The following is a 72,089-nucleotide window of genomic DNA, read 5'->3' as shown; positions in this document are numbered from 1 at the left end:
ATGAAATTAATGTAAAGAAATATTTGTTCTCAAGTGAAGTAAATTAGTAAGACCCTAAAAGCTGCTAGTTATTGCAGGCCACTTCAAGCTAAAATTGTCAATAAATAACCAGTGTTTTAAAACCATGAGTATATACTATTAGGACTTCAGATACATACATAAAGTTCTTCCAGTGATAGCAAAATGCCCTGCTTGTTTAATCTGTAATCCATTGGTTTGACCTAATTATGTGTATTAGATGAAAATGAGTTCTCATTGTAGGCTAAAATCCCCCAGTGTTATGTGTTGAACAATACATGAAGTAAAATACAACATATTTTTGCAGGGCTAATTCTTTTATGTTGGAATTTCATGGCTCCTAAATTTCATGGCTCCTAAAAGAGAAAGAAGGCAAAGAGTTACCACACAATCAATAGCCTCCTGGAATGGAAAGTAATAACAGTAACAGTAACAATAGCAACCACAATGATAATAATAAAAAATGATTAATTAATAAGAATATATAAATAGTATTATAATAATAGAAGGGATGCCATTTGAATAAAGTAACACTTTCATGAGTGTCTTTTTGAGTTAAAGCTAATTAGCTCAGTAAAGGTGCAAATCAGTTCCTTAATAATTAGAGTTTTATGCCCAGTGTGTAATTGTGCAGTGCAGCAAATTTGAGGAAGAAGATTACACAAACAAATGAAATATCTGAAAGCTGGATATTGCAAGGGTAATTTCAAGGGTGTGAGAGTAAATTCATTCTTGAGTTCCAAACCTTTGAAACAAAGTGATCCTGAATTGAAGCCCATATCCTCTTTTATGGGTATTTACAGAAGCCATTCATAAAATACTTCAGCTTTCAGGTAAGCCATTTTGCCATCTAAACATCAGTATCTGCTTTGATTCCCCCTGTCCTATTTGTAGCCTGATTACCAGACAGACTAGCTGCTCTGCCAAGTGGAAGAAAGGAAAACCATTACTAAAATGTCACTCTGACCCCTTTCAAAGAATCAAAGACTTTTCAAAGAATCAGGTCTCCAAGTAAATCCTAAGATGCTCAGCTTTTGATTAAAGCAGTTTTTTTCCTCCTCTTGAAAGCGCTGCAGCCACAGCAGAAATAATGAACTGCTCCTGCTACTGTGCATCAGCAACATACAGTAGTTTTGAGCTGGATACTGTCAGTAGGAATGATCTGATTATAAAAGCTTTATCAGCCAATTCATTGCTCTTATCTTTTTATATATATATATGAGTGAGATATTAACAGACCACAGGGAGAAGAAAGCTGGACCACATAAAGTCAGACAGTGTCACAGGCAGATTGTATGGAAAGGAATTACTTGATATATATATGGAATTCATTGTAAGATCACAAGGACAGAGCACTTTCCCAAAAGATTAGAAATCAATGGGTTTTAGAGATTTACAGATTCAGCTGCAGGTATTTTTTTTCTCACTAGAAAATAATGGAATAAAAATATTTATATCTATAATTAATTACAGATTTTAAATGAGACAGAACTCTTTTCTATTGTTCTAGAAACTAGAAGAATTTAAATCAGAATACTCTAAATTTGGAATTAAATTACCAAATTTTTCTGTATACAGGAGAAAATGAGCAAAGGTTTTCTTAGCTGTCTATTTTTCATTTCTTTAATTTACTATTTAATGATGCAGGCAGTCAGAGTAAATACAGATAATAATTATTTTCTAAAGTAATTCCAGAATTTTATTTTTTTAGGCAAAGATTGCTTAAAAATATGATTTATTGTCTATCTTAATAAACTTGTAATTTATTGGCTTTGTATTTTCCTAGAGTTTGTGTGGGAAAAAAACCTAATACGGAGTATGCAAGGAAATAAATTGGTTGTAGGTCCACAAAACCTAATAATTTTTTAAAAACCCATAAATTTAAATGTGGATTTGGTCCTGTAATCATGGAAAAAAAAAAAAAAAGGAAGATTGATCTAAATAATAACAAAGTGCTGATTTCTGATGCGCAATTTTTAGTTCAAGTTCAACAAAATTATAAAAAGCAAGACATTGGGGTATCTTTTGGATGGTTTTGGAATATGAGTAGATAACTCAATAGGAAAATGATCTTTAAAGACTTTAAAGAGTGGAAAAGGATAGGCTTTGCGCAAACTTACGCACAACTCACTAAACTGCAACCCCTCAGCAGCACTGCCTTGTTAGGGGAAACAGAGGAATTTGACTAAATGAACTTTATATCATCATAACTATGCAACAAACAGTTTCAGAGCATAAAGATCTGACAGTCTATCTGAAATATTAATATCTGCTGCAAGAAGAAAGATATATAATCTTCAAAGATTTTTCATCAATACAGTTTAACATTATATTTGATATTTCAAGCTGTTCTTTGCAAGAAGATGCTTGGAATTGTGACAAAATACTTATTTAAGGAAAAGGTCATCATGCTACATTGGAGTGAAAAATCATCTACTTGATAAAATTCAGCTTCAAAGGGTTTTGGAACAGAACTACCTAAATATATTTTTCAAAAAATAATAATAAAAAAGAGTAGCTTAGTCCGATTGTAATTTTTACCACCAGCACCTCTATGGCTAATACACTGCAAACTGAAATATATAGAATAGCAATGAGAAATTTCTGTATATAGCTCCTCTGGGTAAAATCTTTCCTTAAAACTTAAATACATATCTTTAGCTTTATCACATGTTAGATTGGCAGTGAATATCAATCTTCGGGGTAGTAAAACTGAAACTCAGCCTATCCTCAGGACCCTAGTCAGCTGTCTTGCTGACAGTAATTGCAATTTATGGCAATAAACACTTATCTTAGAAGTTTTGTGTGCAGGAACAAACATTTTTTACAGTTATTGCTTCTACTATATTAGAAAACTACTTAAAAGCATAGAATTTGCATGCAATGCAATACAGCTATGCAGTTCAACTTTCTTAAAAGGTTTTTTTTTTTTTTGTGGGCTTGCATAAACTTCAGCATTTTGGAAGGGAGGAAGACTGTGAGATATCAAATTTCCAGTTATACCATATTAACTGAAATGGAAAATACAGCCTGGGGTTTTTTAGCAAATATAGTTTCTTGGCTTGGATTTAAAATACAAGCTTAAATGTCTGGCCACAAGTAGAAGCAGGAAAATTAAAATTTAAGGAATGTGTTTTTATTAGGATGATGAGGATAATAGAGAGAGAGAGAGTAATTTTCTTCTGTTTAGGAGAGGTCAGGGAAACAGCTCATCTGCCAAGGAAGCTGTAAGCCTTTCTGAATAAAAAGCAGGAAAATTGCTTGTATTCCCCCAGGATAACTCTAAATCTACAGAAGATGCTTAAGGCAGCTGAAGTACAGCTTTGTGTAACGTTACAAGTAATCTGAATAGTCTGTTAAAGACAGTCAAGAAAGAAATTGGGGGGAAATTTACAGCTCATGCAAAGAATTTGAGTACTTGAAATCTGAAAAAAAAGCTTAAGGAGCAGAACCAGCAGTGCAAGGCTCAGCACTATGCCCTTGCAGATGTTTTGCATTCATTACCTGTGGTAAGTTCAGGCAGGAAGAGCAAACTGATGTATAACAGCAAGCAGCATTTGAACAGGGGAGTTAGGGCAGTGAAAGGGAGCTCAAATAAGGTTAATGACAGGAAAAAATTAAATTTAAATACTACCAATTGAGTAAGATCATCTGATCATTCATTTCAGATGGTATCAAGATATGTAGAGATAGAGGTTTTGACCTTGGGTTTGGGAGAGATTCCCAGAGTGCCCAGCAGTCCACTCCTAGCCCATCTGTACTCTTCCTTCCATGTTCCCTCTGGAAAAGAGTTAGCACGGGTGAATAGGACCCATGCTATCAGCTTTGGTGGTCCTGAATGTAAAAGAGTATAATAAATGATCAAGGAGTTACCATGGCAGGCTGAGAGCCAGTCAAGGCTGTGTCCCAGTCCTTCAGAACCCTGACCGGTGGGTATGGAATAGTGCAGACAGGAGTCCACCATTCTAGAAACACAAGAAAACTTATTTCAAATTAGGTCATTTTGAGAGCATCTGTTACTTTCTTAAATTGGACAGTAGTGTAGGCAGCATTTAAAGTCTTGTTGCAGGAAATAACAGGTCTGGCTTCCAATGACAACTTCATTGAACTCCCAAGCTAAGCTGTTTTGCTCAGACTAGAAACTCAAAGAGGGACTTGGCGGTGTTTAAGAATATAGAAGCTACAGTAATTTCTAAGTTTATACAATTTTCTGGTTGGGACTTTTAGAATTAATGATTGAAACACTCACTCCCCTCTTGCTGGCCTGACTACATCAGGGTAGTAATTCAATGAATGGATACAGGGAAAAACATTTACATTGATCTACTCAACTGTTGATAGCTTTTTAAAATTTGGCCGCATTGTGGTCTCCTCTGTGGTGAGATAAAGTCAGCTTTGAAACTGTTCTGATCAGTCACACCCTACACGTGAGTCTCATGGGATATCTTCCTTACCCATGTCCTTCCACCCTTTTGTCAGTATCACACTGGAGCAAATTGTAAGACACATAACCAGTCCCAGAAGTAATAGTGAACAAAAAAAGTATTGTTGCCATATTTCAGTTTGCAAGTAGACATCAATTTCTGAATCTAGTTATTAGCAGGGAGTAGGTAATATCAAATATGTAAACTTTGATGGTCAGTTTCTGTGCCATTTGTTGTCACCACAAATTGGTGATGTTTTTATAGATTCTGACAGTGATATCTACCAAATACGTTTCACACAGATGGATAAGTGAATCTGTAATTACTGAAATCAAAGATGTATATATTAGGACTTAACATATAAATGCACATCTTGCTGTTAATGAATAGCAGAGATTCAACATTTAAAAACCCTAATTTTATACACTTGAATTTAGGAATGCAGTAGTGGCAATGAAGCACTGTTTTCTAACAAAATTTATGTACAGTAAATTTGCACAGCCTTGGAATTAACTTCTGCCTTCCTTTATGCACTACTTTAGTGCTCACACTTAAATTGAGAATTGGGAAAAAAATACTGTATGTTATACAGCCTACTCAAATAAAGATTGTAAGGTGAAATACAAATCATAGCTATTGAAAAACTAATTTTCAGTGTCTGCAATATATAACATGATCTCCAATACAGTACTTGGCATTTTAGTAGATTTAAAAAAAGCTACATGTCCTCATCCATAATGATGTTTAATCACTAGTACAGCAAAATATATTCAAGTCCAGGATAGTTAATGACTAGAAGATTTACCTCCTTAAAGGGTATGTGTGGAAGTTAGTGTTCACCATAAAAGTCTGTCTTTCACAGTAGTTTAGTCTTTCACACTCCTGGCATCAGAAGTACAAAAGTAGCCAACCTTTAGATTGTAAATGCAATAGCTTAACAAGGAAAGCCTGGGGATGTTACTGAATAATTTCTGCACTTACAATTTATGAGACATGGAATCTTTTAGATGTTGCAACTAAGGTTTATAGCAAAATATGAACCAGGAAAATAACTGAAGAGGCAGGTCTTGCTTAGCAAAAAGACAAGAAATTTCAAAGAAAACTTGGAGACTTCCTTTTATCTTTGTAATTCTCAGGAACCTGATTATAGATATGTGATTCTGAAAATCCTGCTCTAGATAGCCTTCATAAAGGAGAAGAAAGATGTAGGAACTAGAACTAAGACTAACCTGAAGTCTTACAAGACACCCTACCATAACAGAAAGTTTATCAAGTAGATGAAGCCATCTTGCCAAGTGGGAAGTCTTGAGTTGTTGCAAAGAACAGAACTAAGTTATTAAAAGAAACAAGTATTTTAATCACAAAAAAAAAAAAAAAATAGAATGTAAATGTAAATGTTACATGAATACCTTCAGAATACTCTTCTCCTGTCAAAAATTATTGAGATCATGAGGGCTTGACAGCTAAGGCATTTAGATCACCTCACCAGAGACAGTTGTAGCCTTAGGAGACCTATCACCACATTTATAGACTGAGTGATCAAACTGAAATAAATTTAGGCATTCATATATATTTTTAAAATTAAGGGCTTGATGGAAAACACACAGCTTGCCAGTTTCTTAAAGCAGATCCCTATGATGGAATAAATATACAAGTTCCACAGCATTTTGAAAATCTACAGCGGTCTTCCAAACAGAATGAATTACATTTTGGGAACCAATTATATGCGTGAGTTTCTCATATTTTGGTGGCTGCCACATAGATATACGAAGACTTATGGAGTTGTAGTTGTTCATTTTGGAGATGACAAGGCTCTGGGGAGACCTTATAGTAACCTTCTGGTACCTAAAAGCGGCTTATAAAAAAGAGGTAAAGAGATGTTTACACAGACAAAATAGACATCAAGGGGTAATGGCTTTTAACTATAAGAGGAGAATTGTATGTTAGATGTTAGGAAGAAATTCTTTACTATGAGAATGGTGAGACAATGGAGGAGGTTACCCAGAGAAGTGGTATACCCCATCCCTGGAAATGTTCAAGGTCAGGTAGGCTGGGATCCTGAGCAAATTGATCTAGTGGGTGGAATCAAGTGGTACCTTCCAAACCAAGCCATTTTAAGATTCTATGAATTTTGTAATGTAAGAACATTTGATACACCATAAATAGGATGGGGAAAAATAACTGAAGTGGCGTTGCTATGCTGGTATAATTTTGGTGCATAAACAAAGACTGTAGAATTGTTTTTAAAATCATGAGTGGGTTCCTAAGTTAGAAGACTAGCTTTTTATTTTTTCTAATATATCATCTTGCTTCATATTTAGCACCAGTTTTCTCAAATTAATGCAAATCTGCTTCATCTGATTTTCATAGTCTTTCATTCCAAATATGATTCCTCCTCAAAAGGCTGCTTGGGACTCATTGCCCTACAGTTCTGGTGCCTTGGTAAATATGGCAAGTGCTCTAGTGTCTGGCGCCTGGTATGTTTCTCAGTGATTCAGTCCTCCTCCTTCAAAAGAACATTCACTTTCATGATTGCTTCAGATTCTACAGCTGTGGCCTGATTGCCTGCAGATAGATACATTGACATTCTTTCTCAGTAAACCAGTTGCTGGCCTTCTTATTAAATCTACATATTTATTCAGCTTGCTATTCCACAATATTTTTGTGAAACAGTGTGCCAAACTCCTAATATTATCTATCAATATACACTGTGGAATTCTGTATAGAAATATATAAAATATTCTGTATACTGTAACCTTCAAGACAAGAATCAGGTTGCCTTCTTCAGTTTAATTACTCTGCATAAGAAGAACAGATGTTTTCCATGTTTTCTTAAGTTTTGTATCCCTTCTTCATGCCCAGATAGAAACTCAGCTGTTAGATTAAAAATTGTCCTAATTTTTGTCTTAGATGTTGGTCACAAAAATGTTGGATGAATTTTTTGGAAGCTCAGTTCATGTATTCTCTTTTATGAAAATTAAATTAATATTTCTTTAGAAAATAGTAACAATAGTAGCAATATCCTTATATTTAGTTCAACCTGCTTATTATTTTATGTACCAAATGTAATAACATGGTTAATATAAAATTATGATTTTTGGGACCCACTCAATAACTACTCATAGATGGAAATCAGCTCCAAGCCTATTAAAGCTAGTACTCCAAACCTCCATAATGTATTTTTTTATTTAGAGCTATCCTGGAATTTACATTATTGTTCCAACTAACCCTACTTTTAAATAGTCACTTTAACCTAGATCAAAGTATTCATTTGCTTTTCTAAAGGCAAATAATTATTGAGTAGTTTAAAATAGTACTGTAACTTTACAAGATTGAACTCCATGTGACCTTACCGTAGGCATATGGTCACAATAATAAAAAATTAAATATTAAAAAGTATTTTAAACATGCAGCTGTTTCATTTCAATCTTTTCCATTCAGTAATTCCTTCTCTCCCTGAATTTGCAGTATGTTAAACCTCATTAATAAACCATAAGTATAATGTTAACTTGGCTTCCTTATATCTTAAAGAAAGTTCGAAAATTAGGAATAAAATGCAACAAATGAAAATAAAACATTTTCAGCTAGCCCAATGTAAAAATATGCCAAATTCTGTGGCAAGATCCTAATAGATAGGTCTTCTGGGAATACTTCTGTAATGTTAACTTACTTTGAAAATGTTAGAATTAAAAATTGTTGGAATTCATCTTGAATTATTTTATTGAATAGGATATTTCAAACAAGGATAGGGCTTTTTCACATTTTTTTCTTTTAGCTGATATTTCCTTTCTTATTGTTGCAGCAGACTATTGGGACTGTGTATTTCAGGTAGTAATATGCTCAAAGATAAATATTATTGAGTGTAAATAAGTTGCCTGCCTGGAAAGGGGGTTAAGATGCTAATAATAGCTTATCTGTTCAGTAAAGTATACATATGTAAGATATTTATGTACATAACTCCTTTTCTGTATATCTGTGTTACAGTCCCACCATTCCTCATGAAATTAAAGAAAATAAAGCACACTGATATTGTCAACATTTCAGAACGTACGATGATGAGGACTTGAGAAGAAGATGCATGATTTTCTTATTACAAGAGTTATATTTTAATATAGTACCTAGGTATGAACTCAAAAATACCTAGGGTAGAATTTAAAATCAAGGAGTAGTTTCCCTTTAAAATATATGAAGAGGAATATGAATTTATGGAATGTAATTCATCCTGCCCTAAGGTATGCAATTAAATTGCTTCCAAAAGTATTTATCTCTCTCTGTTGACTATAAATTGGAACTTTATAGACTAATTTGCATGCAGAAGACTAATAGAAATCTAAAGTTGGGTAAAATTAATTCCAGACCTCCCATCTAGTTCCATTATAAGACTTGGAAACTAGAATTATTAAAGTCTGTGTGTTTAGCAATTTAGCATATAGAAGGTGCACTCTATGCCTCAAAAACTGAGTGATTCTTTGCTAGGTGTCTGTAAGTAGAGTTTTTACCCAATAATTAATTTCTCCATCATGAAATGTTTAAGGTAATCTTTAATTTTCCTTTGAATGAAACCATTCTTATTAAGATTTTATGAAACATATATATATATATATATATATATATATATATATATATATATATATATATATATGTGGAGAAAAATCATGTGAATATCAGGAGTACCCAGAGGACCTCAATGAGACTGAAATAGGGTTAGTATCCAGAGTTGGAAATGTCATAAATGGGGTTGATATTTCAGCAGTACAAAGATGATCAGACTTCAGACCTTTGCCTATGACGAGATGAAAATATTTATCTTTCTTATATTGACTGTGAGGATATTTGAAAACCATCTAATCTCTGGCAGAATCCATTGCTTCACAGGTGTTTCAGGAAGCCAAGAAAACAAACTAATTTAAATAACGGTAGCCTTTTTGAATAACCCTACCTGTCCTAGAAAGTGGGCTGTTAACCAGCATCTCTACCTGTACCTAAATTCTCATTATTAATCTTTTGACAAATCCAATTGAAACCTAAGTGTTAATGTCAGGATATACAAGAAGTTTCTTAGTGGAAGAGATTTTCCTTTATATCCTTTTTTCATAGAACCATGATTTTAATTGTGTCACAAATCCATCCTAGAAATAAATTTCTGCTTTTAATTAGTGTGATGTACTAGAGAAAAATATGTACTAGGATATAACACTCAAAACCTGAAATGAGAATTTTTTTTTCTATGCACATGCTGTTGCTCAAATAGAAAGTGTGAGGCTGATGTAAATTTTACTGGGTGATGGTGGTTCCATGACCTACATTTTAGGTGAGATAAGATGAGACAATTGTCTCACTCTGCTCTGAAGTCACTTACATCAATCTCTTATCAGTAAACCTTTTAAGGATAGTCAAAAAGCATTGTGCTATATTTTGAATTTTTACTACTTCAGATAAAGTGCATTTGTATTTACACCATCTTTTTATTTTCAGATGCAATCTATTTCCTTTGTGGACATGATTACATATAGAAAGCACTATAAAATACTGATTTAAAATGAATCATATAAAGAGATGACTCTCTAAGGTTTATACATTAAATTTACACACACTGGTGTTGTTGGTTGTATTATCAGAACTGCATATGTTGTACATTGTACAATGATGTGTTCATTCATACAGACAAAGGTCTGACATTCTATCACAAATATATACAAAGAAATACTGGAAAGGATGACCTTAGATAACTTTTAGTGAAACTGAGGTTAATATGCCTATTTTCAATGTTCTGCAGAACTTGCATTCAATCCAGTTTTATTCAGAGCATACAAAAAAATGGCATGCAAAATTCAATTCCAGATCTAGGATCATTGGTCTATAGCACACAAACTGCAGCTCCAGTACTGTGTGAGCTGTGTGCTAATGCTGAAGTGCAGAATCTCCATGACATGCTGTATATGTGTAACAATATGTAATCTGCATTTCTCAGGTTGAAATGGTTGCCTACACAACATCAATAAAATAAATTTAGTTTTTCTCCTTTTCCTAGTTGTCATCTCTCTGTATTGAATACACTTAATATGACATAAGTAGAGCATTAAAATTCTTTATGTTCCCTCATTCGGTAATCAATGAACCAATGAAAGAGTAGAGAAATCTTTGAATTTCTTATCTTTGCCTTTTGATTTTTTATTCAGTTCATTATCTTCAGTATACAAGATTCTTTGTTCATTTATCTGTTACTTTAGTGTTCATCATTCTTTAAAATATTCCTGTTAAAGTTCAAAAGACAATGCTTTTCAAAAGAAATGCTAACTTCACAATATGTGATTCAGAAATTCTGTGTTTATTCCCAATATTGGTAACTTTGGTAGCACTTTTATGTAGTTACCAAGGTGAGCCATTGGAATGTGTTTTGCAATTTTTGGAAGAGAAAGGAGCTAGGTATATTTCTAAAACACAGAATGTCCATCTCATTTGACAACTGCAAGAAAAATGTAATGACTGTAAAAATGCTTCATTATAAATTTGAAATTTTTGCCACTTATGTAAGAATGAGGGTTTAATGTGTTTTGCTTCCTGATCATTTATTACCTGATTTAAAGTTCTATTGCAAACAATAATAAAGCTTTATATTTAATATGGCTACTGTTGAAACCTGATCCTGCACAAGTCACATTATTTACTGTTTCAAAGAAAGCCCAACTGGATATACAATTAACACCACAAAACAATTTCAGCCTAAATGTATTTCAGAATTTAATTTTCAGAATTTAAGCAAGCATAGCATTGCTTTTACTATTGTATCAAAATTTTTTGAGTGTGTGAATGATAAAAAAAGGTTCTGTCTCACTGACATGTAGGGATGTTTATTTCTGATGAAAATTATTTCAAGAGAGAAAGAAAATCCCTTTACAAGTGAAGCAAAAGCTATGTTGGCAGCAAAAATATGTGACAACTATTTGGACCAGTAAATCAACACATTATTCTAGATATTTCAAAAAATATTTCTCAGCTTAATTGATTTGTACTCACTGCTGGTAGCTGAAAAATTATATTTATTATGTATGTCCAATATTTTTTAAAAAAAACCCCACTGACAATATTTGAATATTAATTTGTATCATAGAATCATAGAATATCCTGAGGTGGAAGGGAACCACAAGGATTGTCAAAGTCCAGCTCCTGGCCCTGCACGTGATACCCCAAGAGTCACACCTTGTGCCTAAGAGCATTGTCCAAACGCCTCCAAATGCAGGCTGATACGGGGACCATTCCTCTTCATCCTCTCTATATCAATGTGGATTGTGTTGCGAAGTTCAAATAAAATTATAATATCCTCACATGTGATCCCAAAGTTTGATTTTTCTTTTTTTTTTGTTTTTGTTTGTGTTTTTTTAAATTTTCTCTCAGAATTAGTTTCCAGCATTCATGTCCACAAATTAGTGCTAGTATCTGATTCCTTACTTCATGACATATCAAAATTCTTTAGACAAAAATCATTGAACTACCACAAGGTCTCAAAACTTTGACCTATGATTTGTGTTTTCAGTTGGGTGAAGTGACTGGCTTTGAAAGTAGTATCACTATGAAGAATATATATGAAGGAGTATAAAGAGTACATTAGCAGAAGTTGAAATATTTGCTTCTTGAGATTTTTAAACAGATTAGACAGCTAACCGTTTCCCTTTCCAACAAATTTCCCTTTCCAACAAATGTTTAAATGCTTTTGCTATTGCAAAATCTGCTCTATAGATAACAATACCTCTGACTGTCTAAATTCAAGTAAAACTCAAACTTATATAATTTAGAATATATATTTCTAAGAAATATTTATTTGGAGTTCAATGTTTTCAGATCAATTCCTTTTGCAAAAGACTCTAACATATTCCACTGGCATATACTCAAACTGCATTTTCAAGATTTTCACGTAGTTTTAAAACTCAAAGCCAAGTAAGGCTCTTGCTTATTAAGAGTAGAAGTGAAAAGAAAGAAAAAAGCTTCTAATGAAAGCTCACAGTCCAGCTAAACATTTTTTATTTAAATATGAATTTAAATACATAATTTCATAAACAGTTTTTTTGCAGAGTGCTTACAGATTTTGAAAACTGCAGCAATCATGAAATGCCATGGGACAGTTGGCAAGTGCAAAAAAATTGGGATGATAGACATAGATACATTATTTAGCAAGGTGAAACATAAGAAGAAAATTACTATAAATTACAGTAACATACTAAAAAGCACATATTGTAACTGTGGAACTTCTGTCACAGGATGCTCAATATTAAGCCAAAGACAATAGAAATGTCATAAGCACAGTTGACTTTTAGACAGGAGAATGAGATGAGCAATGTCCTAAAGTCATTTTTGTATCATAATTCTGCCTTAGTCTGACTAAAAATAAAGTTCTCACGTGGTTTGAGATGACAATTTTTTTAAAGTGACTTATGGTTTTCAGCAACACTGACTGCAGAATGATATTTTTGCTCCTGTTTAATTTTGCCTAAGAAAATTTGACCTTTATGCTAATCACATTGTCACTATTCAGTATTACCTGATGGCTTGCTCTTACCTGTTGAATAGATATGAGCAGCAGACAGACTTTATACAGATTACATTTAGTTCAAGTAGATTAATATTTAACCTATTGTTCCCAGGGGATGTTAGATACACCAGAGAGAAAAAACCATGTATATTTAGTGCTGGATGAAATAGTTGTTCTACATACCTGCTTGCTATATTTTCAGAAAATACAACTATTTCTAGGTAAGCAATAGTTTGGGGGTTGCTGCATTGAATCTCCATGGACCACTACTGGGCATGAACAGCAGACACCTGTCAGAAACATGCAGCTTTTTCTATGTTGGTGTTTGCTTTGTAATGTTTCGCTCAGTATCAGTTTTGCTTGGTCTATAGCTTCTTCAACAGCCTGGCATGAAGCACAGCAGACTAAAACTTTTAGAAAAAAGTAGTAGAATTATGGAATTTATGAGAATTTGTTCATGATTATTACTCATCATATGCTGTAAGACTTCCTAGAGCTTTTTTTAAGATCAAAGAGAGTATTTTCACAAGAGACCATATAACGATAAAGAAATATCTAAGCTAAAGAGACCCTTATATAAAAAGGCTGGGATGAGTATGGAATTAAATGCTGAATTTTAATGATTATTTTTAGCAATTAGACAGTGATATTTTGCTAAAAATTGGCACTCCTTATACTGTTCACTAAAAAGACAAAATTTTACATTTCTTATGGGAATTCCATCTCGTAGCTCCTGAATCATAAAGTTCCTCATAAACGTATGACCAAATAAAGCTCTAAACTACTTAATACAATGTAGTGTAGTTGGACAGCAGAGGACAGGTACAGATACTAAAAGGATATCTGAACTGGCACTTCATTTCTAAGCAGCTTAAATAAGTACTGTAATAAGATTAAATAGCTTGTTCAATGCATTTAATCTGTGTCCTGTCTTTGATAAATTGTTAAATAGATCCATGAAAAGTCAAAGTCTAGACCATAACATGTTTTGTTATAAATACTGTGCATTTAGAACCATGATCAGTTCTTGGGTAGAAGGAACATAGCGCCTTGGCTTGCTGGGGAGAAAGTAGCTTTTGCCTAAAGAGCATTTGTGTATACATAGACATAAGGCCATTAATAAAACACTTTGCCTTATTTTGGTGGTCTGTATAGTTTTTCTAGTGTTACATAGCAAAAGATAGTGTAGTGAATTTACTGTTACAATGTTCTTCAGGAATTGCTTCTTAAAATGTGTAGTCAATTTGAATATAAGAAGAAGAGTACCTTTCCACAATAAAACTATATATATACATTTAATATTCTGATTAGGTAATGGCTTTTTCAGTCCTTAATCATAAATGTGAAGGAATTCATATAGACATCTGCTGACATGTTTTGATAACTTTTTCCAGGCTATTTTCTTTGATTTTTTTGCCGTAACATTTAAGGACTCCACTACAACAAAAAACCCCACACATCTTGATTTTACATAGTAAGGAGATCTATTTTGTGAAATGTGTGCTTTCTGTCTCAAAACCATGACATTAGAACAACTTCCTTAGTTTGAAAACTTAGGAAGCAAAAGACTTGACACAGCTTGTCTTCTAATTATTTCTCTTAATCTTCTTATGTGTCAAAATTTGTAGATTCTTTGAAAAATAGGTATTTTTTATGGTCTTTTTTTCTAGATAAATTTTACTTCTAAATAATATCACCTATAACTGTGAGTATCATCTGCTTACTGTTGTCCAAACTACGTAGCTGGTAAATCAGTGGGAAGGATAATAATCTCAATCCAAAGGAATAAATACAGAGATCTGAATTTTAGATTCAGATTGATTCAATGCAAAGTACTGCATTCTTTTCCTTACTAACTACTTAACTGTGACACTATTTTGGATTATCTAACATGTCATTTAGTAATAGAGCATCTGAGGATTAGAATTAAAATCTTATCACTAAACTAAAAAATATATGATGAGAAAATACATTGTGGAATAGAAAAGAAGAATTTCTGACACCTCCTGACTTTTAACTGATTGAATCAGGTCCTTTATGTTCAGGTGTCATCTTTTATTTGCATTCCCCAAGGCCTCTTGTATTCTTAAATCGTGTCTTGCTTTCTGCAGTTTTATTACACTCATTCAGCTCTGAAGTACAAATAATTAGTTGTCTCATTTGTAGGATTTGTGGTCTTTATTTTTGTTGTGGTCTTAAGCCCAGCTGGAGATGAAGCACCACAAAACCACTTGCTCAACCTCTCTTCTCTTCTTTCCACCCTTTGCAATAGGGAGGAGAATTGAAGTAAAATTTGTATGTTGAGATAAGAGCAGTTTAATAATTGAAAGCAAAGTAAAATGCAATAATAATGTTAAATAATAATTGATAATAATTATAATAATGAATAATAATTACAATAATGAATAATAACACTTATAGTACAAAGTAAAACCCAAGTGATGTACAAAACAATTGTTCATCACATGCTGACCGGTGCCTGACCCAGCTTTCCCAAATCTTCCAGGTAATTCTCCCCAGTTTGATGTTCTGTGGTGTGGAATATCCCTTCAGTCAGTTCAGGTGACCTGTCCTAGCTATGCCCCCTCCCAGTCTCTTTTGCAAACCTCTTCACTGGCAGAGCACAAGACAAGGAGAAAAATCCTTGACTTAGGACAAATAAATTCTATCAAAAAAACTAAACTAAACACAACACTGTAGCAGGTACTGAGAAGAAACTAACTCTACCCAGCTAAATCCAGGACAGTTTAACTGTTAGTTATTTAAATGATCATAATACACAGCTTTGGACTCTCCAGTATCTTTATTTCCTTTTTATTGTGTTAACTATCTCAAATCAGTCCAGACGTCAAGACTTACCCACACTTAAGGTAACAGAAAATTTTTTAGGATTGCACAATCTAGATGGTAAATTTTATATACACAAGGGAAGCTCTTTATACTACATGTGGCATATAAATATAATTACTAAAAAGGAGAGAGACAGTATTCCCTGAGTTCTTCATTGTAGCTTTGGCACAGAGGCAATTAAATGACTCAGAGAAGGTTCTGGCTGTACTCTTTACAGCTTGGCTCAATCCTGCATACATACTTCTTATCTGTGACTGAAGGAAGACCTTTAAATTTTTTTGCTATGCTAGTAGCCTTTTTTCTTTTTTCATCAGTCTACTGTAGAAGGATTGTAGTCTGAAAAAGATTCAAATATTTCTAAAATTCTCATTGCATGTTTTGTCATAAGTAACTTTTACTTCTTGAGAAATTTAGATCTCAGTAGGATCACCGTTTCTGACTGTAGCAGGTACTTTTGTCAAGCTGCCCTAGAAAAATGCCTTATGATCAATAGAAATAATAAAAACTAATAAGTACAAATGTTACAAACAAGTCCTAAACATAACTCCTAATTTGACATATTTACTGTATGAGTATACAACCATTTGTGAGTGAACTAAATAAAAGCAAAATGATGAGCTTGTTGAAGTTATATGAGAAGCAGATACCTATTTGTATCCACAGACACAATGTTAAAATGAACTGATATAAAAACATTCCATGAATTTTTTATCATATTTATATTTAAAATTTAGTATTAATTAATATCCATCCCACAAAGCTGATAAAATAGGATGCTTTAAAATAGGTATGTTAAATTTTTTCAGCTTCACAAAATATTTAACTTTTCTCCTCACTTTTTTACTTATTCAGCTAGCTGAAATATTTTCTTTAAAACAAATCTTCCTAACTGATTTTTTTTTTTAATTTTGCATTTGTTACATTTCAGGAAATATTCCTTTCTCTGTAAATAGAAGACAAAAATGTGCATCTCTGTAAAGAGTGTGAACATGTTAGCACATGCCAACATCCATGAAAGGTTACAGAATAGAAAATATTTGAGAAGGATAGTAACAGGAGAGAAAAAAAAAAATTTAAACATAGAGTTCCCATTAAGATTATTATTTTGCTCTATTATTCATATAGAGTATGCTGTATTGTTTATCATTTAATTAGTAAGCTGAAAAACAAAACTTGAAAATATGCATGATATTTTCTTTATGTTCTCACTTTTTAGTGACTGTTGCACTAGTATTGTTCTCAGAAGGAAGTATAATCCTTTCTTTAGTACGACTATAATTATTTCATTAATTCCCTTTGAGGCCTGCAGTGGATGGAGCTGTCATGAAATGAAATGTAAGGTGGAATTTGTTGTGGAATTTGGAATTTGGATTTCATTTCAGCAATATAATTAGGAGTTTTCACGCAAAATTAGCGCAGCCAAATTAATGAAGAAGTAACTTATGAAAAAAAGGCCCATGCCTTTGGTCATCTACTGCATTTATTAAACCATTAATTGCACGCAGCATTGATATAATGTTTCTTAAAGGCAATGTTGTGATGTTTTGCACTGTAAAAGTGCCTATGACCTTTGGAGAGGTATTTGGTTCTTTTCCTGAAGTGGTATCCTATCCCTGTTTTAGATTTGGCTTTTGAAGGGTTGATGTTCAGCTGAAACAGGGATCACTTGCAGTCAAGTCAACAGCACTGAGGCTGATTGGCTTAGAGTAATAGCAACATCTTTTGTACCAATCCAGCTGGTAAGGCAACAAGGTGCTGACATCCAGGAAATGCAGCAATGAGTGGCAAAATGAAATTGTTTGGATTATATACACCCTGGAGGTATTGTGGTTTGTTGTATTATAAATAATGCAGGTCAAATTATCCCTCCTGTGTTTCTGCAGCGTAGTGGAGCTAATAATGTGTAACTGATGGAATTTATAATAAAAGCTTATTAAAAATGTTTGTTCAGCAATCTTATAGCCCCTTAGTTCTGACTTCTTGTGGCTGATGGTATTGCACTTACAATTCCTGACCAGCTTATGTGTTCTATTTTGTTTTGTAACACCCTCTTAACTGGTTGTTTACTCCTGTTTGTTAGCAACTTGATGAATTGATGTCTTGATGAATTCAATCAAAAGGGTGTGATATATGTGCTGAATGTTTTATACCCTTATTTAACAAGTCTTAAGACTGAAGAAGCACAAAATGAGCATCCTGTGACAAATGGTACAAAACTACACTTCTCTCCCCAAGGCTTAGTGTATTTGAACTAGAGGCTTGAAGTGATTCTGTGTCTCCATGGACACAATGAGCAATGACTTCAACTTTTGCTCAGATTCAGAAACAGCTTTCAAGATATTTGCAAAACTTAAACACTTGCCACAGTGGAACTTGCTTTGCAGGCATTCCTGAGGGCACCTCTCTTAACAGAAGAGAATGTGCCACAAGAAGGCAAAGCTGAGAAGAAAAAGCCTCTGCCTTAAGTACACCCTCATGAGGGAAGTACATAGCAGTCTCAAGCTATATACATTAGAATTCAACAGGAGATTTCTCTCCCAAAATCTCACTGACATTCATCTTAAGTTGAAAGCAGTGACAGTTTTGAGAAAACTATTACCTTATTATGAAAGAAGTGTCAGTGGACTTTCAAATGCCTTCTTCTGAAACTAAGTTATGTGCTAGTAATCAAAAAAAAAAAAAGCATTTCTTTTGAGTGAGCCTATGAATAGTGTTGCTGAAATTTGCTTGAAAATATTTTAAATATGTAACTGTTTTACTGCAATAGACAACAATATTAAAAAGCAATTGCTCTGCTGTTGTGATTGCTTTGTATAGATACTTTCCTAAGCTTGGATAAAAATAAATGCATGTAAATGTGAATGAAGGCTATATCTGTAAACATTTTGCTAGTTATAATACATGAGGGATGAAATTACCTTTCTAACAATATGGCCACTCAGAGGAACTGAATCATTTCCTGCACTACACTAATGCTCTGGAAACAAACAAAACCAAACCGAACCCAAACCCTTTCCCCCTTCAAAATAAAACAACAAACAAAACACCAAAAGAGTAAAGTCCTCAGAAAACTGATGTTATCAATCAGAATAATTGATTGAACAATTGTTCAGGAATCCAAATGTAGGAATGTAGGAATCCACAATTCATTTCAGGAGTCATGTACATGTCATTTCTTCATGTCATGTACATATGCTTCAGTGACTACAAGATCTTCCAGACCATTGCATTCCGAGCCCTGTTCTGCTAAACCCTCACCAGTTTTGTTAAATTGTACAACATATACACACCAAACTGGACAACAGGCTTGTGAAGGATGTCAGTTGAGCCATACTGTTCTCTTACATAGCAATATAACCAGAAGGAACAAAACCATCCACATTTCCCCCCATTACTTGTTCGAAAGAAACCAAAACTTGATTTGCCTTCTGTAAATGTCTCTTTAGGATGGTAAAATGAAGAAATGAGAACATTGGGAAAGCACTGGAAGGACATCATCATCAAAACAATGAGAAATTCATCGATTTGTATTTAGTGAACAGCCTAGTTCTTTCCAACTCATGTTACCTAACAAACACAAACTTGCCAGATGGTGAACAAGAAAATCAAATAGATTATATTCAAACAAATGTAGAAACACATTGAACAGTCATATCAAGAACAGCCATAATCTTAACTTTGCCAAAATGAAAATAAATCCAAGAAGGAAAGCTCGAGATGAACTGAGTATCTATGAGAGACAAAGACTATAAAGGAAGAAAAATGAGATGCACAATGGAATTCAAGCCTCAGTGCTTCAAGCCAAAGACAGGAAGCTAGCCAAAGAAGAGCACTAGAATACAATACAAAGAAAAATAAAAGAAGGGGAAAGCAAATAATAAAGCAGATAGAACACTGCAAATGTGCCTTGTACTGTGAAAGCACTATATGAAAAGAGATATGGCAATAGTTGGAAATACACAAAAATCCTGAAATTTTTCATTATTTCAAAAGCTGAAAAGAAATCATACTTCATAATGTATATAAAACTTGAAGAAGAACAAAACTGAATTTAGGACCATTAAATTTTACATAGAACAGTTATTTTGAAGTTCTTGTTACAAAAGTACTACAAATTATTTCTCAAGAATTAGTAGGAATAAATTCTAAAGGCAATCAATAGGCAGATATTTGTTTGACTTTATAGGCCAAGCTGTCTGAGAGAGTAGACTCATATTTTGGAATACGTTTCTGTCATATGAAATCATGACAGTTAATGTTAATGTTCTTGGGAAAAGAACATATCTGAACATGAAGACTAGCATCAAACATATCTGTGCTGTCTTTCTATCAATACTTCTAGCATCTAGAGCATAAAGAAATAGATAAAAAAATACTGTTGATATTATGGACAGATAGCTGGGAAAAAATAATTTTCAAAATTCAAGGCTCAGCATTATGACAATGCCTTGAAATACTAAAAGAGAAAAAAAAGGTTTAATATGGTAGAAGAGCTCACCAATCTCAGCAGAATTCTAATGATGCGTGGAAACCTCAAAAGTGCAGAATAGTAGAGTGAGAAAAAGAATAGATGGACTCAAAAGTTCAAAATAAAAAGTCTTGCCAACACTGAGGTATTTCAACTCAAATATGTCATACAAAAATGAGAGTTTTAAGGTGTTCTGTAGAAAAACCACACCTTTGGGACAACAGCTGAGATACACCTTGCCTGCCTGGCAGCCTTTTTACATAATTCACTAATTTAGCCAATATTTCTCATTCTGAAACCAATGCTTTGAAATATCTCTGTGAAATTTTTCTCACTAGCATTAGAGAGAAATATAAATCATAGGAGCTGAATGGTTGTTGTATGGGACTCACAAGGATCATTCAGTCCAACTCCTGAGGCTGCACAGACCCACCCCAAGAACCACGCCATGTGTCTGCAAGTGTTGTCCAAGCTCCTCTTGAACTCTGGCAGGTGGTTGAAACACTGCAGCTAAAGAAATTTATGTGCATTAAAGCAGACAGAAAATCTACATTTTGTCCCTTAGGAATGTATCAATTTCTTCTTAAATGTGGTGGAAATTATATTTCAGCTCTACTTTTTATTTGACTTTTCAGTACATGAAATGCAAGTAAGTAGTTTGGGAGATGGCTAAATCAATTATATCTGAGAAATCAGTTATTGTACTTCAACTCTTAATGTATGTTTAAACTTTAGACTTGGAAATTTTAGAGTTGTTTTTTTATTTTGTACTTCTTTATTTCTAGTTCTATAAATTTGCACGAAAAAGAATACTGATGATGGCTGTTGAGTTCAGTTTTTTCTGAGAAGGCCTTTAGATTTTCATGGCTGTCCCAGTCCCATATGGAACTGCCTTCTCTTTGGCTGAGGTTCCCTGCAGTTCCATTTGGCTGTGTGCTACAGAGGAGTTACTGGGTTTCACTTTGACAAAGACTGCATTTCAGTAGTTTAAAAAATTGATCCTTGTTGTTTCAATTTACAAAAGCACTCAGATGGGGCTTTGTTAACAGCTATTGTCAATTTTTTTTTAATAGTCCCACTTATATAGAGGAGCCATCATTTCACATTACGAGCCCACAAGAGTGGAACTCAGGCAGCGGGATATGCTATATGTTTATCACTTCAACTCTTGTGCCTCCTATCTAATCAGACAGATTTTAAAGGGCTCACACACAGTTGATACAAAGAAAGAATTTTATCTTCCAGCTGGCTTATCCTCCCAGTACTTAGCCTCTAGTTCGCTCTTGCTCTTTTTTCAGTCTCTATCCCTTTGAAAAGTTTAGAGAAAACACTTCAAAGTGCTGTTTTCAAAGATGAGCTACTCAAGATAAACTCCTCTCCAGTCTGACCCTCTCCTCATATTTCTACCTGACAAACATCCACATTCAGCTTTCTTTTCTTCAGTTTGCTGCTGTTACATGCAGTGGCCAAACATCATTCTAATTTTGCAGATATTCAGAATATATTAAAAAAAAAAAGAAAAGAAAAAAGGGTGAAATGATATTTCATTTTTCAGACTCCTTTAAAAAATTTCCTAGTAGTTGAGTATTAGCAGTGAATGAACAGATTGAGCAAGAGTTCAACACTAAAGATGAACTGCTAATGTATTAGTGCACAAAATAATTCATATTTTTTTCAAAATACCCTTGAAATTGAAAAATGTGCAATTCTAATTGAATTTCAAAAGAAGCTAAAGGAAGATAAATGTCAACAAATTTTCTGGTTATAGGAAATTTCACATATAACTATAGCTATCCTTATCATCATCTATCTGCTTTGCAATTTTCCATTCTATGTATGTGCAACACAGATTGTCTTGCCTTAGTTAAAACTTGTTTTGTTATAAATATGTGAGGTGGTCCAGTCCAAACCTCATTAGTTCTAGTCATGTGCCTTACAGTTCTGCATCCAACCCTGTCTTCAGAGTTCATGTCTTTGTTTTATTTTTAGAAAAACACCCTGACCAATAACAGAGACAACCTTCCTCAAAAACAGTTACCAAGAATTCTGGCTAACAAATAATGCAATAATAAAAATTTGTTCTTCACCCTTGCTCTGCTTTATTTCCCCTTTGATTTCTAACCAGTTCAAGCACATTGCCACTTAGATGATACTTGATGCAGGATTTGTGTCAGCCAGGACAGACCATTGAGACTGATAAAGTATTCAGAATAGTGCCTGGTTAAATGTGTCAGCTTTGCTAATAAATTGGTGCTATGCAAAACATGTAGGTCATGTTGCCCCTAGCCTGCTCCTTTGCATGCACTCAAAGTTGGCACTGTGTCATCCCAGCCACCTGCTTATTCGCTGGCAGGACACAAGAAGATGATGTGTTCTGGCAAAAGGATGTCCAGCAGCTGAATCACGGCAATGAAGGCAAAAACCCCCGAATATTCATGAGAAAGCATCCTAGAGGGAAGATCCCTCGTGACTGCCAGTACTGCCAGTCACTCATTCCATCCCATTTCCCCTCTTTGTGCCATCTACGGAGTCATGTTACTCAGTATCTCTGACTGGCTTAGTGTATTCTCACAGATTATGTATTTGAAAGCTTGACTAGATTCAGAATGGTGCAGATTTAAACTTCTCACTGGCTAAGTTCCAGGCCACACTTCTAAATACTCTGATATCTTGACTTAGTAATGGCATGGGATATTTAAAGAAGGATATTCTACAATGACAGCAAAAACACTGCCATTTTCATCGATTTTATAACGTATTTGTGTTGAGTACTCATATATACTTACTGATGCCAGAATATAGAAAAGAGCAGAAGTAAACCCTATCATAAAAACAAGATTACAGAAAAGAAATCTTGCCTTCATAAATGTCATTCATTCTGGAATTTGTTTTTCTTTAAGGAATCACTTTATGAGCTAAATAAATTGTGGCTCTGATTCAGAAAAGCACTTCAGCACATACTTAACTCAAGCATGATCTTGGCATGCCCACTTCTCAGTGCTGGCTTGTGATGATATTGCTGTAACTGAAGATAGAAACCCTACACCTTTTATTCAGTACACAGCAGAAGTAAACCTATTAGATGATAGCTCAAAAAAATAAGTCACCTTTAGGCAAGTGTATCCTCAGTACCATAAAATCTATGGGGCAAGTGAGTTAACACCATTGTTTTCCCCAGCTTCTCTCTGATGTATCTTGGAATATCCCTGTTGCATCAAAGAGTAGAAACTAGATTTATTAAATGGACACTAGCTACTACAGGTGTTTTTGAAGGGAAAAAACTCCACAATTATTCAATTAAGTAGACAATTCAAACCTAAACCATGACCCCTACCCAAGCCTGGAAAATAGTTTTTTAGAAGGAAATTGACCTAGAGCAATAAAATATGGCCAGCATAGGTAATTGTGTGAAAGATTGAAATTTTAATTGTACGTTAATCTAAACATCTTTTGTCCATCTAAGCAATCAGCAAATAAATATTTAAGTTACAACAGACTTCTCAATAGTTTTAGAATAAAAAATGGAAAAAGTCCCCAGTGATATATCAAATCAGGATGTTTTTAATGTATAGCAGCCTTGATGGGAAGCAGATATCCAGCTACACTATTACTCACTCTAGGCCATTATTTAAAAGAACTGCTTATGTTTGCCTTGTTCCCACTGCTCACGTTCAGTGCTGCAAGAGGTGCAATATGGACAAGGAACTAGAGGAATTTCAAGGTTTTTTTTGCTTATTCCTTCTCTAAAAATTAAGTAACTTAAATAAATTAATTCTTACACCACAGAAGCAGGAAGAGCTTTTTTCCTAATGGAAGCTCAGTCATGCTTCACTTGCTCTTAAGAAATTTGAAGGAAGTAAGGAGTTTTTACTTCAGAATGAACAAACATATATTTATATGTTTAAGTTCCCCTTTACAGATCTAACTATTTTTCAAGTACATTTTTCATGTTATGTGAATCTGAACAGGTAACAGTGGAAAAGGCAGTATTCCTTAGGGAAACATGATCCTGCAAAAATGTAAAAGAGAAATGAAGGAGCAAGGAGAAATGTAATTAAGTAGAGATTTTGAAGGCACAATAAATGTTCATAAAGCAAATTTTGCAAAAAAATTCTAGACGGAAGTATCTAAAATCTGTGTGACTACTTCAGACTGAATCCCTTAACAAAAAAGCTCTTGCTGAGAAGTTGTTTATTGCAGAATGTTGTTTCCCTAACGTGACTATTAAACTCTTGGATTTTGACAGCACTATGAGGTAAAGGTCTTATCTGACTCATTAACTTTCCATGTCCCACTCCCTGCTCTTAAGTTGAAAGTTTAAGGATTAATGTGGCAGCAAAGTCCTAATAAGAGCACAATGATTTATGACCAAAAACTATTGAGTACACATTGGAATCCTTATAAATAATGATGAAGAGCACTGAGAGTCCATAAATAAAAAGCATTGGGGGCAAGAACATAAATACCATGAAATGCCTTGCATATAATGTTGTACAAGAAAACCAAATTCTTTAAGAAAAATTCAAGACCAGAGTATGACTTCAGCTGTGATATCATCTTATTTAATCACAATCAGTTTCTGGATCTGTTTATGTACATGTGCGTGTATGTGTGTGAGAGAGAGAGAGAATTTTTATGCAAATGACAAGTGGTTTTCTATCTCTTCCTGTTCCAAAAATAGATATTCTTGTAAGTAATGTAGCATGAGTATTGCTTGCTGTAAAGGTCTAACTGGACCTGTCATCTGTCACTTCTTTATCCTTTTTATGAGAAAATCAATAAAACTTGTCATGTTGTTCCTTTTTATGGCTCATTGAGCTCTTACCAAATACTCAGTGAACTATTGATTAATGGACAAACTGGGGACTATCAGCTTTTACTAACCTTGAAATACTTTTTCTGTGAACAGCAAGACCTGAAAATGCAATTTTTCATAGATTTAGTTCTAGATTGTGAATCATACATGGAATTTCAGCTGTTTCAGTTCAGCATCATCAGTTATTCATCTCAGTGTTCTGGTCTGTGAAATCTGCAATTAAAATCAAATGTTAAATAGAATACTAGTGGTTTTATATGGTAAGTCAAGATTTTTTATTCAACTTAAATCACTACAGAAATACAAGTGGGATCCATCAAAGCATAAGTTTTATTTGTCTAAAGAGATTGCATGTCAATTAAGGGATTTTTTTCTTAACTTTTGCATCTTATGCAAATTAATTGAAGTTACTTTGGTCTGCCCCAAGTCAAAACAAACTGGATTTCTTATTTCCAATCACAATTTTGCATTACTGCTCATACTTTTTTTCTCACCACTACTCCAGACCCCTGTAGTCTTCATTAACCTCCCCATTTATGTACTCAACACAGGCTGAAAAAATTTCTTTGTGAGACATTAATACTTTCACTGTAGCTGCTGCTGTAGATAAATTTCAGCAGTTGTTAGGTTATATATTTATATATATGAAAATTGGAAAGATCATTCGTCTTCAGAGAATGTACAAAAAACTCAGGCTTTTAGTTTTTGGTTTTATGGGACACCATTTTTAACATCTCTTTTTCTTTTAATCAGTAGTTACTAAGTCTATTTTGATTCTGCATACATGGGTGCATGATGGTATCCAAAAGCTCATAAGAAACATCTATTTACAGTTTTTTTTTTTTCCTTTGGTGTTGTGTGATGTCATAGTAAGGTTTCATTTGCCTATATTTTTCTTTAATTTTTAAAAATATTTTTATGCAATTAGCCTGCTTCTTCCTTTTTCAGTAAAGCTGCAGTATAGAGACACCTACTGGGAAACAAATGAACAGAAAAAAAAAAGCAAATATCAATAATAATAATAATAATAATAATAATAATAATAATAATAGTAAAGATAGTGTTGGCTAACCTTATTGATATTTGGTATTTTTTATTTCCACAGAAACCACATTAATTTGATCCAGAAACAGTCTAGACAAGGATGTTCCATTTGAATATTCAATCTGATTGGTTATAACACTGTTGAAACTATCCATGGAATTTCAAGTCTTTCCACATATTTTTGCCTTTGAGAAGCAATCAGAGAGAATTATTATGGTTGGACCCAGGATTAGGAGATGCCGTGTGCCAAATTCTGTGCATTGAGTTCAGAAGCTTAAGGAAAAGCTAGAACTAGATCTAATGATTATATAAAGAAAAAAAAAAAAGGCAGTATCACAAAATAGAAGCTAGGGAACACATTACTGAAACCCATGCTGTGTCCAATATTTTCACACAAATGGATAGTTAAAGGCAAAGCTTCATTTCAATCTTATATTGAAGTTTTTATCTCTCATTAGATAATAAGCCCCCTATCAGCCATATCATTTAGGAAAGTCTTCATTAGTCAGAAAGTCAGAATAATATATTTGGCTAATTACTTTTTAATTATTGGGTAATGATTTTATTCTTAAAGCATATATTATATGCTGAATATGTTATTTAATTAGCCATCTCAATAATGGTAAAGTGTAGGGGTGTTATTGTTTACTCTTTTCTATAGTTTCTGTCATAATTCATAGGACAATAGATTCCTCCTCCACTTCAGAAGTCTCCTGAGGATAAGTGCTGTAGCACATGCTTCAAAACATTTACAATGGTGTCTCTATGCACATATAAGTTAATACATTCCTGGAAAAAAATATTCTAGCAGTTAATATTTTGTGAACATTTTGCTAAGAAAATAAATGATATAAAAATGTTAATATTAAAACTAGTAAACTTTAGGATTTTTTTAATTTACTACCTGTGGTAACAAATAACATTTTCCAAATGATTGCACTCAGGAATATATTTATAAAGGTATTTTAATGCTGCAATATTTTGTATTAAAAGTTCTTGGCTTGAGGCATCTGGCTACTGGTAGAAATGACAACATTGAATTAGCTTTTTCTGAGGAATGACAGCTGAGGGAGATTCACCACTCACTTGAAGGAATTTGACCACGTTTCACCCTCTCTCTTAGCTAAGAGTGCTGATCACCAGTGTGCAGGACAGTCTGGTGCACTGCCCTCACTCATCCTCTGATTTCTAGGGAGCCCAGTCTGGGCTGGGGAGGACAATGTTCATAATGGAAATTTAGATATTATAACGGAGTTCAGATATTTTGTAAACCATGTAATCATGCCCTTTGAAACTGCCTTCTAAATGAAAAGATATACCTTTTTATACCCTGGCCGGTTTTTGTTGCTTAATTTCATTTTTTTTTTTTTATTAGTGGACCTTTTGACTCCATTAATCCTTGATACTGAATAAATACCTATGGAAAGAATGATATTAATTGCATTTCCCTATCAATCTAGGTGTTACATGCAAGTCAGGACTAGAGCAAAGAAATAAGTTCTTGCCCAACCCAGTGTTTCTTGAAAAATACTTCCTCACATAAAAGAAGGTGCTATATTGTTACATTTGGGGGTAATTTTCATCCAGTAATGTTTGGTCTCTATATACACTTACAGTCTCTCTTTATATATACTTTTTATATGTGTTAGGTGTTCCTATTTTTTATTTAAATTACTCATATTTGGTATATTTTGCCATGTTTGGGGTTTTTTTTTTTTTTTTTCTTGGAGGCAATACAGGGGAGTAATTGATTGTCTGCTACTTATTTTCTTAGCATGACATTCCAGTATTTTTCTAGGCTGTAGCTCTTTGACATCAATCCATACCCTACCAACTTATGTACAATTTTTATCCCAGGTTGCAGTGACAGCTACAACATCACATGCGTCTGAGATATTCTAAGTAGAAGATTGAATTCAAAGATATATTTTTGTCAACTCTGCTTCAGAGCATAGTTTAAGTGGACTTTCCAGATAATTTCACTTACTTACATTAGTAACCTAAGATAGAGGCTTAGATATAAAGAAATTAAGACAACCAAGCAACTTTCCTAAAGACTTTGAATTTATACTTTTTTCTAACAATCTGAAATTTGAAGATTCATGAGAAGCTTGTCTTCCCTGTTATCAACTGCATTCATGATGAGCCCATATGCAGATTTTATGCAAAATGGAAAGTTAAAGACTGGTGTACACTTATCTGAATATGTACATGCGCAAAAACATATGCATGTACACAAATATACATACTAAACTATAAGTAGATACTCTATCATATAAATAACAATAACTAAGTTCTTTGAAACAACCTATTCTGTCAATATAATTTTACATGTATATACTTTTATCTCAAATTTTTTCTGCATGTTTTTCATGACCAGTATTTTCAGTATAGAGCATTCAAAATTAACAGAATTTGCAATTAACCTTCTTACTATAATAATTTTTTGGTATTTTATGTGAAGGCTAGCCTCCATTGTGGAGGATGTATTAGCACTATTTTATTCATTAAAATTTCTTGGGTTTTAGGGTTTTTTTCAGAAATTTATTTTAATATATGCTTACAGATCACTCATACTTTCAGTATTTTCTAATAATTCTTATAAAAAGGAAGTTCCATGTGTATCAGTCTGTCATGACTCTAGTTGGATAAACTGCACAGTTATGAAAGTAGTTGATTTGTCTATCATAAAAACTATAAAAAACACAGCTTAATGCAAATTGGCAATTTTAAGTTAACCAGATAAATTTAGTCTGGGGTAATGTTGGACCACAGCTGCTCAGCTAAAAGAAGTCTATCAGCATTCCATGTGGTATATAAAACATAACTCATCAAAATTTGACTTTGTGGCAGACTTTGACATACATTCTAAAAATGGTGGAGGTTAAGGCAAAAGGTAATAGCTGACTTCACAGCTATTTGAATTTGATGAGAATTTGAGACAGAACCTGTATTATTACATTTTTCAAAGCAGATTTCATTACAAGAATTAATATTTACTGCATTTAGGGTCACCTAAGGGACCAACATAATCAACATCTTGAAGTGGCCTCTAGGTCATCATTACAGAAGCATACAGTTCATGTGTTATCTATTTTCTAAAAACAGTTGATGTGGTGAAATCTAAATATTAACTTGCATAATATATTTTTTTGTTTAATAGAACCAACTCTGTAGAAACATATGTTCAACTCTGAAATACATGCATCTTGCATTAAAATAAATCCAGCTTGGATTCACCTTTAGTTTATGTGTCCAGAATACTTTCATTCTCTTCTGTACTAGATGCTGCTTCATAAAGGCTGGACAGGTACTGCTTTAGCACAAGTATTACTGCTGAATTCCGTTTCCCTCTCTTGTAACTGAGCAGGGCTTCTGCTGTTTTTGTTCTTCAACACATTTTACCCTATATGTAAAACAATACATGAAAGACAGAAAGATTTTTCCTTGTGTTAGCATGATTAGGAAGACCGCATAAAACATCGTCTGAAGAATAGTAGCTAACTAACTCTTTCAAAAATTATTTTGAATCTATCCTTACTGCTCTTACTAAATTCAAGCTGCCTAGTTTACCTTCTCTGACAGTGTTTGGTAGTTCAGCAGATATTCAGCTTGCCACAGTGGGGCTAAAGGCCAGGTAATAATGTTAGTGCTGGGAGGGAAAAACTTAACCCTGACAGTGGCGCCATTTCTACTACAACTTGTACTTTAATTTCGCTTCAACATTTCAGGTCAAGATTGAAGACTCCTACCTGAAGTTAGTTTAACAATAATGATTTCAGGCACCCAAAAAGAATAGGACACTTCTCCTCCAGTTTCAGTGGTGGCAGGTGTTAATGAGTAACCCAAACAAATTAGTGGAATAGACCCTAGAGCAACATGAAGAATATCTCTGTATCAATGTGGAGGACTCTTAAGTCTATGTGGCTATATTATTAGGTTTATCTTAGGTATGAATCAAATTTTTTAAGACACAAACAAAATAAAATCTCTGAATTATTTGGAAATATATTGTTTTCTCCACTCCAAAATCAAGAAAGGAAAGTAACCACATATTGGTTTCCTGTGATAGCTCTTGAAGAGGGTAAAAAAAAGTATTTGTCTCCAAAGTCAACTAAAAATTATATAAAACCTAGTTTTAAACTAATGGGTAGTTGATTTTGAGCCTAGACCCTTAAGATACCTTACAAAGTCCATGTGTTTATTAAAAAAAAATGTTAGACACACATTTTTCCATATTCCTGTGGGTTTTATTATATAAAAATCCTTTCCATAGAATGAGGGTGGAGGATGTGAGGGTGTGCAGGTGTGTGTACATACAAGAGTTCTATAATGATTAAAGCATATATACAATGACAAATATACCTGGACTCTGAAAAGAGCATGCAACATTTTCAAGAGACATAGAAAAACTGCATGTTTATTTTGACTCTCCAAAGAAAAGCAAGTCACTTTATTCAAGGTAATATAGGGTGACATATCCTCATAAGTGTTTCTACAGCTGTAAGCATATAACTGCAGAAGCTGAACCGATTTCGCACAGGCTTCAGCTTATCTTTTGTCTACTAGCAGAATGGATTTGATACTTACATTTTCTTCTAAAATATAATAAAACCAGAATATTTTTGATCCTATGTTAAAGGATTTCTATTTGCAATGGCATTACTGACTGTGAATAATTCTTACATTGAAGCAAAAAGAACCAGCAGGAAGCAAAGCACAGGAGTGATGAAATGAAGTAACCAATTATTTTATGTTCTCAATTCCTGCAGCAAATAATGCTGCACTACATAATTTCAACCAGGAGTTAACACCTGTCTTGGATCATGCTGGTGGAGGAGACTAGCTTAACTGTATGTGCAAATATATATCCTGTATTTTTAAACTCTTTCTTTAGAATAGTTTTGCATATTATCCCAAATATTTCTCTGCAATATTTTCAGTTCCTCCTAAGTTTAGAGGAAAAAACTTACAGGCACAAAACCCCCTTGTTTTTTAAGTCTAACATATTGAAAATAACAACCTATATTTTCAGACTGGATTGGCCTTGGGTTAATGTACTAATTATAACACATTAGCACATACACACATAACACAGAAAATATGTAAAAATATAAACCATAAATGCCCTGCATATAGATGTCTCAGATCTCTAGGAAATAACTCATGAGAAAAGGAGAAAAAGCAACATTTTTCATTCTTATTAAGAGTTACTAGTTCTGTTCTAATATCACAATTAGGAGCTCCCAAGACTCAAAGCTGGATACAAGATAATATTGTGACTCTGATCACTTTTCTCACAAGATAATTTCAAGCTCAGCATTAATGTTGTGATGGGGTTTTGCTTTTTTTTTTTTTTATCTGAAGGAAGAAAACTTCCGCACATGGAATATCTGCTTCACAAAGGGGACTTTAAGAAAAATATATGCTTTGAAAATCAGAACTCAGCACTTCATTTTGTTATTTTCTTTTTACTATCATCCAAACCACATTTTTAACGCCAGTTATCAAGCATATAAGCAGATATATAATATGCTATCTTAAAACATTAATGCATATAAATTCATCTATACTTTCTATAACTGGGTTGCTAAAAGCATCCACCATAGCTCAGGAAGGACTTCTGAAATTAATATTCACTCTTATATGAGAGTGTCAAGCGTCAGATCCAGGATGTCTCACTGAAGTAAGCCCTCTGGGCTTTCCATTTTGTGGGGAGAAATCCAAACAAATCAATAGAAGCGTAACTTTTTGACACATTTCACAAAATCATGTAAGAGGGGGCTGCAAGAGATCTTGAGAAACTTTCGTGTACATTTAATGTTATTTTCTACTAAAACAAAACTACCAGACAGATTTTAAATTAAATACTTGAGTGTTTAAAAATAAAAATTGTGCTGGAATTGCGTTATGGAAAAAAATCTATTTTCTGACAGGTTTATTAAACATATTTGTCTGTACCACCACAAGCTATGTTTACATTGCAATTTTGGTTGAGATTGTAAGACATATTCACAATGCTAGTACAGATAATGATATTCCTAACTACAGATTTGCTTAGATGGATATTCAAATCTTTTTTACTATTAGGATATATATTGTGGAGTCATATCTACTTATTTCAGCCTAGATGAGCTATCTGGCAATATGTGTGTGGTTTTCATAGAAACTCTGTAGTAACACATTTCTGAAGTGTGCATTCATTTTTAAAACGTACAATGAACTATATTTACTATATCAGAACAAAAAAAAAAAAGTATAAATAATTGTGAAGTTTCTTCAGGCACCTAAAAGAATAGCTCTATGTTCTCAAAGTAAATATCTATTACATTGTAGAACCATTCACCATCTATCACATTTTATTACCACCACACTATTATATCACACTAGAACTGGCTCCCTTCACTAATGGAAGATTTTATCATTATTTGTGCTTATTAATCCTCACCACACTAGACTTTTTGAGGCTTCCACATGTCTGCAGAAAGAAATATGTTTATGCTAGTCGTGGACTGATGATTTTAAGTTATATTTGATGTATGCAACTTGACCAGTGGCAGTCAAGTATAAGAGCAATTGATTTTGGCATAATTTAGTTAATAGGGACTAGTTAATGAATAAAATAATGGTGCATGGGACACATTGTTTCCCTCAACCTGCATCTATGCATTTCTGTTTGATTAGTGATGTCATTCTTTAAACAAAAATAAAAACTCACATAAATGAATAATGGAAAAAGAATGAATATGGTATTTACATCTTCTCGTTAACCAGGAAAATTTCAGCTTTGAAAGAGAAACATAAGAAACCACTTGAAGTTGCCAAAAGTACACAGGGTGGATAAGAAATGAATTTTTGGCCTGTAATACTGCTACTTTCTGAATCAACTCCTGAGCTCAAAGACATAACAAGTCAATCTAATTTTAGAAATATAAGCTGTCAAAGCACCTGCAGTACATAACAGTTCATTATACAGATAAATAACTGATATTAAGTGATTTTTTTTCTCTGATCAGTACTTCCCAGGCAGTCAGTCTAAAGAGAGTTACTTAGAGCCACAGTGAGCTCCCATGCACAGGTAGTGCAGTTAGCATTCACTGCTAAATTAGCTACCAAATAAAGGATGGTCTTATTAGCACACTCTATCTCATGGCAGCACTTCACAACAGAACAAATTAATTCCTCAGGGGCACATGTCTAAAATACCTTTACTGGTTTAATAATTGAAATAGCTCATTTGGGGTCAGTTAACTCTGCAACTGTTCATTGTACTACATTAGAATATACTGTGACTGATGGAGCAATAAGTGAAAAACTGCCAAGATTAGACATTGGAGAGAAAAGAGTGAAAAAATTCCCTTTCTATAGTGAGGGTGTGTTTAAGCTAGATGGTACTTCAGGATTTCAGATTGTCAGAAGTAGATGGAAGAATCTATAGAAATGGTGCTGGAATTCCGTGCTGCTTCTGGGTGAAACCAGGTTCTTTTCAACAACATGTTCTACCCAGCAGCAACTCTAATACTTTAGGATACCACAATGCAAGTTAGCCGTAGCCAAAAAATCTAATGAAAAAGAAGACCCAATTTAAAAAAAAGTCTATAAAGAGTTTTGTCAGCCAGCCTCTAAGGCCCTGCTCTTTGTACTTCTTCAGCTGAGTTGACTGTGCTAGGAATTTCATGGTCAATTACAGAAGTTCACCATTGGTAGAACACTTTTGACTGCAGAAAGAATATAAATGTTTGAAGAAATCAAGTTCTGTACAAACTGTGCAATCAAACAGTGATTCATGCTTTCTGATCCAAATAAGCCCTTACTTTTTGCAGATTTAATTTTGTCTTAGCTTGAAAACTAATTTGTGTCGCTTGCCTTAATTCCTTGCTGTAAGGAAGGGCAGGAAAGCTGGAACGCTTTTCCTTGGTTCTATTATTAAGCAGTAGGCTGAGGGAATAAATATGTGTAACAAGTCATTCCACAAGCTCTATAATATGGGTGTATTTTATAACGACAGATGAGATACACAAGAACTAATATTCTTTATGTAAATAGATCTGGGATGAATTATGTAACAAATTCTCACTAGTTGGAATTTTACAGCAATGTAGTCTTCATATTTCTGTTTGGTTTTGTTGGGTTTTTTTTAGTAATGATGAGCAATTTGTGGTGGAAACAAACAAAGTATACTTATATGTGGGTTGAATATTTAATAAGTGTCTTTATAGAAATAAATAAATAAATCATTATTTAGAATGTTGTCCAAAATTATGTCAAGATGTAGAACAGGCATATAGTATCAAAATATCCAAATTTAATAAAAAAATCCAAACCCTCAAACAGTTCACTTCTGATTGTTCTATTTTACAGATGCAATTAAACTAATTTTATAAATCTAGCTAAACCCATTTCACGGACTAACTAAGAGTATTTAGTTAACAGTTTTCAATCACATTTTGTAAGTGATTGGAAACCATACAAAATAAAATGTCTATTCTTCCACTCTTTATTTGACTGGTCTATTAATCTCTATTTAGAAAATACAGTGAAAGAAAATGATTCTTCTATCTTGTTTTAAGGAGCTGGTCAGTGGCCAAAGGTCAAAGGACAAGGGCAATTCATTAGGACAAGAATTAAGAACTACGTCATAGTACAAGGTCTTTAAAGCAGAATTTTTTTTCTATATCTGAGAGGATGGGGTCCAATTACAGTGTTGTACATATAATTTCTACCTCAGATACATATCTTCTGTTTGACCTCAAACCACCTGAAAAGATCAAATGCACTTCATCAACTTTTATCCCCCATCTTCAAATGCTTGGTAGAAATAATGATAAACAAGTGATTCCAAAGTAGTTTCAGATTAAAAGTATTTAGTCTGAATTCATTAAGTGAGTTATCTCTGTGGCCCATACAGGTAGCCATTTCCAGAGGGCAATTCCTGACATCCTAAAATACATGTAAAATTTGCTGAGATGAATCACGTTTTGGAACATCTTATTTGCCCCCTTTGGCTTAAAAAGTTGAAAGGACTAGCTTAAAATGGATGCTTAATTTATAAAATGGCTACAGATAAATGTGATAAATCATATTTTCACTCTGTTTTTCTGTAAATTTTGAGCATTCTGTCAAAAATATATGAATTTTAGAGATGCAAGAAGATCTTGGAGATTACCACCCAATTAATTACTACTGGCAGAGGCAGATAAAAATATAATGTAACATTTAATATATACTGTCCCGAGCCTAGTCAGGATTGGTAAAAAGCACTGTAATACAAATAAAGTTTTATCTATTAGTCCTTGGAAAGAATAGAAATTAAAACTATTTAAATCTATCTCTACACATCTAGATGACAATATTTAAAGAAAAATTCTTTGGCAAACATTTAGTTATTAGGCACTGCTTGGGGATACAGGGAGTTTAAAACCCACAACATTTAGGAACACCAATTTGCCAAGAATGCAGCTGAAGATTTGTTGAGAAAACTACTCAGGCAATTTAAATGAGAATTTCAACACAGGAGAGATGGTTGGAGCTCTAATTAAAGGGATAGTCAAGTTCTAGAGCTTAAACTCAAGCAGCTGAACATTAGTTCATGTAGTTATACATGACAATAACACAAAACTCTGACAACTCAAACAGCTGTCCAAATTACTGTACATATGTGCTACTCTGATTTTACAAAATCACACTCATACATTCAGATTATGAGTCTGCAGAGGATTCTTCAAGCATGAGAAAACATCAGGGCAAAGACAAAAAATTTCAGGATAGGGAAAAATTAGCATCATACCCCTAGGGAAAAATATACATACTAAATACCAGAGCAGAAGCAGATTTTGTGACTGAATATAAGCTATAAAATCTGTAAAGACATCAGGAGAACTGCAGAAAGTCACTGGAGCGAGCAGGAACCACCAGCACTAGAAGAAAAGCTTGATTTGTTTCTTCTTTCCTTCTTCTTCTTTGTAAAACCCCTTACAGTACACTATTTAGTCCATTCAGAATCTCTCTGAATCTAACACTAGATTCTGTGCCAAACCAAGAAAGGAGCTTTCATCAAGGTCTGTTTTTATTTCTGTATATTATTTCTAAATATAGGGGGGAGAAGATATAAACAACATATTATGCATTTGTAACACATGATCTTTTAATCTAAAAATCCATTAGATAATATCCAGTGTTTGGGCAAACTTTTGTAACATTGCTGCAGCCAAACACTTACAAGGAGATTGGCTAAGAAAAAACAAGAATAATAAAACCAAAATGTTTTCTAAATTACTGTTGCCTGTGTCATTAAATTTCATATTGTGCATGGAATCTAAATACATCACTTTGTTCTGCATGACAAGAAGAAGTGAGCATTCATACATTACTCAGCCACTTAATTAAGAGACTGGGATATTTGCAGTTAGCAGAAACTAATAAGGGAGTCACATTTAAATTCAAATCACTCCTCAGGGTAGCTGTCTGCAACATAAGCAAGGCTTACTAGCTAGATATTTCACTAAATGCTAAGCTAAAAGCTTCATTTTACTGTATGTTTGAGGAAAAAATAATTCTTTTTTGTTTGAATGAGGTGAGATAAAACAAAGTAATCTGGTTTTAATTTTCAATTTATGTTTTATTTCAGCTATTTTTAAATTCTAGTATGTCTATTACTTTGTAGAATACAACAAGAATGTGAATATGGCTTTACTCGCACAAAACAAAATAGGTTCTATAACAAAATAGATTCTACAAAACAGTCAGCTGGGACTACCCTTCAAATGATATTTCAAGATATTTTGAAGGAATAAGACCTATTCCAGACAACAAGCAGCTATCTTAGAAGCCTTGAGGAAATGTAAAAAAAAAAAATCAATGCACTGGCACATTGTGAGCTATGTCACAATTTAAAAAAAACTTATTAAATAAATGGAGTTTACCTTACTATCAGTTCTCTTTCTTACTCACTACTGAGCTACTCATTTTGTAATTTATTAGGGAATTTCACTTCTTAAGGAATTTCAGATTTTTTTCTATAATGGGCCAAAAGTAAAATAGCAAAGACAGACAAAGTATAATTAAAGTGTCACTAACTAAGAATATGGTCATTGATGATTTGCAGGTGACTCTGACACCATTGCTAGGGTTCCCACACCAGTTCTAATTACCTTTTTGTTTTTCACATTTCTCTAGAGGCATTTGTTTAAACGATCAGTGGATCTGAAATCTTAAAAATTCCAACAAATTCTCTGAAATTTGGATGGAAAATGTGCCTCTAAAAAATTTCCAAAAATCCTTTTAAAATACAACTTTCTTATGGCATTTCATATATATCTATATAAAGAAATTTATATTACCATTATCATATTATTTAAAATATTAAGGTAATGACAATTTCATTAAAACAGTCTGAATTTTAAAATTTAAGGACAGGAATATCAAACATTCATATCTGAAAATTCACAGGACAAATGGGTTTATTTAGTTACTTTCCTGCTTTAAAAGTTGAAAACAAGGCAAAAGAAGTCGAAAAGATTTTTCATTAACATAAAGTATTTTAAAGCAGAAAAATAAATTACATCAGTTAAAAGATATAAAACAAAAGCCAGCAATGTAAAAAAAAATAAAAACCAAGAAACCAAAGTCAACCTCAAAAACTTTCATACAAATGTTCAGCATGAGAAAAGTTGTCAATTCAAAAATGTAGGCAACAATGAATATTTAATGTTTCCCACAAAGTTTGGGTGCATCTGCATCACAGCAGATGCATTCTTGCACAGCATACAAGCATGGTTAATGCAGCTCTGTGTGAATTTTGTAGGATACTGGTACACTTCAGTGATAGAAAATTAGTGTTTCTAGCCTGGCACTGAATCACTGCTGCAAGCCATTACTGTGTCACTCCTTGATGTCCATCCATATTCTCTGTTGGCCACCTCACCTATTCTTCAAGTATAGCTGAAAACATTAAATATCCTTTCTTCTGTGACCTTTCTACACTTCCACTAAGTATAAGATTGGGGTTTTCTCTTTTCCTCTGAAGTTATTGTCCCAAGGCTCACTCTGCTGGTTTAGGATTTCAGTAATTGAGACTCTTCATTTCTACTTCTAAGTATTACATTTAAAGTGCTCAAATTTGGGCGATTTTTCAAATGTTATGAATCTTCAGCATTGGTCATTCACAATTCTTAATGCACTTATGATGTAATTTACAACATATTGTTATTTTGACACTTTTGTTTCACTACATCACGTGCTATGTTCAAAACCATATTATTAGTCTTTATTTTTATATGTCTTTCTTAGGTTATTTTTCACCATTTATTTTTTTTTGCAACCTTACATAAGACATATCATAATACATCTTGAAAAGCCTTGAAGCATGCATTGAAGAACATTTTCACATATAATGCCAAATACAGCCCAAACCATAGAAGATCCCCACTGCTTGAACTTGACTTTTTTTACTTTGGGTATCTTTCTACTTGAAAAGAAGGTGAGAAAGTACGTCACCTCGTAGCCCAATAAAACAAATAACCTGGGAGTTATAAATAGACCTGATGTTCTGGCCTGATGTTTTTCTTTCTTAGTGTTAAGTATTTTCAACCCCTTCTGACACTTGTCTTTTCTTCTCTCCAGTGTAATATAAAAAGAGATAAGAACAAGTGTACTTGAGCTTTTTGAGAAAGGAACCTTATCATTTGGCAAAGGAAAGAAATGCAAGCAGAGACAATCTACCTTCTCATTTTCAGGATTAAAGGAATGGTATCAAGAGCAGTACGGAAGGTACAACTAAGAGGAGAAAAAGTGCTTTTCTGCTTTAAAATTGATTGATTTCTTTTGGGAGATCATAAAAACACTTGATGTGAGAGAAGTGTGAAGATTTCAGAAGTATTTGGGAAACAGTAGATTATGCTTGTCACTGGCTGTGCAATTCAGTCGTGCCTATGATCTTTTCACAGGTAAACTTGTATGCACATTCACTGGTGTATTAAAAAACCACTTCATCATTTGAAGACACTTGTTTTCTTCCATAGCACAGTATTGCTGCAGAGAGGAGACAGCTTGGAAAGAATACTACTTGTGAAGAAATGGAAAGTAGTCACAGAACACAAAATGGAGGATGCAGCCTGAGCAGCTAGTAGCGGGTTGCGTACCTACCTCTACCCAGAGATAATTTAATCAGACCCCCGATCTTACAAAATAAATCATCTGTCTTTCAGTTTGCTCCTGAATGCTTCCTTTGGAACTGAAGGGGTAGAGAGGGAGAATCCCCACAGCTCCTCCCAAGTATGTTGTTTACTATAATACAACTTATTTTCAGCTGCCATCCTCTCCAAGAAGCATAAATGAGCTTAACTGGATTCATCTGGGAAATGCCAGAACAAAAAACCCGTGAAATGTACACTGCTCTGTAGCAGGCTACAACTAGTTATAGATGCAGTTAATAAGTACCCCTTGATTTAAAAAATGTCAAAAGTTTAGATAGCTATTTCTAAACAAATGCATATTTGCACGGACCAAAAACAACTAAAGTATCATGAAATAACTTCTTTGCATTCAAGTTTGCTTCTATACACCAATTTACCTCACATAGGAAAAAACCATATCCATTCGGTCTGAGTCTGATATTTCTTTTTGTGAACTTTAAATCTTTTTGCAATTTTTCTGCGCACTCAAGTTCATGGAAACACGTTTCTCAAGAAATTCTTTTCTCCTGCACATGTGCTGGGGCAATCCCCAAACATAAGTACAGGCAGGGTGGAGATCATCCCTGACAAAAAGGACTCGGTGAGGTGTTAGTTGATGCGAAGCTCAAAATGAGCTGGCAGTGTGCACTTGCAGCCCAAAAAGCCAAATGTGTCCAGGGTTTCTTTAAAAAGAGCCATGGCCATCAGGTCACATGAGGTTCAAGTTGGCCAAAGACCAACTAGAATTCAATCTGGCTGCTGTCAGATTGAAAAGGTAACAAACCCTTTTTTTACAAATACATAAGCAATAAAAGAAGGATTAAAGAAAATCCCCATCTTATACTGAATGCAGGCAAACCACAGTGAGGAAAAGGAAAAGGCTGATGTCTTCTTTCACTCAGTCTCTAACAGCAACATCAGTAGTCCTTAGGGTACCAGCCCCCTGAGCTGGAAGACAGATTTAAGCCCCCATAATCCAGGAGGAAATGCTCAATGACTTGCTCTTCCCCTTTGACACCCACTAGTGTGTGGGGGTTGGTAGGATCTACTCAAGGGTCCTGAAGGAGCTGGCAGAGATCACCAAGCCACTTTCATTCTTTTACCAGCAGCCCTGGCCAATTAAGGACATCCCAGTTGACTGGAGATTAGCTAGTATGATGAACATACTGGTTCTAAGCTTACAATTGGTCTTAATGGTCTTAAATCTACCCTCCAACAGAAATTATTCTATAATTCTACATGTGCCACATGATGGCACTCAATCTTCTCCATGAGCTGCCCTGGCACTCAGGAAGTTCCCTGGATTCTCCTTCCAGATGTAGATAAGTGTCATAGATGCTAGCTTCCAGGCAACTGGTACCACCATGTGTAATATTACCCAAAACACTCTCCTGAGGCTCTCTTTGCAATTTAAAAATACTTACAAGTACTTTTAATTGTGGGGGGTTTTAATACCCATGCAAAAAAAAAAAAAAAAAATCAGGAAAAGTATCTCTGGGAATGTATTTTTTTTCATGATCAGTTCCTCTAATAATATTTGCAATGTTTTCTTCCCAATTAGTTAATTTAGTTACATGTCATTTTCATGCTGTATTTGTCTCAAATGGAGACAAAAATTTATTTCAAAATAAGGGTGATCCAAATATCTGAAAACCTATGTTACGTATTAATGTGTAAAAAGGCATAATTCCTAACAAATAGCATTTTGGTCTGATTATTATATTAATGGCATAATCAGCTGTTCTATCCCACTTTTCTGTCCACAGATCTCAAAGGATCTGAATAATACTTTATTTGCAGATGTAAGGAATGAACCATGCAAACTGACACTTGTCTCTGTCAGGTTAAACTGAAAATTCACTGCTTCTTGTATTTCTGAGCTTGTCTACATTGGTCTACAGTGATATCTGGTAGAAGAGTGATTCTGTTTGTCTCCTGGAATGCCACCTCCAAGGCACTGAGCATAAATCACTTATGGGCAAAGGATATAATTATGGACATGAATTTCACCCAGACAATTTTCATGCATAAATTTAAGTCCAAAGTGAAATGTTTGTATTGATGGCCTCTGTTTTATTTTATTTAGAAGGCCAGAAAAATATCAATGTACTTCTGAGATGTCACAGAAGATCTCAGAACAGACTTTAATGGTGTATTGATTCTCTGTCAGGGATGAAATTCAGTCTGTATAGTTCTCAGCTCTAGGTACAAGCCTTTGCCTCTAGTATCTGCCACCATTAAATAAACATTCGTTTATTACCCAGTTCTTTCATTGATAATTCAAATCTTACTGTTCCATTATGCTCCAACAAAAAAAAATACAAAAACCACTTTTATTCTAGAAATCAGTGGAAATTTAAAATCAGTTTCGTTATCAGCACACAGATGCATGTTATCCTATATGTATTCATACCGTTATCCTATATGTATTCATACCATCACTTTGATTTTATAAATAATTTTGCATACATAAATTCCAATACCAGGCAGGCACTATATAAAGAATTGCATTAAAGATATGTTAAATAATTGTCATCAAACCCAGTGCTATGGTATCTTTAGGATTAAATTCCATTCATTTAACACTTCTTAGATGGAAAAATTTTCTTTATGACTTTTCTTCCTTTCTAAATTATTAGTAGTGCTCATAAAAACAAGTGATTTTTCCCAAATCCAGAAAAGCATGAGGAAAACTGTCCTCCTAAAACTGAATAACCAGTTCTCACAGAACTTAATAGGACTTTTTATCATGCACATTCAAGGACAGTACTTGGTCCTTGGAGAGGATTAGCTTGTGATGTAACTTCTGCCAGGGTAGTATACATCTAACCTGCAATTTGTCAGCTTTTTCAGTTGTGTCCCTGTCTCAGTAAAAGCCTTTCAGTTGTGGTAAATTATATGGCTTTTTTACAAAGGGGATAAAACATCCACAAGGAATTAGTCTGTGATGAGAACTGGATCAAAAACAGATCACATTTGCTAACCTGCACTTTTATTTTTTATGTGTTAAAGTAAATTACATTCTCTGTAGCATTACCACTACAATCCAGAAAAGATTTTGCATGAAAGACAGTTGTGGGGTTTTTCATGCAAATGGTCCTTTCTAGCATGGGCGATGAGAGAAATCTGTTTCTTATCTCATGTTTAATGGAATAATAATAAACTATATGGGGGCCTAGTGGCAATTGACGTTAAGAAGCCTGAGAAACTCAGAATTTTTGATTCATTTTCAAATGCAATTGCTCTTCACACACCTTTAAGTCCCTGAATTTCAAGGCAGGGACTTGGGAAGTGAAATCCAACCCATCTCAGGAGAAAATCAGCTTTGAGACCACTATAGACCATGTACAAGTCCATGAGACCTGATTAGATCCATCTTAGGGTCTTGACTACTTCAGGGCTGACAAAAATTAAATCATGTTAGTGTTGTGCAAATATCTCTTAAACACATATCACTGCACAACTGTCTTTTAAGACATACCCCTGTCCGTGACTACATTATTTTTAAAGGTCCTTTGGAAATAACCTATGAGTCTATAATTCAATTTCTTTATCAATTTATAAGTTACAAGAGTTAAAGAAATTAGCAAAAAACTCCTCAGTGTTGTGCTGTTCTGGGGTTCTCAAAATAATCTCTTGTAAGACAATCTGTCTTTCAAAATTGGCAATTGATTACAATTTTAGTTCAGAGAAATGAATAATGGTTTTTCACTATAAAAACACCAAATAAAATACTGCTTGTTGAAAGTAAGAGAAAGTCCACTGCCATCACAATCAATTTTGTGTTGTAAAGATAGGTCCGTATAGTGGATGCCATATACATATAATTTCATCCAATGCCTTTCTAAATACTTCTGCAAACTCGGTGTGTCTAGTACATAATGACTTTTTTTCTAATGGAGGACATCAACATTGTATTTATTGAATTAGAATGCTTCTGAGAACACTTCTGGAGTGTGCTCATGACTGCAGGCTATCTCTTCTGTTACATCTTTAAATGAAAGCAATACATCAATTTGTAGGTGATTCAAAACTCTGCAGCAGAAGGGGACAGTACTGTATACAGACATTCTTGGTTAATGTTAGTCTGTTCCATCACAATCATTTGATGTACTGCAAATAAAAACACATCTGAACAGAGCCCTACAGGTCCTATGTCACCAGCACTTTTTCTGCTTCAGATGACTGATATACTCTTCACTATTGCATCAGCTGAAACAAGTCTTCCAACATAACCTCCTGTTTCAGCCTCCATAGAGTAAATACAGGCAAGCATTCTATAGTAGAGTTCCTTTTAGTTTTAATATCACTACACTTTAATTAGCTTTCTAGCACAAAAAGCAGCACACTATTCCTCCAGCTAGTCAAGGCAAACAACCCTGTTAGGTTTACACCCACTTGCTTGATAGGCTTCTTCCATCCAGCAAACCTGAATTCAGCCTCAATATTTGCCATCAAGAATAGGGCCTCAGAAAAGATGATTGAAAGAGACTTCATCTGTGTCTATAAATATGTGAAGGAGGGGTGTCAAGAGGATGAAGCCAGGCTCTTCTCAGTGGTGTCAAGCAATAGGACAAGTGGCAACAGGCAGAAACTGACGACCTGTGCTCATTTTGAGTCAGAACATGAGCTGTGTTTCTCCTGTCCTACATTGTCTCATGGACAGAGACAAAAGACAACTGGCAAAGCTGCTGCCTCAAACATAGTCCCTTGGGATGCTGCATTAGCACTATATGTCCTGTTCTCCAGAACATCCCAGGAATACAGAAATTTTTTTCCAGTATTTTTTTTTCCTTCTCTTCTCCAGACTGAACAAACCCAATTCTCTCAAACTTTCCTTGTGGGAGAGGTGTCCCATTCCTCTGTTCTTCATAACCCTCCTCAGAAGTCACTCCAGCAGCTCCGTGTCCTTCCTGTGCTGGCACCCCAGAGCTGGATGCAGCCCTGCAGTGGGGTCTCACCAGAACAGAGGAGCAGAAAGTCTGCAGATTAATTTTTAGCTTGTGCCAATACAACTGTGATGATTTCAAGTAAACATAGTAGAGTAAAGGAGTTTACTGAACTACCAACTCCAGTTTAACTGTAGGATTCAGGGGAGGAAATGATGGAAAAAGAAAACTGCATGACATCAGAGAAGAACCAAGAATAAAATAGTTTACACACATATAAAAGCCTTAGTTGAAAGTAGTTGTAGAGGTGCCACAGAGATATTACACATGCCAATAGCACAGCCTCACCTTGAATGCCAGTAATTTCTGCTACCCTATCCATGAATTACAAAAAACTAAAGCATTCAGAGAAAAAATACAAAAAGAATAAGCACAACGAGGGCCCATAGAAAGTGCATTGAAAATATGAGTAGAAGGCGCTGTGACAAAGAAACAGAAAACCATGTTTCTATTCACGTGCTCTCAAAACATACCAAGGTTGCTGCTGAAATGAGATTAAAATGTTCTCATCTCATTGCAAAAGTCCCATACCTTCTCAGCAATTTTTCATGGACATCTCCTCACAGCATCAACTTCTTCCTCTTCTCCACCACACAACCAACAAACTCCAGCCTCTCCTCTCCCAGCCAACCCACTCTTTTGTAGCACTCTTCTTCTTATTGGACACAGCTGTGGCCTGTTAAGGGCAGGCCTGTTGCTAATCTTTGGTGATTGGCACAGCTGCAACTCCTCAGGGGTGAGACTGCCTTCTGCACTATTCTCTTACATTCTATCCCTCCACATGAAGTTTCTGTAAGATGAGATATACTTCTTAAACCAAAGGGTTACTCGTAATGCAGGTTATGACATTATTTTCTGGCAAAGGTTTTTTACAATTTTTTGGGAACAACTGATACAGGTCATCATAGACAAGTCCTAGAGCACTGGAAAGAAAAAAGAAACAGAACAGAAAAAATATAAACAATATGGTCTGAATTCTGGTTTTTTCTTTTGCTGAGGTTTATTAAATTATTATAATTTAATAAGTATACTTGATGTGTTTTTGCTAACACGTTAAGATTCCATAGATTTCTAGATCATGATCATCATCTAGAACTTCCTTCAAATTACTCTTTATTGCCAGGTTTTCTTAATATTTTCCTCTTTTTCATACTTCTGTTTCCTCAGATCCTTCTGTGAATTCCTTTCAGAATAATTGAAACTTCTAATACAGCTTGATAAATTGAGTTACTTTCTAATCAAATCACTATATGGTGGTGATATTCTCCTCCAGAATGGCTTTTTCATTCAGTATGCCCCTTGCCCAAATCCTTGCAATCCTTGAAATACTGTTGTTATACCAGTATTGATCATCACAGCATCCTGTCACTGACTTAGTGGATTTTCCAACTGAATTTGATAAGACTTGCACCTTTCAGAGGTGTAAAATTAAACTAAAACCTTTCAGACAGCAAAATTCAGACCAGTGTAAAAAGGCTTGATAAGTAATTATGAAAGCTTCTTCTGAATTTTGCTTTATTAAAAAAAAATGTTAATTACTTTTCTCTATTTCAGGCATCAGGAAGATTGTAAAGTATTAGTGTGTTTCATTGAATGAATATCCACAGTAATTAAATACAAGTGTAAAAGGAAAAAACAAAGAAAGCAGAGGGAGAATGTTTGTATGACTAATTCTCTCCTGAAATAACATACTTAACACATCATTATATCTTTCTGTCTTCCACTTGGAAATAAAAGTACCAAATATTTTTGATTCCTCACCTTTCTATTCACCATGAGGATATATAGACAGTGTCATTTATTCCTACTGTGGTTATTGTAGTGTTTGTCTCTTGCTGCTGCACTCTTTTCTTTCCTTGCTTCTTTCTCTTAGAGCTATAATTCCTCCTAATGAAATTGAGGAATACAGTAAGTAATTTCAGGGGGTGATAATTTATAAAGGATCTCATTGAGCAAGCAAATGCTAAGAAAGGTAATGTGTTAATAAAATTGTTGGATTTTCTATATTATGCAGCTTATTAACTGTAATAAAGCTACCCATGACAGGTAACATTAAGTGTTTTCATATTTCTTCCTGGTAGATTGCTTAGCATACCTTATACCTTTGAATAAAGAAAACAGTAATTATCCAGGTGAAAATACATGACATTGGAATATTTTTATAACTTAATAAATACAAAAGTAGAGGCGAAGTCCAGTGAGGTCAATGAATTGATTTCTAGAAGGCCTTACAAAAAGAATTTGGTACAAGAATGTCAGAACCATGAATTAGATAGGTGTGGTGGTTTTGTTACTGCTGGAGTTTGGGTGTCAGTTTCTTCTTCCCCCCCCACCCCCACAAAAAAACAGTGCCTAATTTGAGCTTAGGAAAAAATTTTTCAACATTTATCAGTATATTTTCAAACTCCCAGACAAGGATGACTAATATCTATTAATTTCCAACTTTTTATGTCTTAGAAACTATTTCCTTAATAAGAAAACTTTTTTTGCAGACAGTTTTTCTGCTGTCAAAGATGCTTTTTTAAAATCTCTGATTAATTTTTTTTTTCACAAAAATACTTCTTCAATATGCAGAATATAACTGTCCTTCCATGGAAATAATTAGTCATCATAGCTGAAACAAATATTTTAAAATGTACTGGGTTTGACTTGCTGTGTATGAATTCCTATATTAATTTAATTTTCAGACCATATAAATTGGTTCTCTTGCACAAACCTTCACAATTTACTCCACAGTCCTTTAAAACATGGTATTTTTTCTGAAATTGATAAGTCCACTCAGAAAGATAGAAAAATAGATAGATAGACAGACAGACAGACAGATAGACAGACACCACTTCAACAGTGATTAACAGAAACTAGTTATATTAATGTCCCTAAATTTAATATTTGAGTGCTAAGAAGGCAAATCACTTTCTCTATTATTTATATTTAATTAAAGAATTAGAAAACCTTGAAGAAAAATTGAAATTAATAAAAAAGTATGCAAAATATTATGTATGGTATTATGGGGTTTAATCAAAATGTACAGATGTTTTTCTTTGTTTCCATACAGCACTTTGTGTTTTCTTGGTTTTATCTTCAGAGCACGCATCCATTCAGGGCTTACATATGCCTTAAAATAGAGGACCAAGCAAAAAAGCTTTAGGATTCTATTTACTTTTGGATTTTATATACTTAAGGATTTTCTAGCACATAGTCTGACTGACTCCACTCACCCTCTAAAAGATAAACTATTTTAACCTTATTTCATGAAGTATAGGAATGGCAATCCCTTCACTGATATCTGAAGCACAGTAAAAATCAGTTATTTCCGAGGTATAAATTTTTACCTCTAAAGACAAAAATTGAAATATTTCCAGTCATTTGTAATGGCTTCAGACCAATGTCCCTGATTTCCTTTCTTTCACCCTTGTGTTCCAGAATAACTAAACTCACTTGATAAATATCAGTGATCTTCAAAATGAACTTGCAATGTCCTCATTTGAGCTTTGGCTTGTGATGTTGACTTACATCAGTTGTGCTGGTCCCTTATATTTCTTATACTTTGTCTCGCCACTACAGTAAATAAAACTTTTATGTAAAAAGAGCAAAATGCCACCCCTATTTGCTATATATGCTTCTAGCATTTCTCCCTCTCTGTCATATTTGTTACTTCACTCTCAAAACCTGGTTTTACTGTTAGTAGGAAAAACTAAGGGGATGTTAATTAGATTCTACTGCCTCCCATATTAGCAGAAAAATAGTCAGATTTTAGTGACAATGACTGCATGATTGGTTAAAGATTTTGATTTTCAGAAAAGTGCTTGATAAAACAATGTTTTGAAAAAATGTGGAGAGCATAATAGTAAGATCCCACTATACAATTATAAAAATGTTGCAAACTGGCTGGCTGGCCCAATGTTAGGCCCAAAGGAAGAAATTTGAAAAGATTTTCCATTCACAGTTCTAGAATCAGTACCATGAGCACATTTGTAAGAGTGGATGGGCTAAACTTTGTTTTTCACCTTTAGCAATTAAGTCATACTGATCAGGCTGAGGTACTGATATTTTACCAATTCCTGATCCAAATCACTCTGTGTAATAAGAGCACTGTGCTGCTCTCTTGATGTTTTCACATGCCATAAGAGTATATGCTTACAGAAAATTTGTAATTACTAATTTAAATAATTCCTGATGGATGTCTGGTTTCTTGTACTGAAAACAATGTTTCCTTTTAACCTGAGTTAGGTCAAGAATGAATGTGTGGTAAAAAGACTGCTGTGTTTCTGCATATATCCAGACTGAACTCTTCAGCAATGGATAAACAATATCATTGAGAATAGAGAGATTACATACTTATCACAAATTTAAACCTTTTTGTAGCCTAAAAGAGAGGAGTGAAGCCCATTGCAGTCTCCTGTTGTGCAAACATGGCACAGATCCAGAAATCTACTCAATTTTTCTTCCAAAAACTAATGTTTTGATTTCTCAGATTACAGATAGAGGGCTCTCTCACATGTTAACATGGGTTTCAGCACATCTTTGAGCAGCCTTTATCACACAGGCCTAAAGCCTACCTGTGTTATTTGCTAATTTCTAGCAATTGAATAAATTTTTCCCTTCTAAATAGTGACTGAGTAAATGTCAATAGACTAGAGGCATCTTCTCTAGCAATGTGAATCTTTCAAGGGTCATGGCCTGTGAAAGTGATTCAGCTTACAATGCTTTGCATTATTCTGTTCAGAATGCATTTCAAGAAAAGTTGAAAAAAGAAGGAATGGGAGAAGCTTTAAAATGTGTGTTTCCATTAAGGTCTCATAGAATCATACAGCCTCTTTTCATTGAAAGATTTAGAACTCAGGAGTGATTTCAAAAGTGCAAGATGAGACTATCTCTTTCTAGTCTTTTGTATGACCTTCTGAGTATGACCTAGGCCATAGGAGTCTTGGGCCACAAAGACAACTTAGAGCAAGTCCTCAGACCATTTTTCTTTAACTTTGCTAGCCATCTAAGTTAGGTATACCTATCTCCACTAAAATTAGGGGTGTATGAGGGGCATTCTAAGTGCTTCCAGAAGATTCCAAAGCAGCAGTCCAAGTGATAACCTGGGTGAAAATACAACAAAATTAGAAAGGAAAATTCTCATGTTAAGCTCTAGCCTCTACTCAACATTTTTCTCTACTTTGACATAATTCAGCCTCCCTGCACCACAGAAGATACTGCAGTGTACTCTTGAACATCATATATCCTTTAAGAGTATAGTAATAATTTAATGTTCCTTTCTTACACCAGCTGTGAAATACAAAGAAAAATAATGATTTATTCACAGGTCTGATTCCTAAAATCTTTCTTGAGACAGCTAACATGTAAAAGAAGACGCTGTAGTCTTGCTAACACACATAGTTTAAAAACCATAACTCTAATACTATGAAATCCTAACATTGGCCTAAAAGTCCAGAGGAATTTTTAATACTGCCAAAAAAATCACCCAAGTTTCATGATATGCTGAAAATCAAATTAAATATGAGACAATGTCTATTTCCTATCATTTTTCTGTTCTGCTCAGAACTCTCTAGTTGTATTCCTATAAATTCTCAAATATACTTAATCATTGTGACTATATCAATTTCAGCATGTTGTTACAACCCCCTGCTCCTCTGATCCTCTTACTGTGCTGTTTTTTAATACATTTTTCTTCTTCATTTTCAGCTATCTTAAGCTTTTCAGCAGGAGCACTAATTTATGTAAGTAACATTATCATACCAATCTACTGAAAACTGAATACAGCTGATGGCTACTGAACACTGTTCCAAATACCTTTAATGCAATTGCAGTAGCATAAATATGTTTTATTAAATAAACAGAACAAGTTCACTTTTGTAGAAGGATTTTTTTTCTGTGCCCTGCTTTTTGTAAATAAGTATGAACACAGGGAGTAAAAGAAGGTAATGACTAGCACTGGATGAAGCAGATAATATATTGACTTTGATCTACCCATAAGCTTACTTTTATATAACTATGATAAGAAACAAGCCTAAAAATACTGTTGGTTTTGAAACAATAACATATCTTTTTAAATTATGTATGTAAAAATGTATGTAAAATACATCTTTGCAAACTGAGAGGTGTTATTGTGTGCTTGCAATACTTAACTTTTATTGAACAAAAGGTCTAAGCTTTTATTGAATAAAAGATAGGGTTTCAGTCTTCATGGCAACAACAGAAAAATAAGCATTCCCTGTGTGCCAATGTAGAAAAGCAGCCACAAACAAAAGCCAGAAGCAGTAACCATTTTTATCATCAGCTTTCAAATTCTTTCAATAAATATAATCTTAAATATCACAGCATTCACACTGAAAGCCCTGCAAAAGATCTACACAAAATACATCTAAGCTGACAGAAATGGTAATGGACAACAAAATGAAGTCTGAGAACACATGAATTAATACAAAAATCTATCATTTTGGTATAAATCTGTTTTTACGTGGACATGGATGATATTCCTACCCAAGCTCTAAAAGTGTGATTTCAGTCTAATCAGTCAATTGTGATCTTCTTCCCAACTCAGCTTTTACTTCTGCAATAAATCCCTCAATTTAACATAGAAAATTGCTACTTATAAGCCATTGTTTATTGGCAAGTCATTTGTCAGCCCTTCCATCTTCCTGTATAGCTAGGCAAACTTGGACGTGTGTTGTCTCAAATATCTTAAGATACTTTGACTATTTAACAAGGGGACAGAATTTTAAAAGCCTTCATCATGCTCTTGGATTCTCATTGTAAGAAAGGGGACATGTAGCCATGCATTTCCTAACTGATAATTAGTTATACTGACCTAATTACATTAGATTAAAATTATGCTGAATATTATGATTAATGTTCATAAACTGGTCGTTAACTTGGGCTTGGGATTACTATCTGATACTTGCAAAAGTTGTTGGCATGAAGTTTCCAGTCTGTTAAGGCCCCCTCACCAGAGAAAATTGCCTCTAAAATCAGGTTATGATTGCTTATGAAGCCCATCTAATGAAAACCAATAACTGGAATTTGCAGTCACACAAATTCAAATTGAAAATAAAACATGCTGCTGAAAGAATATATTACTGGATTCTCCATTTGCTGTTGCCACCTAATCAGTCTTCAGTCTCTGAAGAGGTATTTGGCCATAGTCTCTCCACTTATGCATTTTGCAAATTCATCAACAAATCTTACCATACCAATTCAAGTTTGCTGCTAATTCTGGTGTTAATTTCCATGAGTCCCACAGTACCTCATTTGTCAGAAAGTCAGAAAAGAAATAGGTAAAGTAATGACTTATAAATCACCTGACAAAACCTTTTGACGCATTGTTTGTAGCAATACTTAGTGTTCATTTTTCCTACCTTGTGTTAAGAATCTTACAGTAAGAATGCATTTGATCCTGACACAGCTGGCTGAGTAACTGTCAAATTAAAAAAGGCATTAATTTAAAAAGAGATTTTATGAAAAAAATCCAAGCTGTTTTGTATTTAGAAGTTAAACAAACTCTCCTGTATAAACATATTATATGAAATCCCATAAAGTTTTTAAATAAACTAAAAGAGAATAGAAGCTTCTTCAGTAGCATTATTGATAAATATATCAGGAAACCTCCAAAACCTATGGAAACCAGTGCACACATAAAGACCACAGGGAAGAAACAGTCTGTTCTGTTTATTCAGCCAATTTAGGTTACCATCCAGCAGTTGCTTATGTTAAATCGGACAAACACAATCTTAAAGTATGCAAAAAGCAGAGAAACAATTGTCACATAAAACCAAAATTACTGAGATATTTTGTCTTGCTAATGTTAAATATATTTGATCTTTTTCATTTAGTATTGCTAGTCAAATAAGCTATTAAATTATTTTTATTTAAATACAATTTCCCCTGCCACTGATTTTACATCAACTGAGAATCCATGTTCTCTCAGGATTGCCTTTAAAATATGTTACACATGCATCTATCTATCTATCTATCTATCTATCTATCTATCTATCTATCTACTTTACTTGTGTTACTTGTTTCTTTTTTCAAAGGTAATAAAATATTTCAGGTTTACACCTGCTAATCTAACTTTGGGGTCCCTCACTCAGGTAGTTGTGTTCCTGTAAGCTATCATCAGAATCTTAATCCAGAAGATTTCACCCAGATCAGATAAAACTTTGATTTCTCATACATGCAACTAGTTGGTTGCCAAACATGAAAAGACATTGGAATTTTATTTTAATTAGTTTTTCATATAGTGCAGGTATTTCACTTCAGTAGTAGCAGGGGATTTGGGGCTTAAGTTTTCACTCATAGTGTTCACTTATCTGGCTAATACATATTTTGGACCTGACATTTCAATATTTAAACTACAAGAACAATAAAGAACTTTTTTTCCTTTGCATACATAAAAATTTATCCACCTCATTCACAAATTGTTTACTTCCTTTGATACCTTAAGTTCTCTGTCTCTTTATTTTTTCCTTGTGCTCTTATGGATTGTACTGAACATTATGTCCTTTTCCTGCAAGCCCCTGCCTCTATAACCATGTAATTATGTAGGAATCTTTCTCTCTTTTTTTTTTTTCAATATAATATAATGTAAATTATTCTATCCATCAAAGTAACATGCAAATTTCTAACATATGTTTATAATTTCAAGCTAAAAAATATGATCCACAAGAGAAATCAAAGCCCCAGGAATACCTATTATAATCTCAAGCATTTTAAGAAAATAGAATGCATTCTGTGAGGCTACATTGTTAATATTTTAATGCCTGAAGATATTCATGTTGCTTTAACATCTATCCTAAAATTTATATAGTACAATAATGTCTTTTTATATCTAAAAAATATGGTTATTTCCCATTTAGGACAGTATCTTCATTTAATGAGTAAGTACCACTCATAACAGTTAGCATTCATGTTGAGATGTATAGGACAGTTTAAAATACAGGGAAAAGAGAGAGAGAAGTACTTTCATGACCTTCTCTAGATACTGATCCCTTTTTAACTGCTTTAGAATAGAAATTTAAGGTATGAAAGGCGACTGTGGAATCCTAGGTAGGAGCAGCATGCTGGCCCAGAGCGCGCAGAAGGCGGCTGCGATGTGGTGTGGAAAGGTCCAGAGCCCATCCATGCCCCAGGAGAGGAGTCATGAGTGAACTGTTGGGGGAACAGGCTAAGGAAAATTGATCCAGTGCTTCTGAGCAGTGTTCGTTAACCCCAAAATAAGGGATGGCTACATAATTGAGATCAGGCAGGAAATATGCCTTAAATCCCTACTTAAAATACACTTCTCTACCTCCCACACCACATGAAATTCATGTCAGGATGGATCATTGCTGTAACTAAAACAGGGTAAATTAAAATATTTGATTTTACTTATGGTAGCTAACAAAAAATTCCTTCACCCTTCATACTTTTGCATATATTATTTCAAACTTTTATGTATATTACTCCAAAATTTTTCAGTCTATTATTCTCTTCCAAAAAAAAGGCTAGTCTAAGACTTTATATCAAGTTTTGCTATATGAAAACATTTGCAGTTGAGTTGAAAACTGTTAAAGCTGTTGAGATGAAAGTTAAGAAATCTTAGCTCTAAGTTTAGTCTTTCCTATTTAATATTCATTTATTAGTGGAGAAAAGAACACATAGAGTGCAAAATTTTTACTTTTTTTAGACTCACTAGGAGACTATTATGCATGCATATGACAGCTGGTGTATTGATTCCAAAACGGCATGGATTTGTTTAAAATCTATTTCATTAAATGTTTAGGATCCATGTAGAGGCAACAATCATTGATAGAAGAAAACAGCATAAAAATCTTTTTTCATCAACACTTCATGTGATCATAATTTCAAAAGAAAGTCAAGTTATTTCTAATTTTAAGTCCATATTCATCTGTGTCCAAATAGTTTAACTTCATAGGAGCTAAAGTTCAAATGACTCTTGTACACATTCTCTTCTAAAGAATAATTTTCTAACCAGGACCATAATTTTAATGACTGCTGCAATTTTATCAGGATTGATCCTGTAAGAAAGAAAAGTATTTTATCCATAAGACACACTGCCTTTGAAAAAAGAAGCATAAAATAAATTAGTTTTAAATATTATGTCATTCATTGTGATTATACTGGGGGAGAATGATATTGTATTTCTGTTTTTCTTTCTCTCACTGAGTATTTCTGATTTGAATAAGTATGATTTTTTTCTTTCTAAGCAGCTGATTTCTCTAACTAAAGATTCATAGTCTGTCAAAAATAATTCCTCACGTAAGATGATCAATAAATTGGGAAGCCATTGAACAGTGCAGAAAAAGCTGATGAGACTTTCCAAGTTTCTGAATTAAAGCATTAGTCCAAGAGCTGCAGAGGTTAGCTTGGGAAATTTTAATTAAATAAACTAGTTACATGATTAGTGATTTAGTGGAGAAAAACAAAAGAAAATTAGTTTGCTTTAGAAACACTCGTTGTACCCATGGCAGAACTTTGTCTATTATGAATATACAAAGGTAGCATAAGTGTACGTTTTAGCATTAGAGATTTGTGTATTTCAACTCAGGGCCAGTGTACAAATTCATACTAATGATCATTGATCTATTGATTTGTGTGGTTTCAACTGTGCAACTGTTGTAATTGTTAGTTCTACCTATGCTCTCTAAAGAACTGGAAAGTATAGAACGGAAAGCCAATTTAAAGGCTCCTATATAACAGAAAAGATGGATAACAATCTTTTCCATATTTTCTTTGTATCAAACATGGATCCTATACAATAAGAATATCTGTACTTTTTTTTTTCATGGTAATAGAATTACATGATAGCAAGAAGAACATATGTATTTGGAGAAAAAAACTCAAGTAATTAGTTGCTGCAGTATAATGGCATTTTTTTGAGAGAAATATAAAAATAATTTGTTGAAGCGGTTCCTAATTTCTTCAAGCAATGTATTTCTGGACAGTTTGAGATGCAGTTTATTGATTATACTTTAGAATTCTTGGTTGAAGAAAAGGGTAACAGAAACATAATAGATATTCTCTGCCAAAAGCGCATCTTTTAGTAGATTACTTGAAGTTGGCTAAATTCAGAAAATCAGTCAGTATAGAAAGTAGATCAGATAACTTCTGAGTGCAGATTGGTTTCAGATTACCTTAAAGGAGGAATGATTCATGAAAGTATTAATCTATTTGTCCATGGTGGGTTCATATGCAGAGGCCTGGGATTTTTCTGTTGAACTAGTTTCAGACATGAATTTTACTATTACTATGTTGACTTGTTTCTTCTCAGACTACCAATAGGGAGGCACATTGGAAGCCTCCTAGCTCAGCTGTAAAAAACAAAATTTAATGGAAATTTTAGCTTTTCCCTAGTAGAAAATATAAAGTAAAATGTTCAGCAACTGAAAATAGTTTTATTTATATACCACAATAAGGCCACCATGGTGCTTTGACCCTGGAAGGAAAGCACATGATATTATAGTAATTTATATGTTAGGAGTTCTGTCACCAAATGTTTTGCTGTGCTTTGATTTTCAAGCTACAGGTGTATTTTTAATTAATTTTAGAGATTCACTGGTAGAATAAAACCGTGGTGCCTAAGGCTGAAATTTTATGTTAAGCCTCTAGAATATGTGGATTGAAGTAAAAAATAGATGACTGTAACCTATGTAGAAATGTCTGAGCTAGTTTTAAACTATCAGTATGAAGATAATAACAGTAAACATATAAGTGACTGAAGCTCAGCATGAGCTATAAACTAGACTTGGGAAAACGCATTAATACATAGGAAATAACTCTGCCATAAAATTGGAGGTATTAGAACTATCCTTTGGCTTATAACTGATTTTTCATATTTTTGACTAAAGTATAAAACAAGCACATCCTGTTTTTTCTTGCCAGTTAGCACTGTGCCCTTATCCCCAGTCCTTGGCTGGCTCCATGTCTATCCAACAATTGGTGTTTGAGACGCTCGTGTTGGCTTTGTCCTCTGGGCTACTGCAGCCAGCCATGCCCATAGCTGGTAGCTGCAAACAGTGGCACAGCAGGCAGCAGCGTGGGTTTCTGCCTGCCCTCCAAAGGCTGCCTTCAACAAACTCCTGGTGCCCTGCTCTCTAGGTGCTGCTGCATGCCCGATTAATTTGTGTAGAGACGTGCAGCCTGCTGCACTTTAATTATGCTGCGGAGTTGAATGCCTCTGTGTAGCTGCGGTAGACAATCTCTCTGACTTGTACATATTGACACTGACTGCAGTCAAACATGATTGAAGAGTGCCTCTTTTCACCTGATGGTATATTATGGCATATAGCTTATCCCACATGAGCCTTCAGTATAAGGGTAAATGCAAAAGGCAGATAACTCACTATCATATCCACAGCAAAACATTTTCCCTAGTCATCCCTGATAAAATTTGAATTCAGTTAATTTACTTTTGCGTAAGATTTGCCCTTCATTTCATATTCTTGGTGGTATGAGTTATTACTGACATTTAAGAACCCCATTTTATAGCTGCGTTCAAAATGGAATGCAGGTAAATAAAAAATGACATTATCCATAACACAATATAAAGGGTTATAAAAAATGCAAATTTTAGTAGCTCATCCATGCTTATATCTAGGGTTATTGGAAGTATTAGTACACCGTGTGAAACAAGAACAAATGCCTTCTTGCTTGTGGTAAAACAGAGTAGGAAAGAGAAAATAATTAGTCAAAAAATCTTTGGTCTTATCCTGAATAGTCATCTTTGATAGTGAGCATGGTAGCCACCCTTCATTCAGTGTTAAAGCATGTACTAATAGAAAATTGTGGGAAAAACCCCCAACACATGAATACTTACCACAGGGAGGAATTTACAGTGTGAATTAAGAAGTAAGCAAGCTTACCCTTTAAGTACTGTATCAACCTATATCTTAATAAAATGTAAGAGAACTTGTACTTTTGATGAGTCTTCTTGGTCATCCATATCTAAATAAAGTACAGCACAAAATCTTAGAGTCTTAGTTTGGATGCTGCATGCCAAGCCTAATGATGTGCTGAAACCCAATACGAGTCTAACTGGAAGACATTTTGATTTAGAACTGAATAGGGATTTTAGAAATGCTCTAAATAATAATACTTTCATATTTTAGTCCAGATTTAACTTTTAGTTCTGGTGCATTTTGAGTTTGGGTTTGAGGTTTTTTTTCTTTAGGAAGAGGGGACATTTTTGGGTTTCTTCTTCCCCATCACTATCTAAGTCACTATTTTTGTAGATTAAGAAACAATTACTTGGCCTTTTAATCACATTTTATATGTTGATTTTTTTTCCATTTCACAAGTATCAAAATAGAAGACAACATATGGAGATGAAAACATCAAAATCCCCAGTTATTGGTTAGGTGAAGAGGAATGAAAATTTAGCAACCACACTTGAATATGTATTTTTTTGGAATATAGGTGAAGAACAACTAGGAACTAGATAATTTCTAAAACCTAAATCAAAGCTGAATTTAATCCTGTGAGAGATTATAAATTTCACTTTTGCAGTATTAATTGCATTCAACGACCTTACATAAGGAGTTAAAACATCAAATTTTCCGATAGAAAGTCGTAAGTTTCCTGGATAATTTAATTTGACTAATTTGTCCTTCAGGGTGCTAAAACCCTGAATGGCCTCTATTTCTTTCTTCTTTCTCTTTCTCTCTTTTACACCACATATATTTGTATGTATTTCATACCTCACAGCATGACTACTTCCTCAAAGCACTGCTGTTTCAATTTGCTGTTCATACTTTCTTTTTCTTAAAAACTTCTTTTAATAGAAATTTACCTCAGATGATATTTTTGTATATGTTTACATATGTTCATTCCTCATGATCTTCTTGTAAATCCGAGATTTTATCCACACTGGTTATGTAAGCATCTTTTAATTAAATACTACTTGGGCTGAACTCCTTTAATGATTCTTTTACTGCAAAGGACACCCTGCTGATCTTCAAATGAAAGACACGTCTATGGGTATAAACCCCATGGTGAATTTTGAGCAAGGATGATTGCTTTTATTTTTTTGTTAGTGGATTATTGGGATTATTGGAATATTCAAAACCAGAAATTATTAAAAAATCACTATGCATAAATTTGCATTTGCACACAGATAGATAGGTAATTAGAAAAGAAAAAAAAATGTAACCTAGAAGAATCAGACTGGATGTTTGTCAAAAGTTGCAATTAGAAGGATTCCTCTTCAGCCCTAGTGAGAAAGTGAGAAAATATTTGCTTTCAGGGAGAACAGCACATACAGCGATTAAGAGATTTGAAGGACAAGCTGCTACTGGATCCAAGATGGAACTCAAAGAAATCAGTTTCTGCCCAGCCTGTTAGAAAGGTCCACTTCAGAAGTTCCAGATAAACAAGGCAACTGATTTTGATGTAGTTTTTCTTCAGTCACTGCAGAATTGTACAGAGATAGAAAGCATCACTTTGATGAGGTTTAGGTATATCCCACTGGGAATCCATCTGACCTACAGCCTTTTCTCCACTTTTTCACATATATTTATTGATTAAGGCATCTGTTTCATGTGAAGTCTTCATTTGTTCTTGTGGAACACACTTCAGCAGCTCTTATAGTTCAGACTAAGAGTGGTATGATAAGACTTAAACTAATACAGAATAATATTTTCACACTGAAAACAGCACTATCAGTAAATCTCACTTTTAAAAAAAATCCTGCAGTATTTTTTTAGTATTTTGACTCTGATGGCCATGTAGTTTGGTCTGCATTCGTAAAAGGAAAAAAAAGAAACTTGACACAGCAAATATTTTCTACTTAGATTATGTTTTTATGCAGATTTTTTTCTTCCATCTTTAACATTCTCAGTTTAAAAAATTGTTTTCTATCCTAGTTATGGCTTAGTTTTTCAGATAAATTCTGTCAGACCACTGAAAATCAACACATTTGTTCATTGTAATATTAATGTATCCAAGAAATTTGGAGGATTTTTGCATGTTAGTTTAAATTCCCTTTCATGGATAAATGTAGGATAAAAATTTTCATTGCGATGAGAAAATTTTGAGGCAAACAATTCCAGGTAATTTACAGAACCACGGATAAATACCTGCTAAAATTACAAAATGTTCAAGCTGTGGTCTATATCAAAATTTTGCTTGCATAAAAAATATCTCTACATCTATATGGGTGAATCTTCTTAAGAAATTTTATACATAAAGCCTTGTAACTTAAAATACTATGTGAGGTAGAAAGTAAAGCATCTATTAAAATGTTTTGACTATACTGTGCTGCAGCAACTCAGTGGTCTGCTCAGATGATTTTCTATCAAAGTTCTGGCCAAAAGAACAGACTTTTATTGTCTGTGATCAATTAGGACAGGTAGAAATTGCTGCTTTACAAAAGAATTACATTGTTTAAGATGAAATAAAACATCAAGTGCTGCATACCATTCTGCTCTTTGCAGAGGAAAAAGACTGCAGTAAAATTGCAGTAAAAGTACTGCATCCCCCTTTATGCTACTTCACTGAGGAGATTACAAAGCTTCAGTTGTGTAATCGAAACATCTTTGTTTTCATATCATCAAGAAAGGCAAGGAAATACAGAACTTTTGACAATTTCTCCTTGCTCCACGCTGGTTTAGATTTGCTACATCTGCCAGCTGACCCTCATTTTGTATGTCAAACATTTTATACAACTCAAGACAGAAGAATTGCCAGCCATCTGAATTTCACTTAGTTTAGCTGCTTCTGGTTATCCTCTTACTTTTCACTTCTTCGTGGTCTTTACTGCTGCTGAGAATGTTAGAATGATGTAGAAAAAGAAGAGTTGGATTTCAAATATTAATGATCATTTCAAACAGATGGAGAATTCAGAGGTGGCTGGATGAAAACTGCTCAAAGCTCTTTTCCTGTCTAAGTGGTAGGAACAAACTCTTTAGGCAGAATTTAGCATTGAAAATTCTTAAAGAACTGGGTTCTACCAGTTTTATGGTTGTGCATAATGTTCACTCCATGTATATGTGCAAGCTTAAAACACCAGGAAATGAACAGTATTTTGTGTAAGATAAAAGATGCCTCTCAGAGCCACAAAAAAGGCACTGCAGTGTGTCATGTAGTCTTTGAGTCTTCTTGCTTTCTGCAGGAGCTGTCCCTCACAGCTGTGATATGATAGCAAGACAAAGATTTTCAGTCTCCACTTAGTTTTGAACTAAGTAATTACAGTAATTACAAACTAGAAGTCACTGTCTGTCATATATATATTTGCTGCCACTCAGCACTGTATACCATGTCCCCTCCCTGCTTCTCCCACTGTGGTATTTGTAATCATCCCATTAGGTCTTTCATAACCTTCAAGTCTTAGGCAAATAATGTGTCTAATGTAAACTCAAACTCCTGCAATTATATTCTTCAGAAAACTCAGGAAATGCCAGATAGCCTGGGATGAACACAAAAAATAAATACATTTGCAAGGTTTTAGGCCTCAGGTAAGTATATAAGCTTTTTTCCCACCATCAAGTTATCAAATTGCCATGAAAAAACAGATTTTATGTTATTTTCAAAGATAAAAATGCCAATTCCAGCTCAGAAACACTCAAGGCCTCAGACTGTTGTAGGCTGAGAGACAGTACTAAAGGAATATCATGGTATTCTGGCCACAGACAGTCTTGTCCAACTAAGCACTACTGATGATTAGAAATCAAATACTAGGGTAGAAGTTGAGTATGGCCCTCTTATGAACAAACTGTGATTTTGGAAAACACACATTGGTTCAAGATTTTGAAATAAAAAATGTTTATAATTAGTATTCTAGATATCTTCAGACATCTAAAAGAAGAGCTGAAGCACACAGTAGTTTTACAAAGTTGTAACAGGTCAGGTATAATATTAATAACTGAGAAAGATGTAACACATTCTCTTCTTACTGCTACATGCAGAGAGCATGTGTTTGATCTGCATGAGTGCTGCAGAGATTATTTTTTATTCTCTTAATATTTTAGTATCTTTAATTCTGTGAGTATTTCTTACCTTCTGTTACCCTGGAGGCCTTAGAAGGGCATTAAGACCCAGAAAGAAAAAGTATATTTCAGACTTAGATTGGAAAAGAGGAAGGTGGAGAAAAAAATGTTATCCCAGCTGACCACCCAAGAAAGGTAACTATGTACCTACAAGGACTTTTGGACAGAGAAGGAAAAGAATGGCTTTCCCTTCTTTTTGAGGTTATCAGTCAAAGATACTTTGAGAATGTGGGTACAGATTGGAGCTCAGTCATCATCTCCTTTTGAACATCTCTTACATTCCAAATCACCTTGACCCTTCATTTGGTGATTGAACATTTACAAGTTGTTTGCTGACTGACAAAAGGCAATGTCTCAGAAACCATGTGTGGATATTCCCCCATGCCAACAATCTTATGGTGCAAATGTGAAAATGTCTATTTTATTAAGATTTTATAGGTTCTTGCTTCTACAATACAATGTACTGTTCTACAGTGGACAATTTAGTATCCAAAAATCTTTAACATTAGATTTAAATAACTTTTTAAGAAAAAAGGAAAGATGGATGCCTTTTTACCTTTAAATTCTGATCATCTGGAAATCTCTTAGTCAAAAGAAGAATGTGATTTGAAAACAGACCTAAATTTTAGCTGCTACTCATTACCAAGCCCATTTATCTTGGAAGGAAAAGATATGGGAGGAAACAAAACTATCTAAAATGTTTCTTTTATTTGGAGCTTATCTTCTGTATATTGTATTTTGTTCTGTAATGTAAAATGCATTGTTATGTAGCACCAAGAAAGCAGAGGTACTGGAAAATCTGAAAAAGAATAAAAATCCTTTTTGGCTATTTTCTTTTGTATTCTTCTTTGTGCTGTATGAGATGAAATGTTTTCAGCAACTCTCAGCACTGTGTAAACAAAAGAGTCACTAATTTAGAAAGTTTTAAGTGAAGGAAAAGTACATGAAAAAAAATAGGATGATAAAGAAGAAACCTGCTTTTCTGCTTTGTCAATTTTTCCTTCACAAATAAGAACAAGCTGATCACCCAGATTTTATTAATGCAGCCACCTAAGAGAGAGCAGCTGAAGACACAACAGACATGGTTATTTATGCCTGGCTGGTGAGCGCTGGTCACTGGATTGAACTTTGTCAGTCACTTGTGTCCTTGGGCTATCCTGGAACGACTTCTGCAAAATGATTTTGAAGCAGCTTTTTTTTGTTTCAGTCAGTCTGGTTCCCTTGTTATATTTAGCAGGCTCTAGTGCTCCTTTTGCTAATATCAATAAAAATATTTCATACCTCTGAGGAATTATTTTGTTTTGGATTTTTTTCCCTGAATTTAACTTCCTGAATCTGTTCTTAATCCCTTACTAAATGTTGTTGGCAAGTATTAGCTAGTAAGATTAACTGTAATGTGTAAGCTTTTTTTAGTATCTGCAAAGAGCTGTGAGTAATCCTCATTTAGGCATGGATCTAATTCACATGTACTTTTGGAATTGAAGAATGGCATTAGAATGACAATGAGAATATTTCAGAATTTATTTAAATAAAAATAATTGAAAATTAATATAATTATGTAACCTCCTTATTTTTACATGTATTCTAAATTTTCATTTGAAGAAATGCAGTCTATAATAGTTCACAGAAGAAACTCAACAAAACTCAGCTAAAGCAATCAGAAAATATACCAGTCCTATGCATTTAATCTTGCATCATTTCTATATTTATGTTGTACACATGTGGAAAGAAGATATTTACTATTTTTTAAGCTTAAGTAATAACTATGGACAAAATTTTCATTTCAGCAGCACAAAAGTACAGTTTTTAAATTGCCTCAGTGGTATCAGCAGTAATTATTAGTATATTTTCATTTTCTGCCATCTGAAACAAAATAGGAGCGTTTAAGGATTAAGCATTAATACCAATACACAATAAAACAAGTAACTAAGCACATAAATGGCTACAATTTATAGTTAATTTTTCATATTCCTTCTTTACAAGTTTGATAATCTGGACTTATATCACTGCAGCTCTATTGCTACTTCATACCGTATTAATTACTGATAGCCTGTGGATCTGAAAAGTACTGGATTCATAAAAAAATTGAATTCCCAAATTATCTATTAACATTTATTTTTCCACTGTGTTTGTTTATGGCCCAAGGGAAGCCAAACCCAATACATTTAGGATACTTCCATTATTTAGGTTCTAAATTTTTCAATAATAAATTAGAAGATTTTTTTACATGGTTGAACTAATGGTCTCTACTTTTGCTCCAAAGTTAAATAAGACTGACATCTAATCAAGATTCAAAATCTTGTTTCTTTCTGTTACAGAAGGAATTTACAATGACATGGTTGCCCAGTTTCTTTTCCCAAGGATATCAGTTCAGCACCTTTTGCCAGGTTCAGAACTCATGTAATTCTAGATGGGAATTTGAGACTGTGAAATGAATGCCAGACACCAGAGCAGCGCGACTCTCTGAGGCGTGATCCCCGCTGACTTTCACTTCGTGTCATCATTTACTGCTGTTCAAAGTGGATATAGATTGCTCACAAACTAGATTTTTCCACCAATGCTGCTGTGAACTGAGAACACAAGGCAAAAGTGTTTCTGTCAGGGAATGCTGTTAATTGACAGAGCTAGAACATTTGCTGAGCACTGAACAAAGATGTGGAAGTCACCCTGCACATGCAGCTATGTTGTTCAGGCTTTACTGTCCACCGTTTGCTGCTTTACTTCCATAGCGAAGGATTGAAGCCAAACCTTGGAATTCCTCAGAGACCTATTGATCTGCAAGATCCAGCCCATTAGTCAAAGCAAATCTGACATGACTTAATTAGAAGTAAAAATTTTAAAAAAGGATCCCTTGCAGGTAGGTTTATGCTGTAAAAGCTAGACTGTGTGCATGTATACTTTTTTATAAATTATATATAATAGTAACATAAATAAATATATAGTTTTAATAAAGTACATATTTACTAAATTTATATAAATTGTATATATATTAATTTAAATATAAATTACTGTGCTCTAGTTAATTGAATTATGAGGTATATTAGAACAGATTAGGAAATATATATGAATATATATTTTTATCTATTATTTAAGATTTTGAGACAGTGACATATTTATAATAAATATTATACATATAATAAATATATAATAAAAATGGTTCCTCCTCTCAAATTTTTTTCTTGATTATGATCAGTCTTAAGCATTTAGGCACAAAACGAGGAATGGAAAATGTTCTACCAGCTTCACATTCTAAAATGGCTAACCCTAACCCCAAAAGAATCAAATCCATTAGATATTTTTGAAAATTCAATATTGGTCTTTCACATAAATCTGAACTATGAAAATGAGACTAAGTTAGTAGATATTTGTTTGTATTAATAAAATATGCAATCAAACATTTAAATAACTGCAGTGTGGGAGAAAACCAGCAAGCTCTCTGAAGGACTGTTCACAGCATTTGTGGATCTCCAGTTGTAGATTTATATCACATCTTTGTGCAGTATGTGAAACAATTTTCAAAGCATTAATGGAAGTGCAGACCAAGATTTTCTGAAAAATTTGGTGGCACTTTGTTTTTTACTTCCCCCTTTTTGCATTGACCATTGCAGCACAGTCAAAACATATTCACATGCATCTCCGAGGAAGGAATATCCTGTGGTTCACCATTGGGGGGCTGAAAGCTGAAGAATGAACCTGTCAGTCACTGTGGCTAGGTTACAGATGTTAAAAACCAATCTCAATTTACAACTCTGTATTCTGTATATTCTATATATAATAACATGTATTCATCTGAAAGCTTTTCAGTTTACTTCTTTTTTATTTATTCACTTTTCTGTAACTGCAGATGAATAGCAGGTAATCAGAATTATCTGTGTCTGGTTATGTTTACATCTAATGCCATGTCCTTTTCTACCTGTTAAGGTGGGAGGAAACTTGCTGCAATCAACAGCTCCATAAAAAAAGACAAGACCTAAAAAGAGATAAATTTGGGATATTGAAGGAGTGATAAATGAATGCATTAGATTGTATATGTTCAGCTATGGTACAAAAACCTTCCTAAACCATATCTCTATATACTACTATCTTTCCACACAAATATTGAGCATTCTGGGATGATTTAAAAATCACAGCCAATTTTATTAACTAAATTTTGTAATGGGAGACTGAAAAATGTGGGAAAATATCTTAGAGAAGATCTTATAATAATATATCTAATCTTTTCATTTTCTATTTTCACTGAGAAATATATATATTTTAGTGTCATATCCTGGCTTTACTCCCACTGAGAAGCTCCTTACTCCACAGGAATTCCTGAAATCAATCTTTCTGATAATTTTGTAGGTTAAAAGACCATTTATTTAAAATAGGAAAGGACAAATATGCTGGACAGGCAGAGGAGTGAGGGGAGAAAAAGTGGGAGACCAGTACAAACATTCAGGTTTGGAAAATGAGTATGGGGCAATAATCAAGGCACCAGAAGCAGGGATTCCTTCTGCAGCCCATGGATCAGATATATTCCTTCTGCAGCCCATGGATCAGACAGCTCTGGAGCAGATATAGCAGTGCAGCCCATGGGACAGACAGGTATCTCCTGAAGGAATGTGAGCTCATGGGGAGGTCACACTGGAACAGAATTTTTCCTGAAGGACGGTGGAGAGAACCCACCCAGGAACAGGGGGGAAAATGTGAGAAGAAACAAGAAGCAGAGAGGAATTGCTACTTACAAACCACAGCCTGCATACCCACAAGCCCTCTGCACTGCTCAGAGGCTGCTGAGTAGAAGAATTGGGAATGAAGGATTGAAGTGGAAAAAAGGATGGTTTCTCACCATCCAAATCTATTTACGTTGGAAATCGAATAATATTCTCCAAATCAAGTCTGTTTCACCTGTGATGGCAGGAGGTAAGGGAGGTGAGTGATCTCCTTGTCTTCATTTCATCACCAAGCATTTCTTCTTATTTTTCCCCCCCTGCCTTTTTAGGAGAGTTGGTAAATGTGTTTAATCCAGCAAATTACTGTTTGTTTGACACAACCAAAACCCATCATTTGAATGCATCGATTTGTTCATCCTACATTTAGGATCTTCAAAAAATGCCAAAACAACTTGAAGCATATAAATATTTAATTTGAAGCATATTGTAACATTTAGAAACTGTAAATCATGAGTGTTCACAGCACTTTTTCTTCAAACTAGGCCTTAACCAAACAATCAGATAACTGTCAGAAAGTCAAAAAAAAACCATCCAAGACATGCTTTTATTTTCAGCTTCAATCTGCTCAGAAAAAGAGTCTAAAGAATAAAAAGAATCAAAAAAAGTACCAGACCTTATTTTAAGACACAGTTGAAATTTCAGTATAAATTCAGAAATACAACCTTGGCAGAATATTGCAACTGTCCCTTTTAAGACTGAATATGGTCCCAAAGAAAGAAAGCTTCTATAGAGAGACTGCAGAAGAATACCTATATTCTTCATATGTTTAAACACTTAGATATTTTCCTTCTCATGTTTAGATAATTGCATGCTTATATAAAATAGGCTCTACACTGCAATGCAGTATGCATCAATAACAAGATCAAACAGCATAAAAGAAGAAATATCAGGAAATGATTAAATGTGGATCAGATTTGAGGTAGAGAACCTTCCTTAGATAAAAACTCCGTATAGTTACCTGTGTTCCAAAGATTGACAATCCTATTTCAGTAAACTTTATTGTCCATACTAGACATTACAAAATGTAGTAAGAGATAGAACAAATTTTATTTTGAAGTTGACTTTTTGTGCTTACAGCATGTGATGAGGGACAATGCTATGACAGCTCAGGCTTACTCAGGCTTAATGACAGATCTAAATTGGAGCTTGGAGATAAGTGAAATTCTTTAGTGATGCCTCAGTTGTCATTGATTGCTATGAGCAATTTTAAAGCTATTCAGGATGAGAATCACCAGCTGGGGTCTGAAGAAGGGGAAACCAGTACATACGACTGGAAGCTGGCACAAATTGAATTGAATTTGCAATTGAATAAAAAAAGAAAAGAAAGAAAATAAAACCTCAAAGGTTTATCTCACTTGTATATATACATGATATTCACAACTACGTATATCATCAGGGAAACACATAGTGGATGTACAGTGTACCATTAAGCAGTGGCTGTGACAAGACAAAAATTAAGGTCTAGGCACATTATAGATCAGCAGCAGCAGCAAGATGACTGAAAACAAAATGTTCTAGGCTAAAGACAATAAAGAAGTCAAGCGTGGAGAAGAAGTTCCCCTTCTGACTGTTGATCTCAGAAAATATTTCTTTTTGACAAAGTTATCCTGCTTCTTGCACACAGCATAGTATATTTTCCATCCAAATTACAATTATTAGAACAGTAAGTATTTGAGAAAACGAATATGCCCAATCATAAGGACAGAGGCTTGTATTTGGGTTAGAAAGGGCTATAACTGCTCTGTACTTTCAGAAGTTTTGGGAGCAGTAAATATCTTCAGTAGTGCTTTGTCTTCTGAAAAGCTCACTTCAAATCTAAAAACTTCCTCTTGAGCAACATATACAGAGCCAACGAGTATATTTAAGCACTTCGTTTCACATAACAAGGCACATCCTGCAGCAATATTTGGGTCTCATTGAGGTTTCCAGTCTTGTTCAGAGGGCAAATTTGGCCATCAGTGCATCTTCAGAACAGCCTTCCAAAGACAATGTAAGGTTTTTGTATTGTGTGGCCAGGTTTTGGTACCGGGGGGCTGCGGGGGTCACTTCTGTGAGAAACTGCCAGAAGCTTCTGCCATGTCCAGCAGTGCCGCAGACATTTTTTCACAGAAATCCTTTCAGATTTCTGTGTCTTCTGGAGGGCAGAGGCCTCAGAAGATAATGTAAGCAATTATTATCAGCTACTGTGGAATGCAGTAGGATTCACCTTGATTGGCTCATGCTTCTTGTTTATAATTAAGGGCCAATCACAAGGAACAAGCTAGGGACAGAGTCCTTGGACACAACTTTGTTGGGGATTTTTTCTGGCTATTCTTAGCCTAGCTTGAGCAGCTCTGCAAACTTCCCTCTCTTATTTCTATTTAGTATAGTTATAACTATATATTGATATATATCATATATCAATAAATCCAGCCTTCTGATCTAGAAACAAGATTCACCGTCTCTCTCTCACCAGCAGTGACCCACACAGGGTGCTGTAATAAAGCAGAGCCATTGCCAGCCAGCTCCAGAATGGATTTGGAGTTGGTCAAGGCCGAGTCATTCAAGAATGGTGGTAATGAGTTTGTGATAAACTATTTAAGAAACAAGCAGAAGTTATTGGAGAGATGTAATTGCAGCCAGAGAAGAGCAGAGTGACCGTATGTGAGACGAACAGCTCTGCAAACACCAAGGTCAGTGGAGTAGGAGAGGGAGGATGTCCTCCCAGCACTGGAGCTGAGATTCCCCTGCAGCCTGTTGTGAGGACCATGGTGAAGCAGCTGCGCTCCTACAGCCCATAGAGGACCATGGGGATGCAGAAACCCATGAAGCCCATGGAGGAGATCTGCCCTGGAGCAGGGGAATGCCTGAAAGGAGGCTGTAAACCCAGGAGAAACCTGTCAGGCTCCTGGCAGAGACCTGTAGGCCTGTGGAGAGAAGAGCCCACACTGGAGCAGGTGTCTTGGTAGGACTTGTGATCCTCCAGGGGACTCACACTTGACCAAGCTGTGCCTGAAGGACTGCACCCAATGGAAGAGTGACCCACATGGCAGCAGTTTGTGGAGAACTGTTGCCCACGGGATGGACTCACGTTGCAGGAGCTCCTGGAGGACTCTCACCTATAGGAGGAAGCCTACACTGGAGAGGGCGCGAGGCTTTCCCCCTGAGAAGTAGCAGAAACAACTTGTGATGAACTGACCATAACCCCCATTCTCCATCTCCCTTAGCTGCTGAAGGAGAAGGAGGTAGAGCTTAGGAAGGAGGAAGGGTGAGGGAAAGGTGTTTTTAAGATTAATTTTTCTTACTGTTATCCTGCTCTGATTTTGTTAGTAATAAATTCAATTAATATCCCCAAGCTGACCCTGCTATGTACATGACAGTATTTGGTGAGTGAGTGATTTTTCTCCCTGTCCTTATCTCAATTCATGGACCTTTGTGGCATTTTCTCTTCTCCATCTAGCTGAGAAGGGGAGTATTAGAGTGTCCTTCATGGGTTTCTAGCATCCAGACAGGGTCAACCCAGTACAATTGTTTTCTGTGCCAATGTTAAATGTACTGCCTACTTGTGGTGGCATAACAAAAAACAAATCAGAAAATGATTTGTTGATTAGGAACCCTGTCTCATAACGTAAAAAAATTATTGGCCAAAATGGGCTTATTTTTGATTTTTTTTAGGTTTGAGATCAAGTGTAACAAAGTAGCTTTATCAATATTATCAGGCTCAAAAATACACACCACAATATCAAGGAACTTTATTGACTACAGTTTATTTTACTTTTTATATTTCTTTTATTTTACATTATTTTGATTAACATAGGTACATAATTCTGTATATTAGATATAAAGGTCTTCAACAGAAAATATATATTGTATCCTTGTTAAAAATAGATTGGCATGTTTATATTATTTGAAGATGCCAGTAGGAAGGGTTTTTTTATTAGTATTGATCTTTTTCTGAGCAAATATCACAGTTTTCTCTCTCTATCCTTTTCCTGATGGTAAAGATTTTTGTACTTGTGTTTTAGCTTGGAGGTAAATATAATGCAATAGAAATAGTTTCCAAAATGGCCCTAAGTTTCCCAAATATTCCGGTTAAAATATTCAGAAGTTACTGAAATCTACTTAGCTAATTTATTTAGGAAATCTGTACTGCCAAAAGAGAAAACTCATGGTTTCAGTATGTTTAGCATTTATTCTGAAATTTTAATGACAGAAATTTAAGATGCTGTATTTTCTTGTTGTGCACAGTTCGATCACTCTCCTGATTACTAAAGTATAGCTGCACTAGGGAGATTCTCCCTCTAATTTATTTGTTTGAAAAAAAATAAAAGGTCAACAGTGTTGTTTCAAAAATCCTGTGACTTAACCAATTTCAAAACGGATACTCTGCTTGTTTGCAAATTAAGTCCTATGGATTCCTCTTTATCTCTCATTTTACTCACTTTTTCATCTTGGACAATTCCAGCTTAAAATCCTATATTATTTCTTTTCCATGAGAAATCAAACCTTTAAGAAGGATGATTTTAAACCTTCTCACAGAGAAGTAGTGATTATCTTAATTCACCATCTTTTTTATAAATTTAGACTGTTGACTTGGAAATGAAAGGGAAAAATTATGCAGAGACTATTATTAATAAAGCAGTTCCACAAAAACCTAAATTCCCCAGATGGAAAACTGTTCAGATAACTGAATTATTTTACAAGAGATCCACAGGGGCATAGCATCAATATTTAGAATCATTCTTGAAAACAAAGGGAATGTTTGGAACATTGATTTATGACCCATGAACCCTCAGATATTTCTTATTAGCAGAAAATGTAACATTTTGGATATGTTATTCAACAGATATATAGGTGTCCAAAGCATAGCATTTCTCAGATGGAAGGAATTCACCTTGTCTTGCATTACTTGTGTTTGAAAGGATCCAACTGTATTTTGAAATACCTAGAGAGAAAAGAAAAGATTCAGCTTTCTCCTTTATTCCAGCTAGGCTCCTGCTGCTTGTAGACACCCACTCTTTTTCTTCTAATTACAGTTCAATATATGTATTAACAATTTTGGTAGGTCCAGTGGGTATTTTCATTCTTTTTATTTATTAATTCGCTTTATTACTAGGTTTCCAATTTTGCATTAGGCATAGCTCTTCATGTTGCACTTGAATATCATCTTTTACTATGGACATGACACCTTAAATTTAAAAAGCTTTCTGCATTAAAGGAAAGCAGTTGTTTTTGGCTTCCAGAATGGCCAAATCCTTTTTGCCAAATTCATGTCCCGTTTGGCACAGTAAAGACAACTCTTACCTGGCTGTTTGGATTTTTTGTTTGGTTTGGGGTTTTTTTGGTTAGTTAGTGGCGTATGGTTTTTTGTTTGATTTTTTGGTTGTTTGGTTTTTTTTAAAGAATAGGACTCCCAAGCAGCCTCTTTTACTTCTTAGGACTCATTTGATCTTACTCGGGCTTCTAGCACCACCATATTTTAGATGACACCTGAATTTACTCCTCTGGACTGAACACTTAAATTTTCTACATAGCCAGGGGGTAAAAAGGATATATTTAAAGCCTCTTCCTGACTTTGTATCTCAGCCTGTAAAAGCCTCCACCTCCCAGTGGGCTGTCTAGAAATCTTAAAATACTAGAAGACATATAAAATATAAGTTATAACTAGTGAGTGCAAATCAACTTGTACAACATATAAACGATATATCTCCTGATTCTAATTATGTTTTGCATACCGTGTAATTCATGCCACCCTAAAAAGTCAAATTTAAGTCTAAACCAGATATTTTTCCATCCTACACATTATGAAGTAACTCTCTTCTTTTAGACACTGAGAATTTCTTTAACAATATTTTCCCTCTATCCAATTGACTTCATGCAGATAGATAAGCCAAAGTACATGACTCTATTGATTCCTTTCTCCTCCTAAATGAATGTATTCATTTTTCATAATGCAAATTTCAATAGAGGACTAAAAAGAGGAAAAAAGTCCTCTTTATTAATATAGTTAGGAATCTACACTTATTAAAAGTAAGTAGGAAATATCTATTTGTCATGCCAGAGTTTAAAAATACATTCTATTGAGGTGACCTTAAATTCTGAACCTGATGAGTTTTTACCTTTTTAAGCAGCTGCATTTTTTTTT

General features: G+C 34.2%; 1 long non-coding RNA gene across 1 annotated transcript; it reads right to left on the bottom strand.

The window, feature by feature from the left end:
• Nucleotides 1-24,901: 24,901 nt before the first annotated feature.
• On the bottom strand, nt 24,902-44,874 carry LOC131559478 (uncharacterized). Its single transcript, XR_009274886.1, has 4 exons — nt 44,800-44,874; nt 29,388-29,553; nt 26,176-26,332; nt 24,902-25,316 (listed from the first exon to the last, which is right to left on the bottom strand). It is a non-coding gene; the product is annotated as an uncharacterized LOC131559478 (long non-coding RNA).
• Between the last annotated feature and the right edge of the window lie 27,215 nt (nt 44,875-72,089).

The sequence above is a fragment of the Ammospiza caudacuta genome, chromosome 6 (genome assembly GCF_027887145.1).
Source record: "Ammospiza caudacuta isolate bAmmCau1 chromosome 6, bAmmCau1.pri, whole genome shotgun sequence".
In the NCBI taxonomy this organism is placed as follows: domain Eukaryota; kingdom Metazoa; phylum Chordata; class Aves; order Passeriformes; family Passerellidae; genus Ammospiza; species Ammospiza caudacuta.
Note: the sequence above shows the minus strand (reverse complement) of the source record. Positions and strands in the feature narration are given on the sequence as shown.